At 39.8% G+C, this 72,089-nt stretch overlaps 3 protein-coding genes across 8 annotated transcripts in view; all 3 read right to left on the bottom strand.

The window, feature by feature from the left end:
- The window catches only part of LOC311445935 (death-inducer obliterator 1-like), a gene marked incomplete at its 5' end in the record, with an annotated part of 13,979 nt that extends 183 nt beyond the window's left edge, over positions 1-13,796 (bottom strand). Inside the window, 10 exons of the mRNA XM_084538526.1 lie at positions 1-4,063; positions 7,143-7,338; positions 7,972-8,061; positions 9,092-9,245; positions 9,779-10,322; positions 10,451-10,614; positions 11,174-11,280; positions 11,495-11,611; positions 12,275-12,434; positions 13,336-13,796. The exon at positions 1-4,063 is cut by the window's left edge and continues 183 nt beyond it. Of these exons, the coding sequence (XP_084394652.1) occupies positions 945-4,063; positions 7,143-7,338; positions 7,972-8,061; positions 9,092-9,245; positions 9,779-10,322; positions 10,451-10,614; positions 11,174-11,280; positions 11,495-11,611; positions 12,275-12,434; positions 13,336-13,796 (5,112 nt within the window). The remainder of the gene's footprint in view (positions 4,064-7,142; positions 7,339-7,971; positions 8,062-9,091; positions 9,246-9,778; positions 10,323-10,450; positions 10,615-11,173; positions 11,281-11,494; positions 11,612-12,274; positions 12,435-13,335) is intronic.
- Positions 13,797-29,195: 15,399 nt separating this feature from the next.
- Positions 29,196-43,849, bottom strand: LOC311445934 (death-inducer obliterator 1-like; the record flags this gene model as incomplete). Its single annotated transcript, XM_084538525.1, has 10 exons — positions 29,196-34,117; positions 37,197-37,392; positions 38,026-38,115; positions 39,145-39,298; positions 39,832-40,375; positions 40,504-40,667; positions 41,227-41,333; positions 41,548-41,664; positions 42,328-42,487; positions 43,389-43,849. Coding segments are annotated over 10 exons (5,112 nt in total), but the record flags the coding sequence as incomplete, so codon positions are not given.
- A 12,056-nt stretch (positions 43,850-55,905) lies between these two features.
- The window catches only part of DIDO1 (death inducer-obliterator 1), a gene marked incomplete at its 5' end in the record, with an annotated part of 57,561 nt that continues 41,377 nt past the window's right edge, over positions 55,906-72,089 (bottom strand). For all 6 annotated transcript variants that reach the window (XM_084538542.1, XM_084538543.1, XM_084538544.1 and 3 more), the window contains 7 exons: positions 55,906-61,053; positions 67,870-68,065; positions 68,698-68,787; positions 69,818-69,971; positions 70,481-71,024; positions 71,153-71,288; positions 71,880-71,987. In XM_084538542.1, coding sequence (XP_084394668.1) covers positions 57,698-61,053; positions 67,870-68,065; positions 68,698-68,787; positions 69,818-69,971; positions 70,481-71,024; positions 71,153-71,288; positions 71,880-71,987 — 4,584 coding nt within the window. In that variant the 3' untranslated portion in view covers positions 55,906-57,697. The remainder of the gene's footprint in view (positions 61,054-67,869; positions 68,066-68,697; positions 68,788-69,817; positions 69,972-70,480; positions 71,025-71,152; positions 71,289-71,879; positions 71,988-72,089) is intronic.

Below are 72,089 nucleotides of genomic sequence, written 5' to 3'. Positions count from 1 at the left end.
AATCGAAGAAATAAATTCAATGGCCCATTTAATAAACTTCTTTTATTTAACAAACTTCTTTTTCTTTCCTTTGGTATACCAATTCATTTGTAGTCTTAGCTCTTTGCCAATAGATGTCTGATTTTTAAAATTTTTTGCTGGTTATAAAGGTGCTACTTTTATATACTCTTTAATTGCAGGTTTGTAAAAATGTGAAATTAAAAACCCCTCATCCACATGAAAAACTAGGTACGGTTTGTTTCGTTGTTGTACACTTAACAGATGGATTTCAAAACACAAAATACCTGTATATAAAAAGGAAGATAGTGCACTTTAAGCTTATAACATTCCGTTTTCAAATCCTCCATCCAATAATCAGTAACACTGTTCTTCTGCAGCCTTCTCCTAAATACGCATGACCCTTCCATTGTAAAATAAACAAGACAGCAATATTTGACTCCTTTTTTAAAGCGTGTGCTGTAAGAACAACTTTGACACCAAAATATCACATACCTGAGATGTAAAGGTATGGCTCCTAAGGTCTTGATTAAATTCTCTTATAAAATTACAATTCAAGTTACTGGAAAACATAACCTTATAATTTTAAAAAGCAATATGCTCTTCTTAGACTTTTTCTATTTCTGTACTGTAAATGGAAATTTTAAGATAAAGATGCAAGTACAAAAAACAAAATCTCAGAACAGGTAACGCTGTGAATTTTTATAAGAAAAGCATTATGCACAAAATGCAGCAAGTGAAAGTCCAGTATGTTCTTGCCTTTTACCTACCTGAATATTTTCATTCACAGTTGTTCAAAAATTGCTAATTTGTCAGTACATTTTGTAAGGCTAGATTTACAACAGCATTTTTGTAAAGGTGAGAATATACAGTATATACTGAAGACATTGACTCAGTCCTTGCAGTGTTGTATATTATCTATGGGAAATATAACAGCAGTTATAGTTCTATGACTGATTAGTGGAAGATGAAGCTTCTGCTTCAGTTGGTTTCTGACCTTCCTTAGGTGTTTCTGGCTTCATCTCTTTACCGATCTCCCTACTTTGACTCCGATCTTTCCGATCTTTTCCTCTTTCACGATCTTGATCTCTGTCTCGATCTCTTTCTTTCTCCCTGCTTCGATCCCGGTCTCGGTCTCTGTCACGATCGCTGTCTCTGCTTCTTGATCGTTCTCTGTCACGTCTCCTGTAGGTGTTGTCTCTGTGTCTCTCCCAGTCCCTGTCTCTGTTCCAGTTTCTGCCACGGTCTCTTTCCCAAGGTCTGCCATGTTCTCGATCCCTTCGTCTTTCCTCAAAGGGTCTGCTTTGTCGATTATCTGCTTGCTGAGGCTCTGGCTGATCTAAAACCTTGTCTTTATTTCCTCCTTCGTATCTCTCTCTCTGTCTCCCTTCAAATGTCTGGCCTCTAAATTCAAGATTTTTGCCTTCTCGGAAGTCAGATCCTGACCACTGTCCTTCTGACTCAGGCCCTTGCCCAGGAATACCAGAAAGAGGTGCAGACGGCCCAGCTTCCTCCCACATCTCCTTTCTGTGGCCTGGTGGATGACTGGGAAGGTCCAGGAGTGGTCTTGGGGTTGGCTTCATGTTTTGTGGCGACTGACCTTGGAAATGAAATCTGGAAAGGGGAGGTTTGTTTTGTTCTGGAAACATTGGAGGTGTGGCTCCTCTTGGTCCTCCAAACTGAAGCGGAGCTGGACCTCTCTGGTTGGCAAACCTGGGTGGTGGACTCCCTCCTCTCCGTTCTTCAAATGGCTGTGGCAAAAGTCCTCGTGGGCCGGGTATATGGTTTGGAGCCGGACCTCTTTGCCCTTCAAATTGATTTGGGTGAGGCCCTCTTGGTCCCCCAAAATGACTAGGGGCTGGACCTCTAGGCCCTCCGAACTGCGGACCTCCTCTCTGTCCTTTAAACTGAGCTGGTGGGGGTCGCCTTTGACCTCCAAAAGGAAAAGGCGAAGGTCCTCTGTTTCCCATGAACTGAGGTTGATCAGGGCCTTCAAACTGTCCCGGAGGCCTGATCATCTCGTTATATTGGGAATCTGAGAATTCCCTTTGTTCCATGTGAGGCTCCCTATGATCTTCAAACTGAGATGGTGACATTCCTCTTGGAACACCGTGATAAGACGGAGCAGGGCCCCTGTTATCACCAAACAGAGATGGTGGTCCATGCTGTGTAGAAAACAAGGAAGGAATGGGACCCTTTTGACTTCCAAATCTTCCAGGGGCAGATCCTCTTTGTCCATCGTTATTTGGAGAACCATGCTCTTCTGAGAACTGTGGCGCTGGGCCTCTAAAATTAGGTCCATGAGGTCCTCCGGGTGCGTTGAGCATCAGTGGTGCTGGAGGTCCTCCTTTCTGCCCAGACAAAGGAAACGGACCTCCAGCTCGGTTCTCCTCAAAGTGCTGTGGGAGAGGTCCACCCTCACCCTGAACTGGTGGAGATTCAGTTTGTTCTACAAATTGATGAGGCTGAGGGTTTCTCTGTTCTTCGTATTGCACCGCAGAAAGACCCCTGTCTGGTTCAAAGTGACCAGGTCCCTTTTCCTGAGAAGTAAACATTGGATTTGCCTCATTTGACCAGGATACTTTGTGCATATCTTGCAAAGACTGACCGTCATTAGATGTGGAGAAATTAGGCTGAAAAGACGTACTTGGAGGTGTCGGAAGCAGCACTTTACGTAAAGGCTTGGATGTAGAAGGTTCTGCAGAAACTGCTTGACTCACATTTTCCAAAGTAACTTGAACAGTATTTTCAAATTTGCTATTAGGTGCCTCTTCCTGCAGCACTGCAGGAGCCTTTTCACTGGAAACCCAATTATCACCACCGTAACTAAGCTGAGTAGCAGGAATTAAAGTTTTATCTTCCTTACCAAGTGAAGTCTGCAAAGTGTTTGGAAAACTCTCTTGAGGGTCACAGCTCTGGTTTAAAACTTGTTCTTGCTGATTGGAAGGTAAATCTACTTTTTGCGCAGCCTGTTGGTCCTGATGGAACAATTCAGTCTTTAGTAGGGAAGATTTTGGTGGAGGTGACATTAAAGCATCAGACACTGAAAAATGAGCCATTGAAACACCAACAGCTGCTCGTTGTTGTCTGAGGGCTTCTTCTTGCTCCTCTATTTGTCGTTTCTGCTCTTCTATTTGTCTGTCTAATTCTTCTAACATTTTTTGCTGTTCCACCAAGGATGAAGGCACAAATAAATCTGGCACATACAAAGCAGGTGTTTCCACAGAAGTGTTTTTAGTGTCTGTATACATTTTGTTAGGTAAATCATCAACAGTAACTTTTGATTCCAAGATAGATTCCAAGATAGTTTTGTCTTCCGGATCATAGGCCTCAACCTCTAGTTCTGCTGTGTTACTGGGCTTCTCCACACTATACAGTTTTTTGCTTTCACCAGTCTGCATTTCAAAAGCTTTCTCTGGATCATATTCTTCTTTGGGATCGTATGGCCTGTCATCCTCCTCATCTTCTATAGCTTTGTCTTTTGACATCTGTCCGAACTGTTGTACAATGGGATCTAGCAAAGGAACAGCTGACACACCTCCATCCACAGCTGCTTGAGCTTCCTGATTTGAAGACTGGACAGTTTCAGTCTCCTTAGCAAGAGGTTCAAAAGTCTTCTTTTTACCAAAAAGTATCTGGAGGATGTGCTCAAGAGGTGTGGCAGTTTTTGAGGATGAAGAATGTGTAGCAGTAGCACTTGTAGAAGCAGTAGCGGAAACTGGTGGCGTTACGGTACTTGTGGTTCCACTCTTAATTGAGGACAGTATTACTGAAGGTGTAACTGATGAGGTTTCTGGAACGGGAAGTGGGGGTGGAGGTGGAGGAAATCCAGGTGGTGTTGTACTTACAGCTGAATCTCCCGAATACAGTGTGTATTTCGGAGTTTTCTTTTCTTGTGAAGAAGCTGCTGGCCCCTTAGAGTACAGCGATGTTTCTGTTCCCTTTTGCACCTGAATTCGGCTGCGCTTTTCCTCTATTTTGACTGTATCCATGCTAGTAGCAAGACGCTTCCCTTTCTGACAGATAACCAATCCAAGAATTAAATTCGGACGTGAAGACTCCAGACCTGAAAGGAAACACAAAGATTGTATATGTAAAAAACTACTATTTTTTATCTGTGTTTTCAATAGGAACTTATCATTTTATATAATGGCAGCTATGAGAGTCATAACAGTAACAGTTCTTCTAAATTTCACGCAGTGACATTAATTCATAAGCATATGTATCTATATTTATTTACTATTTATATACATTTGTATACAGTAACTAAAAAATATTTTAATTCTTTCCCTTGATATTCTTTAATATTGCAGTAACAGGTATGATTACTGAAAGATGTCCTTGCAAATGTCTCTAATGTTCAAAAATTAAAGTTTTCCTATTTTTGTATTATTACTTTCTACTTATTGTTGTCCACTTCCCCCCCAATCAAATATTGCCTTTCAAAATACTTTGCAAATACCTTATATACACAGAGATACTGATAAGTGAGAAAACCTGGACAAGCAATCTAACTTTCTGTTAGATTAACAGAAATTAGGCTAAACTGGAATTGAAGAACCAGAAATAAAGAGAAAAAAACTAATGCTATTAAAACAAACAAACAAACAAACAGCAACAACAAAATACAAACACTTCACTTTCTGTTACAAAGAAAGCACACGGCATTGTTAAACTTAATAATTACATTTCTGTTCTAATCTGTGCTAAAATACCGGACTGACATTTACACCATTCCATCAAGGTGACTTTTAACACTGTTGTAGAATTGAGTTTGATGCCACAGACCCTTCCCTAAGTAAGAAATGTGAGCAGAATTACTCCATTGTGAGAGGGCAGGGACGGCAAGATGTACAACAAAAGGAGGCAGGACAGGAACTAAACATGTAATTATCTTTGGTGAATCTAAGATTATTTGGAAAGGATCAAAAATCCTTGATTCACCCAATTAAAAACTCCTTTCAACCCATTGCCTAAAAGCAATCCTAGCAATTCTGATCACTATAGTTTACTACCCCAGATGAAATTACATTAATACATAACATCAGGGCATAGCTCAAAAGACAGCTTACTTGGGAAGACTGTGTACACTCTGAAGAGACTCAATAGTTAGGTATGATTCACTCTGAGTGACTGCTTTACATTTTTTCTTTATCAGCATGTGAGTAATGACTCCACATTTGGTCAGCATTGACCCGTGCAGAGTATCTCTCAAATCTGTGTTCACCCTAAAACTCCTCATAAGCATTCACTGTTCTTCTGTCATTAACGTATTGGTTATCTGCTCTTCTGCAGAGACCTGTGATTTATCCAACTAGTCACAACATGCATCTCAAACACTGAATAATTGAAACGAGCAGGTTTCAAAAATCTATTGGACTGTGTATCTAAAATTAACAGTAAAAAAAGATAAAAAAACTGTTCTGAATCCCTGTAAGAGACAGAGATCATCGCTAATAAAAGGACAGCCTATGTTTGCTCAAGAATGCAAGGAGGGGAAGATCACTTAAATGCTTCCCTAGAGCAGGTTAAAAGCACAGCGGAAGACTGCAGACGTAGCCAATTCAATGGCAAACTCATTCTTATATGTTACTGTCCAGAAAGGAATGTAGTTCATTTATTCGGGCTGGAAAATCTAGCCCACAGTTTAGGACTCTGTCTGCCTCCCTGTGCCAAGTGTTAACACTTGCATGTTCTTGTTTTTTGGTTATGAAACAGGAATAATAGTTTTTGCCTACTTTTCAAGAACTGGGTAAATTAAAGACTACCAGGTGCTTACATTCAGCTTATAGAGACTACATGATGACTTGAGGTAGCAACAAGCCTGCCTTTTTAGCTGTAGCCTGAAAACAATGACGTAGACTGTGCACTGTTCAGGGATGGATAAGACAGGCTCAGAGTGTATGAGAAAAATCTTGTCCAAGAACACAAAGCAAGCGCCCTTTGCAATTTCATGCAGGAAAGAAGAGTATTTTCCTAGCATTACATTGCTTGTTGGTGGTGCTTTTTTGTTATTGTTTTTTAAGTTGCATGCCATTAACATGTGAAAACCTGGCCAGGCAGAACACACATCTGTTTATGAATATAAGCCCTGAGAATGCTTTATTGAGTTTAGTCCTAAACTTGTATTTGGGTAGTAGAGGACAGTCAGCTTGTCAGAAAGGTCAGCTCCTTACGTGTTTTAATGTGTAATTATTTTGCACTGTTTAGTATTTTGCAAACCATCCTTACAACAATGAAGTTTTGCCTTCATTGTAACCTGTAGCTCTTAAGCTCCTCAACCTGTTACTCTATATGAAAAAAGGTACTTATTTGGAAGCTAAGCATATGCACCGCCTCCATCCTCAGATGAAGATGACTTCAAATTTTGTAATATAAAGGTGTTTCACGTCTGAATTCGTTCTCATTTCTTCTGTTTCCATGTTCAACGCACAAAGATGGAGCAAATTCAAGCCATACATTACTGCTGATAACTAACTAAAAATAGAAGATTGTAATATATACCAACCTATACCACCTACTGTCTGCCACCTACGCAAAAGGAATTTGCCTACTCCCAGGCAAAACCAATGTTCTGAAGTCAGGGATTTGTCTGGAACTTGATCCAGGTAGCACAGAATATTTCAGACCCCGTGTACATGCATATTGCATGCACAGCGTAATACATACCATGAGATAACAACAACGTAGTGAAACCATAAACGTTACCTTTGTCTTCACAGATTTCTTGACTGCTCCGTGGGATAAGAGTCTCCTACGTGATTTAAGGGACAGCACATGGCTTGTAGGGACCTAAAACTTGGTGGATTTATGGGTTGTTGAAAGTAGGGTCGGTTTAATGTTCTGATAATGTTTGCTTGTTTGTCTCAATATAGTGGCTGTTCTATGTACTCCATTTTATGGGGAAACAAATCCTCCTAACAGCAGATATTTATCTTGTTGGAAAGGCTATGTGAGTTTCAGACCATGTCACCTTGAGATGATTGACTTTGCAATTTTTTCCTATACGCATACTTTTAAAATGTTTTTATAAAATTATATTTTTTTAATTATGCTTACATTAAACATTCAAAACCAATTGGACTCTGATTTACTCGTTTTGTAATTTTACCTAGCAGTTAACCTCCCCTAAATTTTGTGCTTACCTGGTCCCTCAAAGGGCAAGAGTTTGGAAGGAATTGGGTCCTTAGAACTCAGTGGGATCAGGTAGAGATCCTTGACATGTCTTTTGTTATTAGTTACAACACCAAAACGACCACGACTGCTAAAATAGGAGTAGAGAGAGATATAGACAAGTTCTTCTTCTTCTGTGGCAGGATGGAAACGAATCAAACACAATTTCTGAAATACAAAATCAAAGTGGAAAAATTCAACCTGTAACATATCAGCAAATAAAATCGTAAAAGTACTCAACTATTGTTTTCCAACACAATACTCAAGATTTAAGAAAATACTGTCATTCAATCGGTAATATTAAACCAGAATTAATTTTGTCATTTTCAGAAATACCAACTATTTACGTATCTCACATCAAGCTACACCTCTTTAGGTTCAGAATATTCAAATAATTATGAAAGAAATGGAAAATTCTTAGATTATGTTTGCATGCTGTGCTTCATTTTTACTAAATCCATAAGGGTTTAAGTAGTAAAACTTATTACATACACTTACTAATAATTTCCTCGTCTTTTAAAATTGAATTTCTATCTTCAGTAACTGAATAAATAGATGGTTTATATTCAATCATTAAAAAACAATAGGTTGTATGAATGTTTAACTACTACACAGGGAAAAGATGATTGGCAGCTCAACAGGCAAACCAGTTTCTTCAATAAATCAAAAATTTCAATGGAATAAGTGGTAGCAGTAGTTTTCTAGGTATGATCAACATCAATATAAATTAGTAAAAAGGAAATTCTATTAAAAGCTGCTGTATGTTTCTTCCTGGTTTTCCAAAGGATTTTAAGTAAATACCTTAGAAAGTGAATATTTGAGTTTGCCAACATAATCCCAGACCATCTTCGGTGAGATCCTCCCACCAATATGAATCGTGTCTGGTAAATCCTAAACAAGAAGCATTACATGGTCGTATAAGAAAAGGAAAGAGAGGCTACAGTTTCGAACCAGCACAGATTGCCCCATCCCAGTAGCTTAGGCGATAATGCAGTACTATATTTTACTAAACTTGCACATATACATTCCTAATTTCAGATGGGCTATTTCCAAAATGCAAGGCGTTCATTATGGCATATTACTGGAAGGCTGGCAGTACACACAAAACAGAAAAAGCACTGCCTGACGAAGATAGCAGTGGAAGGTCAAATACTTTTGTATGCCTATCAGCCGATTATATTTGTTAGCTTTGCTTTTACAGGGAACCTGTTATATGTAGTATAGCTTTTACCTACACTTTCAATTTATCTGAAATTTTTGCACCCATATGAATTCTAGTTAGCTTCCTGTCATGATGACAGTGAAACCTGTTTTAGCAAAAACAACAAGAGAGCCACCAACCCTCCTAAGAAAAGACCTAAACCACACGCCTGAAACCCCCAGTCACAACAAATACACTTCTTCAGAGAAGTTAAATAACTGCTCAGTTGTTTCATCACAAGCTGTCATACTACCTAATTAGTTGAATGTACACCCTCCCAAAATATAAAAGCAGTTGCATCAAAGTTAATCAAAGGATGATATTTTTAATAAATGGCCAAACTTTTCTAATAGATCACATCAGTGATCCATCTGTTTGTGAGCAGAACAAGGCATCTATTTCAAAACACTTGCTCTAGAACTTCTCGTCAAAAACTGATCTTGAAATCAAGCTATTATTCTATGTTAGATACTAACATATATATAAACATATTAACAGACGTGAGAATTCTTCACAAATATGTGAGGAATTTTTTTTAAAAGGCTCTCTCTCCTTCCCCCCGCCTTGGGCTACTGTTCCTATTACTAAAGGAGATTACTAAAGGGATGCAATTTTTTTTTTTTGTTACACTTCCAATATAACAACATACGCAGTGACCCCAGCCTTTCTAACAACAGGAACTGCAATATAATCTAAACGCATAAACGTGTCAGTGCTAACCTCACTAAAATAATCAAAGCACCCGGAGACAGGATATGCTTTAGTGACAAATTTGCCCACACTCTGCATATTAATAAATCCTTTCCAAATGGTGTTGAGGCGAGAGAGGAAGAGAGAAGTATCGCTGCCTTGAGGTGAGCGTGGCTCGGCAACACTGCAAAACAAATCCAAAAGAGAAACGTTATAGAGCACAGTAAGAATGCTTCCTTCTTCTTCTTTTCTTCCCACCTTTTATTGATCGATTACTTGCTTTTTTTTAAAATAAAGTAACAGAAGCCTTAGTAAGTGCTTTGTTAATGTTTTCCACTTTCATCCAATATAGGATGAAAGTCTGGAGCAGCTTTAAACCAACCCTCACAAACACTTAATATATTTGAATGCACGTGCAGATTTAAAGTCAAATATCTTGCAAGTTTTATTTCTTCAAATATCTTGCAAGTTTTAATTCTTCAACACATTGAAGAATTTTTACTGTCAATATCTAACGATGCTCAGAAAATTTTACCAACTAGAGAAGGTAAACAAGGAGATGATGAATTAAAAATTTAAAGTTCAGGTAATCGGATTTAAAGTTGAACATGCCTTTTGATTATTGGTAGGGGAGGGTAAGAAGCAAAGGGGGACAAACAAACTGAACATAGCGAGACTAAAGATTCAGTGGCTTAGCTTACTATTAAATATACACACCTGATATTGGGTGACTGATGAACAGCTAAGTATCTTGGATCTGGTGAGGATGATGGTTTTGTCAATATTGATTTGGGGACAGTCATAACTGGTTTTGACATTTCCTGCTTTGTCTCCCCTGTTGAAACTTTATCAGATGCAGTACCAGAGCGCAGGGCTGTCGTCGTAGTACCAGAGGAGCCGCTCATTGCTGTTCTAGAGTCTCGGCCAGAAACTGTTACAGTTGTGACAACTGCACCAGTGCAAGAGGCAGGAAAAGTCGAAGGTTCTTCAGATGAAGAATCTGTGTTGTTATGGCCTTGGGTTGTAGGAATGTAAGTTCTTTCTAAGCTTGACTGGGAAACTGCTTCTGCTGCAGGTCCAACTTCGGTTTCCTCTGTGTTTTCAGAGGCTGCCTCTTTAGCAGGCTCCGCTGCTGCTGATGGTGCAGAACTTTCATATTTCGGCTGAACTTCTGGTTTAGATTTTGACTCTGCTTTTTTAGCAGAAGCCATTAATTTTATCTTCTTCGGTGGTAGTTCATCTTCAGATGCTGAAATCTGACCTACAAAATTAATTTTAAAGTGTTTTTGATTACTTTTTAACAATGAAAAGGTCTGAAGAGAAAAACAAGTAAGTAAGCAATGCTCTTAACAATTCTTTTACTTCAGACAAAGTCAACACAGTAGATACCTGTACAGATTTTGCAGTTCAGGTCAAAAAGATGGGCTCGATGTTGATTTGTTGTATCCTTCAACACACTGCTAAAAACATCTAGAGAAGGAGCACTATTTACATTTTGTACAGTTCGGGTTGACTTCTGCTTCTCCTGGAAGTGAACAAACACAGAAAACATTCTGGTTGATTGCTAAATTCAATCATAAAAAAATACTTTTGAAACCGTTAATTCCAGTTCTTTAAAAAGATATTAAGGGCTGTGCAGAACTACTGCTCTGAGCAGCACTTATAAAAAGATAGAATTTTGAAATATTCTTCCCCTTTTGTCATTTGTTCAAGAATATCATGTCAAACAGAGTTCTCAAATAGTATTTGTCCTCATTTCATTTCATGTAATTCTGAAGTAGATACTATCACATTAACTGCTTCCTGAGAATACGGAATTGTAATACTGATTACATTTTTGGGGGGGAAAACAATTGGCTAAGATTTTGCTGTAAACTGAGACAAAGGTCTGAAAAACACGCATCATCTGATATTTTAGAAGCACATGCTTATATATATGCCTGATACTAGGCTGTTGCATTCCTTCAAACCAAAAGGAAAATGCTCATAGCACACCTACTAGGTGATATTCTCACAGCTCATTGAAACAACCTGCATTTCTGATACAAAATTTGAGGCTCTAGTTAGCATTTATCTCCCTTGGCACCTCCACGCTAAAGCAATAGCTAATACTTAGAATCAGACACCGGGGGAGAATCTTCCATATTTACATCTGGCACTTGTTCCCGTTTTACAGCTGCTTTCTTGATCTCGTGTGATTTGGTTCTTGACTCTAACATCTGAGAGAAACAAAAACACTTTAGTAAGAAGTCTGCATACTGATTTTATAATTTTATTTTGTATTTTCTTATCAGTTGGCTAGTGGAAGAGAAACAGCTTACGTTATTCATATTTCATTAGGAAGAAAACCATATATTAATTATGGGTGGTAAGGGCTGGTGAAGTTACTGTTAGTTTATATCTAAGGACACACTGGAGAATTGTATTGCTTACCGCTTTGGCTGGTTTCTCTTTCCATACAGACAGTTCTTTAGATGAAAGTTCTTCGGGTTTCATTCTCACTAGTTTTGACAGTGAGATTTCTTCAAGAAGAACACGATGAAAAAGTCCCTAAAAAAAACAAACCACACTTTGTTGCCATGCTGAATAGCTTAAGCAACTAACATGTTTTGCAGTGCTGAACTGTCAAAACCCTTTCAGGTTTCTTAATTCCCTATTAAAAATGCAAGTTAATCTTAAGAAAACTTAGAATGGTGCAGTAACCAGAAACTAATGATGAAATCATCATGAAGTATGAATTTTCCATATTACCATAAAATATACTATCAATTCTACTGAACAGGAATTTCGAGAGATGAACTGCCACTCCCGTTTCTTATCTATAGTAGATTTTTTTAAAAAAAATTACGTTGTCTAGTCACTATTTCCATCTGCACCAGCTTCTTTTTCCTTTAAAAGATAAATTATCATGTACACAAGTAGTATCCCATACAAACTACAGAACGTCACAGAAGAAAACATTTTTTTTTTCCTAAGAATGCCACTCAATAAACAAATATTTCACTACAAAGGCCAATCTTAATAAATACACGCGATCCAACTGGACTTCCATTCCAACTGGATTATTTAATATTTGAATGGCTTTAAAACAATTTTTTGTAGCATAATTCATAAGTCTCTCTCTTGAAACTACATATTGAGGATAGATTTTGATGTATTATTTAAAAAACAGAATATATTTCAGTACGTTTACTGTATAAGTAAATTCCAAACCTGATTTTTTGGGTCCTTGAGATTGAACATGATGCTACGGTATTTACTCTTGTATCGGTTGTCCGTAACTTGAAACAAATTAAACATCTCCTTTTCAATATTGAGTGCTACTTTCCCTACTTCACTCTCTGTCATGACCAGATCATCACTATCATTGACTCTGTTAAAAACAAGAAAGGGTATGCGCATTTACGTTAGGCACGAATTCTTCAGGCAGCATTCATAAAAGCTAAATTTTCAGAGGAAGGAGTTAACCACGCTTTTATTCACTCAGTGAGGACTTCCTTAAAACACATTTCAAAGCCAAAGTCTATCTCAGGACCTCAAAATGTCAACTATGGCAACCTTTTGCTACTGTCTACAGAAGACCACGGAAGACAGCCTTAATGAACTCAAGTCAGGTCAGTCCTTACAAATACTCCTACTCATGACACTGTAATTAGTTTTTTGTTGTTGTTTTTTTGTCAGGAGCTACTGAGGGAGCTAAAACACTTCAGTTTTAATCTTAGACCCTCCACTGTGAACAGCATTTCTACTTCAGAGACACTACCAGAGCACAGTGGCCTAAGCCTTGACAGCTGACAAGAGCTTTAATATTTGTGGGACAATGTTTCAGCTTTTTTTTTTTTTAAAAAAAAAAAAAAAAAAATGAAATACAGTTGCTAACTTTGGGAGAAGAAGGAACCTCTGCCTCAGCAAGCCCTACACTATGCTTCGTACAACCCCTACATCTCCAAACACCACCATTGCCAGATATCAGCTTCAGGTCACCTGCATTATAAACATTTCTATGTTGTGATTTAATTCTTCAACTGTCATTGTCTCTCACTACAAATGGGATAGTGACGTTTTTTTAAAGGCTTTTTCACATGCCCAATTATTTGACATCAGATTTTTTATTTTTAATAAAGCTCTAATGCTAAAAATACTTGTAGTAATTTCTAGCACAAATTAAATCCCTTAGTATCACTTAGCAAGAAAGAAACAAAGCTCTGCAGGCTAACCCTTTGCTTCTAGTTGTAGCTTCCTATATAAAATAAGTGCTTTGAATTCCCACCCACCTCTTCCATAAAATTTCTTTTAGGGACTGACGAATATTTTGTCGAATCTGTGAGTTGGGCTGCGACTGGATAGGGCTAGCTTGTGTTTTTGCTTGACTACTTCCAGATGCAGTAGAAACGGAAGACAGCGAAGGCCTTTTGAGTCCTCCAGCCAAACTGGATGCAGCTGGTTTTTTGGAAACTGGCGAGTCATGAGAAAAAGCTGCTTGTTTTGAAGGAACGCCGCCTGTTGAAGGCCATGGTTTCTTGGGAATTACACCTTTGAAACTCCCAGCAGGTTTCAGTGTCTGCTTCATTAGTGATGTGCTAGAATTGGAAGGGGACTTCTTTGTTGGAAGATTTTTAGTGAGGGAAGATGCATGTTTCTCCACCATAGATGCTGAAGCAATAGCTTTCTTTGATGCCCCTATAAACTCTGTCGCTTTATCTTTCTTTCTCTTCTCTTCCTTTTGAGCTGTTAAAACAAAGAAGAAAATGCAGTATTAAATACTTAACATTGTAACTTCCTGTTTATGAAGACCAGCTGTCAATCTATAAGGAAGTCTGTGAAATACCTCTGGAGAACTACCAAATATATAATTTAAGCCATTCATTTTTAAAGCCTTTTTAAAAGCCTTTTTAAAAAATGTGTAAAAGTTGACTTTTTTAAGAAGAAATTTGCCTTTGATCCTGCAGAGAGCACTTCTCAGAGACTGTCTGAAGAGTTTAAAAGAGTTGCATTTTGGTTGTAAAGGTTGAAAATCTTAGTCACAAGCTATGCAAGAAATTTGAAAAAAAAAAAAGACACCACCTTCAAAGATTCCTGAGTTGGACTTCATGATTAAGCTTCAAAAACAAAACAAAAACAAACAAACAAACAAACAAACAAACAAAAAAAAAAAACACATTTTCACAAAGTCTTTAAAAAAAAAAGCAACACAACCCATATCTCACATTTAAGCAGAAATCCTCACTCCAAACTTTCTACTTTAAGGAGCAAGCAAAGAGAGTCAAGTTAAACAACAAATCAATTGCTTAAAATTTTAAACGTACATTCAAGCCATTTGGTTGCTAGTATGAGTATCACACTGTCGCTATAAACTATCAGATCTTCTCATTTACTTCCCAGTTCAACTCTAGATTTAATACTATAATATTTAATAATTGAATATTAAAACCACTGCTCAAACTGCGGCTATTTAATTCCCACCAACTATTCCATTCACAATATCCAAAACTGCCATTTAATGTTTTTTCTAACATCAATATATTGACAATACACATAATGCACAAGAAAATTTACAAATTACAAGCGAAGGCTCCATATACTGAAGTTATAATTGCACAGGACTTTAAAAACAAGCATTTCTGTAGGTTGCATTTCACCTGTCCACATTTTGGCACTGACAGGAACAATTCAGCAAAACATAATAAGCCAAAACACATTCTCCAACCAGCAAACGCAATGTGCTCCACTTCAGTTTGCCAGAAGCATCGTTTACAGATCAGAGTTGCCGTGGGCAGAGTTACCGTGACACATTCATTGTGACAGCGCAAAGGTTCCGAGGGAAACCAAGAAACAACTCCTGAGATGAAGTTGTTCTGATTAGGAAAGCTAAAGTTACTTCCCCAAAAGTCTTTTCTCTCCTCCTAAATCTGCATTTGACTACTGACCAGTTAGTGACTTCTTTATTTTTTAATTATTATCTGATGTTTTCAGCTAGCAAGGTTTTGTAATCAGAATTAGTCCCACAGCCCCGTCTGCAGAGAGCTATGTGCTTCCCGGGAAGGATGCAGAAATTTAACTTTGGTTAATTTCACCACAAACCGAACGGACCCTTTTGGTCTTCCATACCTGCTACAGTGAGAGCAGACATTATCAGGAAGGGTCTAACAACCGATTTCCCTCAGACTTGAGGGGGACAAAGGTAGGGAGCACCCTTCTGAAGCCCAGTTCAAGAAATCCTCTAACAGCATAAAGCTTGAATAGAAATACACCTCAGAAAGGGGAAGATTTGGATTACCTAAGAAACAATGCAACTACTCATTTCTGAGTGAAACAGCCTTCCCACCTTTGCCTGTCGTTAAATTCTGTTAGACGCTGAGCATTTGTAGTAGGCACCTCCAGCAGCACGCAAGCTTGTAACGAGCTGCACTACACTGCCTCTTACTGCCAGCATGTTTCACCACCAATACACAAGCTGGTGGTTAAGATGAACCATAAAACCGATGCTGTACCTGAATTTTCATAAGGCTAGGCAGAGAAGCGGGTGCTAAACGTTGCCTGGAATACAAAGTGAAGTGGAGGATGCGGAAGCACTAGCTATGTGGATCCACTGTGAGTGGATGCCTTGCCAAAGGTTTCTGAGTGAAAATTATCTGAAGTGTAAGATGAAACACACTACATTAAATCATTCCAAAGAGCGTGAAGATCTTACTATAGATTAAACTTCTTGTTCACCCACTGTTCCCGTACTTTTCCCTAGGGACTGGTCTCAAGTACTGACAAACTGAACACAAACCCAGGGGGATGTTGAGCTGGACTCACACTGACTTCTCTTCTGTTTCTATTATCTCCCAAAGCCTACCCCACAAACCTTACACTATCTGTCAGGAGGCATTGAGCTATCCCAGGAAGGAGAACAGGGATCAGAAACTATCAGTGACATTTTCAGTTTGGTCAAATGAGGCACCTGGAACTTAATACACTGAGGTAAAAAGCTGAACTACTTTGAATTAACAGTCTCGAAAAGCTAGAAGATGAATATCCAAAATATGCGTACGATAAGGTTGTGAGAATTTCTCTACTTCTGGTTCCTGGTTTATCTTCTGCCCAGACTTGTCTCTTCAGGCCGGTGGGACAGCGCACCTCTGTCTCACTACGGAGCGGCAGGACAGCACAGCTCAGGGTTCAAAATGACCACAGTACAATTCGGTCCTCGGTGCTATGATTTTAGTTCTTTTGGGTCGCAGCAGAAGTACAAAACATGAAATACTAAGCTTACATTCCATACTTATAGTTTGATCATCTGTTCAAATTAGTTAACAAGCACGCTGATAGAACTAAGAACAGCAGTTAAGATATTGTGTATATAAAAAATATATCCGTGCCCCAAACCTTCCTGTGTTTCAATGGCAATATCACAGTAAAACTATATACACATAAAATAAAGAAATAAATAAATGGCACTAGCACAAAGGTAGATTGAAGTTCCCAGGGTTGATAGGCAGCAGCATCAGTACAGGTTCAAGAAGAAAGATGCACAAGCATCCTTTATTCTGACAGTTCACGTCATGGCTATTTTGAAATGTTTCTACAGTAGAGCACATAACTCAATGCTTCTTTAGCCAACAGAAAATGTGCAGATATTTCAGCCTCATGGAAGTCTAACAGTCTCACAAACTAAAATACTACTTTATAATTACAACTGTCTACCTAACTACTTGATGGCAGGGATTCTGCGTGTAGTAAAAGATACCTACACTACATAGGCTATTCGGTGCTTCAGAACACCTGTGAAGTACTTTCTCAAATCTGCACGACACCTCACTACATTTGAAGGATAGTGAAGTGGTGTGTGTGTTTTGACAAAGTATCGAAGGTACTTACATCCTACATATGTTAACAACCTTTGACAGAGGTACCTCATCTTAAACAAAAAAAAAAAAAAAAAAAAAAAAAAAAGAAAACACCCTCACATCCCATTTTGACTATGACAAAATGGATCGGCCCTGACAGATTTTTTGGTTTACTGACAGGATTAGTGTTCTGCCAGACAATCCAGCTGCACCAACTCACGCTGTCCTTGCACAGGTCTTGTATCCAATGCACAGGAGGGCAGGAGCACACAGCAGAGCACAGGGGAAGTAGCATGACTGCCTCTTCTGGCAGCAGCTCACCAGTCCAACAACTCCTGAGATGAAGTTGTTCTGATTAGGAAAGCTAAAGTTACTTCCCCAAAAGTCTTTTCTCTCCTCCTAAATCTGCATTTGACTACTGACCAGTTAGTGACTTCTTTATTTTTTAATTATTATCTGATGTTTTCAGCTAGCAAGGTTTTGTAATCAGAATTAGTCCCACAGCCCCGTCTGCAGAGAGCTATGTGCTTCCCGGGAAGGATGCAGAAATTTAACTTTGGTTAATTTCACCACAAACCGAACGGACCCTTTTGGTCTTCCATACCTGCTACAGTGAGAGCAGACATTATCAGGAAGGGTCTAACAACCGATTTCCCTCAGACTTGAGGGGGACAAAGGTAGGGAGCACCCTTCTGAAGCCCAGTTCAAGAAATCCTCTAACAGCATAAAGCTTGAATAGAAATACACCTCAGAAAGGGGAAGATTTGGATTACCTAAGAAACAATGCAACTACTCATTTCTGAGTGAAACAGCCTTCCCACCTTTGCCTGTCGTTAAATTCTGTTAGACGCTGAGCATTTGTAGTAGGCACCTCCAGCAGCACGCAAGCTTGTAACGAGCTGCACTACACTGCCTCTTACTGCCAGCATGTTTCACCACCAATACACAAGCTGGTGGTTAAGATGAACCATAAAACCGATGCTGTACCTGAATTTTCATAAGGCTAGGCAGAGAAGCGGGTGCTAAACGTTGCCTGGAATACAAAGTGAAGTGGAGGATGCGGAAGCACTAGCTATGTGGATCCACTGTGAGTGGATGCCTTGCCAAAGGTTTCTGAGTGAAAATTATCTGAAGTGTAAGATGAAACACACTACATTAAATCATTCCAAAGAGCGTGAAGATCTTACTATAGATTAAACTTCTTGTTCACCCACTGTTCCCGTACTTTTCCCTAGGGACTGGTCTCAAGTACTGACAAACTGAACACAAACCCAGGGGGATGTTGAGCTGGACTCACACTGACTTCTCTTCTGTTTCTATTATCTCCCAAAGCCTACCCCACAAACCTTACACTATCTGTCAGGAGGCATTGAGCTATCCCAGGAAGGAGAACAGGGATCAGAAACTATCAGTGACATTTTCAGTTTGGTCAAATGAGGCACCTGGAACTTAATACACTGAGGTAAAAAGCTGAACTACTTTGAATTAACAGTCTCGAAAAGCTAGAAGATGAATATCCAAAATATGCGTACGATAAGGTTGTGAGAATTTCTCTACTTCTGGTTCCTGGTTTATCTTCTGCCCAGACTTGTCTCTTCAGGCCGGTGGGACAGCGCACCTCTGTCTCACTACGGAGCGGCAGGACAGCACAGCTCAGGGTTCAAAATGACCACAGTACAATTCGGTCCTCGGTGCTATGATTTTAGTTCTTTTGGGTCGCAGCAGAAGTACAAAACATGAAATACTAAGCTTACATTCCATACTTATAGTTTGATCATCTGTTCAAATTAGTTAACAAGCACGCTGATAGAACTAAGAACAGCAGTTAAGATATTGTGTATATAAAAAATATATCCGTGCCCCAAACCTTCCTGTGTTTCAATGGCAATATCACAGTAAAACTATATACACATAAAATAAAGAAATAAATAAATGGCACTAGCACAAAGGTAGATTGAAGTTCCCAGGGTTGATAGGCAGCAGCATCAGTACAGGTTCAAGAAGAAAGATGCACAAGCATCCTTTATTCTGACAGTTCACGTCATGGCTATTTTGAAATGTTTCTACAGTAGAGCACATAACTCAATGCTTCTTTAGCCAACAGAAAATGTGCAGATATTTCAGCCTCGTGGAAGTCTAACAGTCTCACAAACTAAAATACTACTTTATAATTACAACTGTCTACCTAACTACTTGATGGCAGGGATTCTGCGTGTAGTAAAAGATACCTACACTACATAGGCTATTCGGTGCTTCAGAACACCTGTGAAGTACTTTCTCAAATCTGCACGACACCTCACTACATTTGAAGGATAGTGAAGTGGTGTGTGTGTTTTGACAAAGTATCGAAGGTACTTACATCCTACATATGTTAACAACCTTTGACAGAGGTACCTCATCTTAAACAAAAAAAAAAAAAAAAAAAAAAAAAAAAGAAAACACCCTCACATCCCATTTTGACTATGACAAAATGGATCGGCCCTGACAGATTTTTTGGTTTACTGACAGGATTAGTGTTCTGCCAGACAATCCAGCTGCACCAACTCACGCTGTCCTTGCACAGGTCTTGTATCCAATGCACAGGAGGGCAGGAGCACACAGCAGAGCACAGGGGAAGTAGCATGACTGCCTCTTCTGGCAGCAGCTCACCAGTCCAACAACTCCTGAGATGAAGTTGTTCTGATTAGGAAAGCTAAAGTTACTTCCCCAAAAGTCTTTTCTCTCCTCCTAAATCTGCATTTGACTACTGACCAGTTAGTGACTTCTTTATTTTTTAATTATTATCTGATGTTTTCAGCTAGCAAGGTTTTGTAATCAGAATTAGTCCCACAGCCCCGTCTGCAGAGAGCTATGTGCTTCCCGGGAAGGATGCAGAAATTTAACTTTGGTTAATTTCACCACAAACCGAACGGACCCTTTTGGTCTTCCATACCTGCTACAGTGAGAGCAGACATTATCAGGAAGGGTCTAACAACCGATTTCCCTCAGACTTGAGGGGGACAAAGGTAGGGAGCACCCTTCTGAAGCCCAGTTCAAGAAATCCTCTAACAGCATAAAGCTTGAATAGAAATACACCTCAGAAAGGGGAAGATTTGGATTACCTAAGAAACAATGCAACTACTCATTTCTGAGTGAAACAGCCTTCCCACCTTTGCCTGTCGTTAAATTCTGTTAGACGCTGAGCATTTGTAGTAGGCACCTCCAGCAGCACGCAAGCTTGTAACGAGCTGCACTACACTGCCTCTTACTGCCAGCATGTTTCACCACCAATACACAAGCTGGTGGTTAAGATGAACCATAAAACCGATGCTGTACCTGAATTTTCATAAGGCTAGGCAGAGAAGCGGGTGCTAAACGTTGCCTGGAATACAAAGTGAAGTGGAGGATGCGGAAGCACTAGCTATGTGGATCCACTGTGAGTGGATGCCTTGCCAAAGGTTTCTGAGTGAAAATTATCTGAAGTGTAAGATGAAACACACTACATTAAATCATTCCAAAGAGCGTGAAGATCTTACTATAGATTAAACTTCTTGTTCACCCACTGTTCCCGTACTTTTCCCTAGGGACTGGTCTCAAGTACTGACAAACTGAACACAAACCCAGGGGGATGTTGAGCTGGACTCACACTGACTTCTCTTCTGTTTCTATTATCTCCCAAAGCCTACCCCACAAACCTTACACTATCTGTCAGGAGGCATTGAGCTATCCCAGGAAGGAGAACAGGGATCAGAAACTATCAGTGACATTTTCAGTTTGGTCAAATGAGGCACCTGGAACTTAATACACTGAGGTAAAAAGCTGAACTACTTTGAATTAACAGTCTCGAAAAGCTAGAAGATGAATATCCAAAATATGCGTACGATAAGGTTGTGAGAATTTCTCTACTTCTGGTTCCTGGTTTATCTTCTGCCCAGACTTGTCTCTTCAGGCCGGTGGGACAGCGCACCTCTGTCTCACTACGGAGCGGCAGGACAGCACAGCTCAGGGTTCAAAATGACCACAGTACAATTCGGTCCTCGGTGCTATGATTTTAGTTCTTTTGGGTCGCAGCAGAAGTACAAAACATGAAATACTAAGCTTACATTCCATACTTATAGTTTGATCATCTGTTCAAATTAGTTAACAAGCACGCTGATAGAACTAAGAACAGCAGTTAAGATATTGTGTATATAAAAAATATATCCGTGCCCCAAACCTTCCTGTGTTTCAATGGCAATATCACAGTAAAACTATATACACATAAAATAAAGAAATAAATAAATGGCACTAGCACAAAGGTAGATTGAAGTTCCCAGGGTTGATAGGCAGCAGCATCAGTACAGGTTCAAGAAGAAAGATGCACAAGCATCCTTTATTCTGACAGTTCACGTCATGGCTATTTTGAAATGTTTCTACAGTAGAGCACATAACTCAATGCTTCTTTAGCCAACAGAAAATGTGCAGATATTTCAGCCTCATGGAAGTCTAACAGTCTCACAAACTAAAATACTACTTTATAATTACAACTGTCTACCTAACTACTTGATGGCAGGGATTCTGCGTGTAGTAAAAGATACCTACACTACATAGGCTATTCGGTGCTTCAGAACACCTGTGAAGTACTTTCTCAAATCTGCACGACACCTCACTACATTTGAAGGATAGTGAAGTGGTGTGTGTGTTTTGACAAAGTATCGAAGGTACTTACATCCTACATATGTTAACAACCTTTGACAGAGGTACCTCATCTTAAACAAAAAAAAAAAAAAAAAAAAAAAAAAAAGAAAACACCCTCACATCCCATTTTGACTATGACAAAATGGATCGGCCCTGACAGATTTTTTGGTTTACTGACAGGATTAGTGTTCTGCCAGACAATCCAGCTGCACCAACTCACGCTGTCCTTGCACAGGTCTTGTATCCAATGCACAGGAGGGCAGGAGCACACAGCAGAGCACAGGGGAAGTAGCATGACTGCCTCTTCTGGCAGCAGCTCACCAGTCCAACAACTCCTGAGATGAAGTTGTTCTGATTAGGAAAGCTAAAGTTACTTCCCCAAAAGTCTTTTCTCTCCTCCTAAATCTGCATTTGACTACTGACCAGTTAGTGACTTCTTTATTTTTTAATTATTATCTGATGTTTTCAGCTAGCAAGGTTTTGTAATCAGAATTAGTCCCACAGCCCCGTCTGCAGAGAGCTATGTGCTTCCCGGGAAGGATGCAGAAATTTAACTTTGGTTAATTTCACCACAAACCGAACGGACCCTTTTGGTCTTCCATACCTGCTACAGTGAGAGCAGACATTATCAGGAAGGGTCTAACAACCGATTTCCCTCAGACTTGAGGGGGACAAAGGTAGGGAGCACCCTTCTGAAGCCCAGTTCAAGAAATCCTCTAACAGCATAAAGCTTGAATAGAAATACACCTCAGAAAGGGGAAGATTTGGATTACCTAAGAAACAATGCAACTACTCATTTCTGAGTGAAACAGCCTTCCCACCTTTGCCTGTCGTTAAATTCTGTTAGACGCTGAGCATTTGTAGTAGGCACCTCCAGCAGCACGCAAGCTTGTAACGAGCTGCACTACACTGCCTCTTACTGCCAGCATGTTTCACCACCAATACACAAGCTGGTGGTTAAGATGAACCATAAAACCGATGCTGTACCTGAATTTTCATAAGGCTAGGCAGAGAAGCGGGTGCTAAACGTTGCCTGGAATACAAAGTGAAGTGGAGGATGCGGAAGCACTAGCTATGTGGATCCACTGTGAGTGGATGCCTTGCCAAAGGTTTCTGAGTGAAAATTATCTGAAGTGTAAGATGAAACACACTACATTAAATCATTCCAAAGAGCGTGAAGATCTTACTATAGATTAAACTTCTTGTTCACCCACTGTTCCCGTACTTTTCCCTAGGGACTGGTCTCAAGTACTGACAAACTGAACACAAACCCAGGGGGATGTTGAGCTGGACTCACACTGACTTCTCTTCTGTTTCTATTATCTCCCAAAGCCTACCCCACAAACCTTACACTATCTGTCAGGAGGCATTGAGCTATCCCAGGAAGGAGAACAGGGATCAGAAACTATCAGTGACATTTTCAGTTTGGTCAAATGAGGCACCTGGAACTTAATACACTGAGGTAAAAAGCTGAACTACTTTGAATTAACAGTCTCGAAAAGCTAGAAGATGAATATCCAAAATATGCGTACGATAAGGTTGTGAGAATTTCTCTACTTCTGGTTCCTGGTTTATCTTCTGCCCAGACTTGTCTCTTCAGGCCGGTGGGACAGCGCACCTCTGTCTCACTACGGAGCGGCAGGACAGCACAGCTCAGGGTTCAAAATGACCACAGTACAATTCGGTCCTCGGTGCTATGATTTTAGTTCTTTTGGGTCGCAGCAGAAGTACAAAACATGAAATACTAAGCTTACATTCCATACTTATAGTTTGATCATCTGTTCAAATTAGTTAACAAGCACGCTGATAGAACTAAGAACAGCAGTTAAGATATTGTGTATATAAAAAATATATCCGTGCCCCAAACCTTCCTGTGTTTCAATGGCAATATCACAGTAAAACTATATACACATAAAATAAAGAAATAAATAAATGGCACTAGCACAAAGGTAGATTGAAGTTCCCAGGGTTGATAGGCAGCAGCATCAGTACAGGTTCAAGAAGAAAGATGCACAAGCATCCTTTATTCTGACAGTTCACGTCATGGCTATTTTGAAATGTTTCTACAGTAGAGCACATAACTCAATGCTTCTTTAGCCAACAGAAAATGTGCAGATATTTCAGCCTCATGGAAGTCTAACAGTCTCACAAACTAAAATACTACTTTATAATTACAACTGTCTACCTAACTACTTGATGGCAGGGATTCTGCGTGTAGTAAAAGATACCTACACTACATAGGCTATTCGGTGCTTCAGAACACCTGTGAAGTACTTTCTCAAATCTGCACGACACCTCACTACATTTGAAGGATAGTGAAGTGGTGTGTGTGTTTTGACAAAGTATCGAAGGTACTTACATCCTACATATGTTAACAACCTTTGACAGAGGTACCTCATCTTAAACAAAAAAAAAAAAAAAAAAAAAAAAAAAGAAAACACCCTCACATCCCATTTTGACTATGACAAAATGGATCGGCCCTGACAGATTTTTTGGTTTACTGACAGGATTAGTGTTCTGCCAGACAATCCAGCTGCACCAACTCACGCTGTCCTTGCACAGGTCTTGTATCCAATGCACAGGAGGGCAGGAGCACACAGCAGAGCACAGGGGAAGTAGCATGACTGCCTCTTCTGGCAGCAGCTCACCAGTCCAACAACTCCTGAGATGAAGTTGTTCTGATTAGGAAAGCTAAAGTTACTTCCCCAAAAGTCTTTTTTCTCCTCCTAAATCTGCATTTGACTACTGACCAGTTAGTGACTTCTTTATTTTTTAATTATTATCTGATGTTTTCAGCTAGCAAGGTTTTGTAATCAGAATTAGTCCCACAGCCCCGTCTGCAGAGAGCTATGTGCTTCCCGGGAAGGATGCAGAAATTTAACTTTGGTTAATTTCATCACAAACCGAACGGACCCTTTTGGTCTTCCATACCTGCTACAGTGAGAGCAGACATTATCAGGAAGGGTCTAACAACCGACTTCCCTCAGACTTGAGGGGGACAAAGGTAGGGAGCACCCTTCTGAAGCCCAGTTCAAGAAATCCTCTAACAGCATAAAGCTTGAATAGAAATACACCTCAGAAAGGGGAAGATTTGGATTACCTAAGAAACAATGCAACTACTCATTTCTGAGTGAAACAGCCTTCCCACCTTTGCCTGTCGTTAAATTCTGTTAGACGCTGAGCATTTGTAGTAGGCACCTCCAGCAGCACGCAAGCTTGTAACGAGCTGCACTACACTGCCTCTTACTGCCAGCATGTTTCACCACCAATACACAAGCTGGTGGTTAAGATGAACCATAAAACCGATGCTGTACCTGAATTTTCATAAGGCTAGGCAGAGAAGCGGGTGCTAAACGTTGCCTGGAATACAAAGTGAAGTGGAGGATGCGGAAGCACTAGCTATGTGGATCCACTGTGAGTGGATGCCTTGCCAAAGGTTTCTGAGTGAAAATTATCTGAAGTGTAAGATGAAACACACTACATTAAATCATTCCAAAGAGCGTGAAGATCTTACTATAGATTAAACTTCTTGTTCACCCACTGTTCCCGTACTTTTCCCTAGGGACTGGTCTCAAGTACTGACAAACTGAACACAAACCCAGGGGGATGTTGAGCTGGACTCACACTGACTTCTCTTCTGTTTCTATTATCTCCCAAAGCCTACCCCACAAACCTTACACTATCTGTCAGGAGGCATTGAGCTATCCCAGGAAGGAGAACAGGGATCAGAAACTATCAGTGACATTTTCAGTTTGGTCAAATGAGGCACCTGGAACTTAATACACTGAGGTAAAAAGCTGAACTACTTTGAATTAACAGTCTCGAAAAGCTAGAAGATGAATATCCAAAATATGCGTACGATAAGGTTGTGAGAATTTCTCTACTTCTGGTTCCTGGTTTATCTTCTGCCCAGACTTGTCTCTTCAGGCCTCTGCAGGACACCTCACTACATTTGAAGGATAGTGAAGTGGTGTGTGTGTTTTGACAATGTATCGAAGGTACTTACATCCTACATATGTTAACAACCTTTGACAGAGGTACCTCATCTTAAAAAAAAAAAAAAAAAAAAGAAAAAGAAAACACCCTCATATCTTTAAGTGATGCCTCCTAGAAGCACAAGATCAGGCAATTCCTAAATATCGCAAATCAGGTAGGCGGGGCAGGAGGCCGGCGTGGCTGACCAGGAACATTCTAATGGAGATTAGGCGGAAACAGAGAGTGTTTCGCTACTGGAAGGAGGGCCAGGTGTCATGGAAAGAATACAGAGATGCTGTTCGTGTTTGTAGGGAGAAAGTTCGTGTGGCCAAAGCACACCTAGAGTTGAAGCTGGCTGTGTCTGTGAGAGAAAATAAAAAGGTTTTTTTTAGATATGTGAATGGAAAAAGGAGAACTAAAGAATACATAGGGCTGCTCCTTGATAGGGAAGGTCTCCTCACAGACAATGACATAGGCAAAGCAGAGACGCTTAACACCTTCTTTGCCTCTGTCTTCAATGCCGATGATGGGCTTCGGGACCCAGGGTGCCCTGAGCTGGAGGGCTGGGACAGTGGGGATGACAAACTCCCAACCAACCCTGAACGTGTACGGGATTTGCTACTCCACCTGGATCCCTACAAGTCCATGGGTCCAGATGGGATTCATTGCCGGGTGCTGAAAGAGCTGGCGGATGTCATCGCGGAACCTCTCTCAATTATTTTTCAACGATCCTGGGAATTTGGAGAGGTCCCGGTAGACTGGAAGCTGGCAAATGTTGTGCCGATTTTCAAGAAGGGTCAGAAAGAAGACCCTAGCAATTACAGGCCTGTCAGTCTCACGTCAGTGCCTGGTAAAATCATGGATATGATTTTCAATATTTTTATAAACGATCTGGATGTAGGAATAGAAGGTATTTTGAGCAAGTTTGCTGATGACACCAAACTTGGAGGAGTTGTGGACTCGAATGAGGGCGGAAAGGCCTTGCAGAGGGATCTGGACAGGTTGGAGAGCTGGGCGATCACCAACCACATGAAGTTCAATAAGAGCAAGTGCCAGGTCCTGCACCTGGGACGGGGAAACCCTGGCTGCATGTACAGACTGGGCGATGAGACGCTGGAGAGCAGCCTAGAAGAGAGGGATCTGGGGGTCGTGGTAGACAGCAAGTTGAATACGAGCCAGCAGTGTGCCCTGGCAGCCAGGAGGGCCAACCGTGTCCTGGGGTGCATCAAGCACGGCATCGCTAGTAGGTCAAGGGAGGTGATTGTCCCGCTCTACTCTGCGCTGGTGCGGCCTCACCTCGAGTACTGTGTGCAGTTCTGGGCACCACAGTATAAAAAGGACATGAAACTGTTGGAAAGTGTCCAGAGGAGGGCTACGAAGATGGTGAAAGGCCTGGAGGGGAAGACGTACGAAGAATGGCTGAGGTCACTGGGCCTGTTCAGCCTGGAGAAGAGGAGGCTGAGGGGAGACCTCATCACAGTCTACAACTTCCTCGTAAGGGGGTGTCGAGAGGCAGGAGACCTTTTCTCCATTAACGCCAGTGACAGGACCCGCAGGAACAGGGTTAAGCTGAGGCAGGGGAAATTTAGGCTTGACATCAGGAGGGGGTTCTTCACAGAGAGGGTGGTTGCACACTGGAACAGGCTCCCCAGGGAAGTGGTCACTGCACCGAGCCTGTCTGAATTTAAGAAGAGATTGGACTGTGCACTTAGTCACATGGTCTGAACTTTTGGGTAGACCTGTGCGGTGTCAAGAGTTGGACTTGATGATCCTTAAGGGTCCCTTCCAACTCAGGATATTCTATTCTATGATTCTATGATATCCCATTTTGACTATGACAAAATGGATCGGCCCTGACAGATTTTTTGGTTTACTGACAGGATTAGTGTTCTGCCAGACAATCCAGCTGCACCAACTCATGCTGTCCTTGCACAGGTCTTGTATCCAATGCACAGGAGGGCAGGAGCACACAGCAGAGCACAGGGGAAGTAGCATGACTGCCTCTTCTGGCAGCAGCTCACCAGTCCATTGCCTCAGCTGCAAGGCGAGCATGCCCCCAGCTTGCACCATCTTCTGATGGGCGCTGTTTCTGGTGCGTGTTTGGAAAAGTTACCAGAAGTGAGTACTCTTTTCAGAGAGCAGTATACCAACATAGGAGGGTCCCCGCCGGCCCTTCAGCCCACCCTAGCGCTGAGGGGACCGAAGGCTCCCCCGGGGCAGCTCCAACCCCGCAAGGCCTACCGAAGAGCCGCCGCCAACCGCCCCTCAACCGCCGCCCTCCCGGCGCCTGCGGCCTGAGGGCGGCTTCGCCAACCGCCATGAGGCGGCGGCTCGGCCCCTCGCCGTCCTGCCGGGCACCATCGGGCTCCGAGCCCCGCAGGGACGGGTGCTGAGCCCTCCTTGCTGGTCCCGGTTTCGAGGGCTTTGCGTTTTGTTTCAGTTTAGGCTGTGGAGAAAGCGGCGGGATGGGCGTGGAGAGCACGGTCCGTGAGGGAACGGCGAGGGGAAGGCAGAGGAGTGCTGAGGGGAGGAAAGGCTGCAAAGGTTTTAAGTTTATTGTTTGTTTTTTTTTCTTTTTTCCGCGTCAAGCCTCCCCATTCGATGCGAACGGTGCAGGAATGCATCGCCTAACACGAGTCGGAGAACGTCAAAGCCTTCACTGAGGGAACCGCAGCCGCAGAGCATGCAGCAGAGCTCAGCTGCTGAGCACGAAGCTCGCTCATTTCGGCGGCTGTGTGGCCTCAGCCGCTCCCGGTGCCTAAAAATAAAGCCAAAATAAAGCCAAAATAAAAATAAAATTGTTAAAAAAAAAAAAAAAAGAAAGAAAGAAAGAAAAAAAAAGCCGTATGGGAGCTCAGCGGCCCCAGCTGGGGCTACACACATGGCCCCGGGGCTGCCTCAGCTGCCCACCCGCGCACCAGCCATCAGGAGGGGAAATCGTGGGAGAAAAAAGCCACGATGTTTTGAAATTAACACGTGTGTTTTGTTTCTTTGTCGCAGGATGCTCTCTCCTCCCTTTCTGCCTTTCCCCCCCCCCGAGGAGCACGTCTCCGCAGCACTGGAGGCAGGAGCCTGCTACACGCAGGTACGGTGGAGGTAAACGCCTTGGTAATGCACCTGTGTGTAAAAACTTTTCTGATGTAAACCGACTCAAAAGCCCCTTTCCAGTCTTCCGAAGTTGTCAAGTGGTATTACTGCATCATGCCATGAAAATGAGCGAGGTGCATTTACGGTTCCTTAATGGTGAACAGATTCTCCAAACTAATCTGTGATAAAAGAGTGTTTCCTATAAGGAAAAAGAAAACTTTCACCCATCTGTTTCACAACAATGAAAGGTCCGGGAATCTAGTATTTCCATAGCTCAAAGCCAAAATAAATTACTTAATTATTCATTTCTCCAGATCTTTTTGGTGTAAAATCTGAAAGTAACTCAAACAACAAAATCTTCCGAATAAATTAGGGCACGTGTTAGAACTGAGAGAAAAAATCACAAGAACAGACTTTCACATGTTTTTCAGAACACCTACAAGTAAGTATCAGTTGGGCGTGGTGGCATCGTGTAAAATATCTTTTGTTAAACAGATGGAAATGAAACTTGTGTGCCATCAGCCTCTTGTGGTGGCATGTTGAGAAGTAGCAAAGCTAGTTAGAAAATAATACACATGTACAGATTTAAGAAATGGACAACGTTTCACTGTAGATGTTTATTCTACTTAGAGTAACAAAAACCTGTGAAGTCCCATATTTTAATGTACAGTGATATGTTTTGTCATATAAAATACAATTTACAGAAATTTCTATCAAGTAAACCTAAACAAACACACTTGCTTTTTGCATACTTTTATGTGTCTTTAAATTAGAAACATCTCATTAAGAAAAATCTTACGCCATAGTAGATGTTTGCATTTAATACCGCCTCTTTGCATTTTAACATTTTGTCTACAGGTTCAGAATACAGACGATCATTTCAACCAGCAAATCCTCGATGTATAAGGACTTGTAAGACGCACCAATGTGAACTGTAAAATCTGTAGTGAGATACATGACATACTTGCTACTTGTAATGTAGACTTCAAGATGCAAATGTTTATAGGAATCTAATTTTACATTTGCAAAACTATTTTATAAAAATATCAAAATACTTCTGCAGCTGTAATTTACATGGTCAAAATGTAAACCAGCAGGGTTTTCTTTATTTCATTCTTTAGAGTTACATACTTGAAGAATACATGAAAAGTAGCAGAGTAATGTATTTCACAGTGAAAAATTTCCCTCTTGAATCACATTAAGTATTACCAATCTTCTTTTCAAACTTAGTGCAGTTTTATACCTTTTTCAGTGGACAGTCTTATATACACTACCAGCATAAGCAGGGTCTGACAACAGTGACAATTTTTTTTTTTTTTTTTTTTTTTTTTAGGAGAAAAACACTTTTAGACTGGAAAGTACAGGAAAATGGAGACATTTCTTAAATTTCCAGCAAAGTTCTGCCGAAAGAAAACCCAAGAAATGCTCCACATAATTAATTTCAATCGAAGAAATAAATTCAATGGCCCATTTAATAAACTTCTTTTATTTAACAAACTTCTTTTTCTTTCCTTTGGTATACCAATTCATTTGTAGTCTTAGCTCTTTGCCAATAGATGTCTGATTTTTAAAATTTTTTGCTGGTTATAAAGGTGCTACTTTTATATACTCTTTAATTGCAGGTTTGTAAAAATGTGAAATTAAAAACCCCTCATCCACATGAAAAACTAGGTACGGTTTGTTTCGTTGTTGTACACTTAACAGATGGATTTCAAAACACAAAATACCTGTATATAAAAAGGAAGATAGTGCACTTTAAGCTTATAACATTCCGTTTTCAAATCCTCCATCCAATAATCAGTAACACTGTTCTTCTGCAGCCTTCTCCTAAATACGCATGACCCTTCCATTGTAAAATAAACAAGACAGCAATATTTGACTCCTTTTTTAAAGCGTGTGCTGTAAGAACAACTTTGACACCAAAATATCACATACCTGAGATGTAAAGGTATGGCTCCTAAGGTCTTGATTAAATTCTCTTATAAAATTACAATTCAAGTTACTGGAAAACATAACCTTATAATTTTAAAAAGCAATATGCTCTTCTTAGACTTTTTCTATTTCTGTACTGTAAATGGAAATTTTAAGATAAAGATGCAAGTACAAAAAACAAAATCTCAGAACAGGTAACGCTGTGAATTTTTATAAGAAAAGCATTATGCACAAAATGCAGCAAGTGAAAGTCCAGTATGTTCTTGCCTTTTACCTACCTGAATATTTTCATTCACAGTTGTTCAAAAATTGCTAATTTGTCAGTACATTTTGTAAGGCTAGATTTACAACAGCATTTTTGTAAAGGTGAGAATATACAGTATATACTGAAGACATTGACTCAGTCCTTGCAGTGTTGTATATTATCTATGGGAAATATAACAGCAGTTATAGTTCTATGACTGATTAGTGGAAGATGAAGCTTCTGCTTCAGTTGGTTTCTGACCTTCCTTAGGTGTTTCTGGCTTCATCTCTTTACCGATCTCCCTACTTTGACTCCGATCTTTCCGATCTTTTCCTCTTTCACGATCTTGATCTCTGTCTCGATCTCTTTCTTTCTCCCTGCTTCGATCCCGGTCTCGGTCTCTGTCACGATCGCTGTCTCTGCTTCTTGATCGTTCTCTGTCACGTCTCCTGTAGGTGTTGTCTCTGTGTCTCTCCCAGTCCCTGTCTCTGTTCCAGTTTCTGCCACGGTCTCTTTCCCAAGGTCTGCCATGTTCTCGATCCCTTCGTCTTTCCTCAAAGGGTCTGCTTTGTCGATTATCTGCTTGCTGAGGCTCTGGCTGATCTAAAACCTTGTCTTTATTTCCTCCTTCGTATCTCTCTCTCTGTCTCCCTTCAAATGTCTGGCCTCTAAATTCAAGATTTTTGCCTTCTCGGAAGTCAGATCCTGACCACTGTCCTTCTGACTCAGGCCCTTGCCCAGGAATACCAGAAAGAGGTGCAGACGGCCCAGCTTCCTCCCACATCTCCTTTCTGTGGCCTGGTGGATGACTGGGAAGGTCCAGGAGTGGTCTTGGGGTTGGCTTCATGTTTTGTGGCGACTGACCTTGGAAATGAAATCTGGAAGGGGGAGGTTCGTTTTGTTCTGGAAACATTGGAGGTGTGGCTCCTCTTGGTCCTCCAAACTGAAGCGGAGCTGGACCTCTCTGGTTGGCAAACCTGGGTGGTGGACTCCCTCCTCTCCGTTCTTCAAATGGCTGTGGCAAAAGTCCTCGTGGGCCGGGTATATGGTTTGGAGCCGGACCTCTTTGCCCTTCAAATTGATTTGGGTGAGGCCCTCTTGGTCCCCCAAAATGACTAGGGGCTGGACCTCTAGGCCCTCCGAACTGCGGACCTCCTCTCTGTCCTTTAAACTGAGCTGGTGGGGGTCGCCTTTGACCTCCAAAAGGAAAAGGCGAAGGTCCTCTGTTTCCCATGAACTGAGGTTGATCAGGGCCTTCAAACTGTCCCGGAGGCCTGATCATCTCGTTATATTGGGAATCTGAGAATTCCCTTTGTTCCATGTGAGGCTCCCTATGATCTTCAAACTGAGATGGTGACATTCCTCTTGGAACACCGTGATAAGACGGAGCAGGGCCCCTGTTATCACCAAACAGAGATGGTGGTCCATGCTGTGTAGAAAACAAGGAAGGAATGGGACCCTTTTGACTTCCAAATCTTCCAGGGGCAGATCCTCTTTGTCCATCGTTATTTGGAGAACCATGCTCTTCTGAGAACTGTGGCGCTGGGCCTCTAAAATTAGGTCCATGAGGTCCTCCGGGTGCGTTGAGCATCAGTGGTGCTGGAGGTCCTCCTTTCTGCCCAGACAAAGGAAACGGACCTCCAGCTCGGTTCTCCTCAAAGTGCTGTGGGAGAGGTCCACCCTCACCCTGAACTGGTGGAGATTCAGTTTGTTCTACAAATTGATGAGGCTGAGGGTTTCTCTGTTCTTCGTATTGCACCGCAGAAAGACCCCTGTCTGGTTCAAAGTGACCAGGTCCCTTTTCCTGAGAAGTAAACATTGGATTTGCCTCATTTGACCAGGATACTTTGTGCATATCTTGCAAAGACTGACCGTCATTAGATGTGGAGAAATTAGGCTGAAAAGACGTACTTGGAGGTGTCGGAAGCAGCACTTTACGTAAAGGCTTGGATGTAGAAGGTTCTGCAGAAACTGCTTGACTCACATTTTCCAAAGTAACTTGAACAGTATTTTCAAATTTGCTATTAGGTGCCTCTTCCTGCAGCACTGCAGGAGCCTTTTCACTGGAAACCCAATTATCACCACCGTAATTAAGCTGAGTAGCAGGAATTAAAGTTTTATCTTCCTTACCAAGTGAAGTCTGCAAAGTGTTTGGAAAACTCGCTTGAGTGTCACAGCTCTGGTTTAAAACTTGTTCTTGCTGATTGGAAGGTAAATCTACTTTTTGCGCAGCCTGTTGGTCCTGATGGAACAATTCAGTCTTTAGTAGGGAAGATTTTGGTGGAGGTGACATTAAAGCATCAGACACTGAAAAATGAGCCATTGAAACACCAACAGCTGCTCGTTGTTGTCTGAGGGCTTCTTCTTGCTCCTCTATTTGTCGTTTCTGCTCTTCTATTTGTCTGTCTAATTCTTCTAACATTTTTTGCTGTTCCACCAAGGATGAAGGCACAAATAAATCTGGCACATACAAAGCAGGTGTTTCCACAGAAGTGTTTTTAGTGTCTGTATACATTTTGTTAGGTAAATCATCAACAGTAACTTTTGATTCCAAGATAGATTCCAAGATAGTTTTGTCTTCCGGATCATAGGCCTCAACCTCTAGTTCTGCTGTGTTACTGGGCTTCTCCACACTATACAGTTTTTTGCTTTCACCAGTCTGCATTTCAAAAGCTTTCTCTGGATCATATTCTTCTTTGGGATCGTATGGCCTGTCATCCTCCTCATCTTCTATAGCTTTGTCTTTTGACATCTGTCCGAACTGTTGTACAATGGGATCTAGCAAAGGAACAGCTGACACACCTCCATCCACAGCTGCTTGAGCTTCCTGATTTGAAGACTGGACAGTTTCAGTCTCCTTAGCAAGAGGTTCAAAAGTCTTCTTTTTACCAAAAAGTATCTGGAGGATGTGCTCAAGAGGTGTGGCAGTTTTTGAGGATGAAGAATGTGTAGCAGTAGCACTTGTAGAAGCAGTAGCGGAAACTGGTGGCGTTACGGTACTTGTGGTTCCACTCTTAATTGAGGACAGTATTACTGAAGGTGTAACTGATGAGGTTTCTGGAACGGGAAGTGGGGGTGGAGGTGGAGGAAATCCAGGTGGTGTTGTACTTACAGCTGAATCTCCCGAATACAGTGTGTATTTCGGAGTTTTCTTTTCTTGTGAAGAAGCTGCTGGCCCCTTAGAGTACAGCGATGTTTCTGTTCCCTTTTGCACCTGAATTCGGCTGCGCTTTTCCTCTATTTTGACTGTATCCATGCTAGTAGCAAGACGCTTCCCTTTCTGACAGATAACCAATCCAAGAATTAAATTCGGACGTGAAGACTCCAGACCTGAAAGGAAACACAAAGATTGTATATGTAAAAAACTACTATTTTTTATCTGTGTTTTCAATAGGAACTTATCATTTTATATAATGGCAGCTATGAGAGTCATAACAGTAACAGTTCTTCTAAATTTCACGCAGTGACATTAATTCATAAGCATATGTATCTATATTTATTTACTATTTATATACATTTGTATACAGTAACTAAAAAATATTTTAATTCTTTCCCTTGATATTCTTTAATATTGCAGTAACAGGTATGATTACTGAAAGATGTCCTTGCAAATGTCTCTAATGTTCAAAAATTAAAGTTTTCCTATTTTTGTATTATTACTTTCTACTTATTGTTGTCCACTTCCCCCCCAATCAAATATTGCCTTTCAAAATACTTTGCAAATACCTTATATACACAGAGATACTGATAAGTGAGAAAACCTGGACAAGCAATCTAACTTTCTGTTAGATTAACAGAAATTAGGCTAAACTGGAATTGAAGAACCAGAAATAAAGAGAAAAAAACTAATGCTATTAAAACAAACAAACAAACAAACAGCAACAACAAAATACAAACACTTCACTTTCTGTTACAAAGAAAGCACACGGCATTGTTAAACTTAATAATTACATTTCTGTTCTAATCTGTGCTAAAATACCGGACTGACATTTACACCATTCCATCAAGGTGACTTTTAACACTGTTGTAGAATTGAGTTTGATGCCACAGACCCTTCCCTAAGTAAGAAATGTGAGCAGAATTACTCCATTGTGAGAGGGCAGGGACGGCAAGATGTACAACAAAAGGAGGCAGGACAGGAACTAAACATGTAATTATCTTTGGTGAATCTAAGATTATTTGGAAAGGATCAAAAATCCTTGATTCACCCAATTAAAAACTCCTTTCAACCCATTGCCTAAAAGCAATCCTAGCAATTCTGATCACTATAGTTTACTACCCCAGATGAAATTACATTAATACATAACATCAGGGCATAGCTCAAAAGACAGCTTACTTGGGAAGACTGTGTACACTCTGAAGAGACTCAATAGTTAGGTATGATTCACTCTGAGTGACTGCTTTACATTTTTTCTTTATCAGCATGTGAGTAATGACTCCACATTTGGTCAGCATTGACCCGTGCAGAGTATCTCTCAAATCTGTGTTCACCCTAAAACTCCTCATAAGCATTCACTGTTCTTCTGTCATTAACGTATTGGTTATCTGCTCTTCTGCAGAGACCTGTGATTTATCCAACTAGTCACAACATGCATCTCAAACACTGAATAATTGAAACGAGCAGGTTTCAAAAATCTATTGGACTGTGTATCTAAAATTAACAGTAAAAAAAGATAAAAAAACTGTTCTGAATCCCTGTAAGAGACAGAGATCATCGCTAATAAAAGGACAGCCTATGTTTGCTCAAGAATGCAAGGAGGGGAAGATCACTTAAATGCTTCCCTAGAGCAGGTTAAAAGCACAGCGGAAGACTGCAGACGTAGCCAATTCAATGGCAAACTCATTCTTATATGTTACTGTCCAGAAAGGAATGTAGTTCATTTATTCGGGCTGGAAAATCTAGCCCACAGTTTAGGACTCTGTCTGCCTCCCTGTGCCAAGTGTTAACACTTGCATGTTCTTGTTTTTTGGTTATGAAACAGGAATAATAGTTTTTGCCTACTTTTCAAGAACTGGGTAAATTAAAGACTACCAGGTGCTTACATTCAGCTTATAGAGACTACATGATGACTTGAGGTAGCAACAAGCCTGCCTTTTTAGCTGTAGCCTGAAAACAATGACGTAGACTGTGCACTGTTCAGGGATGGATAAGACAGGCTCAGAGTGTATGAGAAAAATCTTGTCCAAGAACACAAAGCAAGCGCCCTTTGCAATTTCATGCAGGAAAGAAGAGTATTTTCCTAGCATTACATTGCTTGTTGGTGGTGCTTTTTTGTTATTGTTTTTTAAGTTGCATGCCATTAACATGTGAAAACCTGGCCAGGCAGAACACACATCTGTTTATGAATATAAGCCCTGAGAATGCTTTATTGAGTTTAGTCCTAAACTTGTATTTGGGTAGTAGAGGACAGTCAGCTTGTCAGAAAGGTCAGCTCCTTACGTGTTTTAATGTGTAATTATTTTGCACTGTTTAGTATTTTGCAAACCATCCTTACAACAATGAAGTTTTGCCTTCATTGTAACCTGTAGCTCTTAAGCTCCTCAACCTGTTACTCTATATGAAGAAAGGTACTTATTTGGAAGCTAAGCATATGCACCGCCTCCATCCTCAGATGAAGATGACTTCAAATTTTGTAATATAAAGGTGTTTCACGTCTGAATTCGTTCTCATTTCTTCTGTTTCCATGTTCAACGCACAAAGATGGAGCAAATTCAAGCCATACATTACTGCTGATAACTAACTAAAAATAGAAGATTGTAATATATACCAACCTATACCACCTACTGTCTGCCACCTACGCAAAAGGAATTTGCCTACTCCCAGGCAAAACCAATGTTCTGAAGTCAGGGATTTGTCTGGAACTTGATCCAGGTAGCACAGAATATTTCAGACCCCGTGTACATGCATATTGCATGCACAGCGTAATACACACCATGAGATAACAACAACGTAGTGAAACCATAAACGTTACCTTTGTCTTCACAGATTTCTTGACTGCTCCGTGGGATAAGAGTCTCCTACGTGATTTAAGGGACAGCACATGGCTTGTAGGGACCTAAAACTTGGTGGATTTATGGGTTGTTGAAAGTAGGGTCGGTATAATGTTCTGGTAATGTTTGCTTGTTTGTCTCAATATAGTGGCTGTTCTATGTACTCCATTTTATGGGGAAACAAATCCTCCTAACAGCAGATATTTATCTTGTTGGAAAGGCTATGTGAGTTTCAGACCATGTCACCTTGAGATGATTGACTTTGCAATTTTTTCCTATACGCATACTTTTAAAATGTTTTTATAAAATTATATTTTTTTAATTATGCTTACATTAAACATTCAAAACCAATTGGACTCTGATTTACTCGTTTTGTAATTTTACCTAGCAGTTAACCTCCCCTAAATTTTGTGCTTACCTGGTCCCTCAAAGGGCAAGAGTTTGGAAGGAATTGGGTCCTTAGAACTCAGTGGGATCAGGTAGAGATCCTTGACATGTCTTTTGTTATTAGTTACAACACCAAAACGACCACGACTGCTAAAATAGGAGTAGAGAGAGATATAGACAAGTTCTTCTTCTTCTGTGGCAGGATGGAAACGAATCAAACACAATTTCTGAAATACAAAATCAAAGTGGAAAAATTCAACCTGTAACATATCAGCAAATAAAATCGTAAAAGTACTCAACTATTGTTTTCCAACACAATACTCAAGATTTAAGAAAATACTGTCATTCAATCGGTAATATTAAACCAGAATTAATTTTGCCATTTTCAGAAATACCAACTATTTACGTATCTCACATCAAGCTACACCTCTTTAGGTTCAGAATATTCAAATAATTATGAAAGAAATGGAAAATTCTTAGATTATGTTTGCATGCTGTGCTTCATTTTTACTAAATCCATAAGGGTTTAAGTAGTAAAACTTATTACATACACTTACTAATAATTTCCTCGTCTTTTAAAATTGAATTTCTATCTTCAGTAACTGAATAAATAGATGGTTTATATTCAATCATTAAAAAACAATAGGTTGTATGAATGTTTAACTACTACACAGGGAAAAGATGATTGGCAGCTCAACAGGCAAACCAGTTTCTTCAATAAATCAAAAATTTCAATGGAATAAGTGGTAGCAGTAGTTTTCTAGGTATGATCAACATCAATATAAATTAGTAAAAAGGAAATTCTATTAAAAGCTGCTGTATATTTCTTCCTGGTTTTCCAAAGGATTTTAAGTAAATACCTTAGAAAGTGAATATTTGAGTTTGCCAACATAATCCCAGACCATCTTCGGTGAGATCCTCCCACCAATATGAATCGTGTCTGGTAAATCCTAAACAAGAAGCATTACATGGTCATATAAGAAAAGGAAAGAGAGGCTACAGTTTCGAACCAGCACAGATTGCCCCATCCCAGTAGCTTAGGCGATAATGCAGTACTATATTTTACTAAACTTGCACATATACATTCCTAATTTCAGATGGGCTATTTCCAAAATGCAAGGCGTTCATTATGGCATATTACTGGAAGGCTGGCAGTACACACAAAACAGAAAAAGCACTGCCTGACGAAGATAGCAGTGGAAGGTCAAATACTTTTGTATGCCTATCAGCCGATTATATTTGTTAGCTTTGCTTTTACAGGGAACCTGTTATATGTAGTATAGCTTTTACCTACACTTTCAATTTATCTGAAATTTTTGCACCCATATGAATTCTAGTTAGCTTCCTGTCATGATGACATGAAACCTATTTTAGCAAAAGCAACAAGAGAGCCACCAACCCTCCTAAGAAAAGACCTAAACCACACGCCTGAAACCCCCAGTCACAACAAATACACTTCTTCAGAGAAGTTAAATAACTGCTCAGTTGTTTCATCACAAGCTGTCATACTACCTAATTAGTTGAATGTACACCCTCCCAAAATATAAAAGCAGTTGCATCAAAGTTAATCAAAGGATGATATTTTTAATAAATGGCCAAACTTTTCTAACAGATCACATCAGTGATCCATCTGTTTGTGAGCAGAACAAGGCATCTATTTCAAAACACTTGCTCTAGAACTTCTCGTCAAAAACTGATCTTGAAATCAAGCTATTATTCTATGTTAGATACTAACATATATATAAACATATTAACAGACGTGAGAATTCTTCACAAATATGTGAGGAATTTTTTTTAAAAGGCTCTCTCTCCTTCCCCCCGCCTCGGGCTACTGTTCCTATTACTAAAGGAGATTACTAAAGGGATGCAATTTTTTTTTTTTGTTACACTTCCAATATAACAACATACGCAGTGACCCCAGCCTTTCTAACAACAGGAACTGCAATATAATCTAAACGCATAAACGTGTCAGTGCTAACCTCACTAAAATAATCAAAGCACCCGGAGACAGGATATGCTTTAGTGACAAATTTGCCCACACTCTGCATATTAATAAATCCTTTCCAAATGGTGTTGAGGCGAGAGAGGAAGAGAGAAGTATCGCTGCCTTGAGGTGAGCGTGGCTCGGCAACACTGCAAAACAAATCCAAAAGAGAAACGTTATAGAGCACAGTAAGAATGCTTCCTTCTTCTTCTTTTCTTCCCACCTTTTATTGATCAATTACTTGCTTTTTTTTAAAATAAAGTAACAGAAGCCTTAGTAAGTGCTTTGTTAATGTTTTCCACTTTCATCCAATATAGGATGAAAGTCTGGAGCAGCTTTAAACCAACCCTCACAAACACTTAATATATTTGAATGCACGTGCAGATTTAAAGTCAAATATCTTGCAAGTTTTATTTCTTCAAATATCTTGCAAGTTTTAATTCTTCAACACATTGAAGAATTTTTACTGTCAATATCTAACGATGCTCAGAAAATTTTACCAACTAGAGAAGGTAAACAAGGAGATGATGAATTAAAAATTTAAAGTTCAGGTAATCGGATTTAAAGTTGAACATGCCTTTTGATTATTGGTAGGGGAGGGTAAGAAGCAAAGGGGGACAAACAAACTGAACATAGCGAGACTAAAGATTCAGTGGCTTAGCTTACTATTAAATATACACACCTGATATTGGGTGACTGATGAACAGCTAAGTATCTTGGATCTGGTGAGGATGATGGTTTTGTCAATATTGATTTGGGGACAGTCATAACTGGTTTTGACATTTCCTGCTTTGTCTCCCCTGTTGAAACTTTATCAGATGCAGTACCAGAGCGCAGGGCTGTCCTCGTAGTACCAGAGGAGCCGCTCATTGCTGTTCTAGAGTCTCGGCCAGAAACTGTTACAGTTGTGACAACTGCACCAGTGCAAGAGGCAGGAAAAGTCGAAGGTTCTTCAGATGAAGAATCTGTGTTGTTATGGCCTTGGGTTGTAGGAATGTAAGTTCTTTCTAAGCTTGACTGGGAAACTGCTTCTGCTGCAGGTCCAACTTCGGTTTCCTCTGTGTTTTCAGAGGCTGCCTCTTTAGCAGGCTCCGCTGCTGCTGATGGTGCAGAACTTTCATATTTTGGCTGAACTTCTGGTTTAGATTTTGACTCTGCTTTTTTAGCAGAAGCCATTAATTTTATCTTCTTCGGTGGTAGTTCATCTTCAGATGCTGAAATCTGACCTACAAAATTAATTTTAAAGTGTTTTTGATTACTTTTTAACAATGAAAAGGTCTGAAGAGAAAAACAAGTAAGTAAGCAATGCTCTTAACAATTCTTTTACTTCAGACAAAGTCAACACAGTAGATACCTGTACAGATTTTGCAGTTCAGGTCAAAAAGATGGGCTCGATGTTGATTTGTTGTATCCTTCAACACACTGCTAAAAACATCTAGAGAAGGAGCACTATTTACATTTTGTACAGTTCGGGTTGACTTCTGCTTCTCCTGGAAGTGAACAAACACAGAAAACATTCTGGTTGATTGCTAAATTCAATCATAAAAAAATACTTTTGAAACCGTTAATTCCAGTTCTTTAAAAAGATATTAAGGGCTGTGCAGAACTACTGCTCTGAGCAGCACTTATAAAAAGATAGAATTTTGAAATATTCTTCCCCTTTTGTCATTTGTTCAAGAATATCATGTCAAACAGAGTTCTCAAATAGTATTTGTCCTCATTTCATTTCATGTAATTCTGAAGTAGATACTATCACATTAACTGCTTCCTGAGAATACGGAATTGTAATACTGATTACATTTTTTGGGGGGGAAACAATTGGCTAAGATTTTGCTGTAAACTGAGACAAAGGTCTGAAAAACACGCATCATCTGATATTTTAGAAGCACATGCTTATATATATGCCTGATACTAGGCTGTTGCATTCCTTCAAACCAAAAGGAAAATGCTCATAGCACACCTACTAGGTGATATTCTCACAGCTCATTGAAACAACCTGCATTTCTGATACAAAATTTGAGGCTCTAGTTAGCATTTATCTCCCTTGGCACCTCCACGCTAAAGCAATAGCTAATACTTAGAATCAGACACCGGGGGAGAATCTTCCATATTTACATCTGGCACTTGTTCCCGTTTTACAGCTGCTTTCTTGATCTCGTGTGATTTGGTTCTTGACTCTAACATCTGAGAGAAACAAAAACACTTTAGTAAGAAGTCTGCATACTGATTTTATAATTTTATTTTGTATTTTCTTATCAGTTGGCTAGTGGAAGAGAAACAGCTTACGTTATTCATATTTCATTAGGAAGAAAACCATATATTAATTATGGGTGGTAAGGGCTGGTGAAGTTACTGTTAGTTTATATCTAAGGACACACTGGAGAATTGTATTGCTTACCGCTTTGGCTGGTTTCTCTTTCCATACAGACAGTTCTTTAGATGAAAGTTCTTCGGGTTTCATTCTCACTAGTTTTGACAGTGAGATTTCTTCAAGAAGAACACGATGAAAAAGTCCCTAAAAAAAACAAACCACACTTTGTTGCCATGCTGAATAGCTTAAGCAACTAACATGTTTTGCAGTGCTGAACTGTCAAAACCCTTTCAGGTTTCTTAATTCCCTATTAAAAATGCAAGTTAATCTTAAGAAAACTTAGAATGGTGCAGTAACCAGAAACTAATGATGAAATCATCATGAAGTATGAATTTTCCATATTACCATAAAATATACTATCAATTCTACTGAACAGGAATTTCGAGAGATGAACTGCCACTCCCGTTTCTTATCTATAGTAGATTTTTTTTTAAAAAATTACGTTGTCTAGTCACTATTTCCATCTGCACCAGCTTCTTTTTCCTTTAAAAGATAAATTATCATGTACACAAGTAGTATCCCATACAAACTACAGAACGTCACAGAAGAAAACATTTTTTTTTTCCTAAGAATGCCACTCAATAAACAAATATTTCACTACAAAGGCCAATCTTAATAAATACACGCGATCCAACTGGACTTCCATTCCAACTGGATTATTTAATATTTGAATGGCTTTAAAACAATTTTTTGTAGCATAATTCATAAGTCTCTCTCTTGAAACTACATATTGAGGATAGATTTTGATGTATTATTTAAAAAACAGAATATATTTCAGTACGTTTACTGTATAAGTAAATTCCAAACCTGATTTTTTGGGTCCTTGAGATTGAACATGATGCTACGGTATTTACTCTTGTATCGGTTGTCCGTAACTTGAAACAAATTAAACATCTCCTTTTCAATATTGAGTGCTACTTTCCCTACTTCACTTTCTGTCATGACCAGATCATCACTATCATTGACTCTGTTAAAAACAAGAAAGGGTATGCGCATTTACGTTAGGCACGAATTCTTCAGGCAGCATTCATAAAAGCTAAATTTTCAGAGGAAGGAGTTAACCACGCTTTTATTCACTCAGTGAGGACTTCCTTAAAACACATTTCAAAGCCAAAGTCTATCTCAGGACCTCAAAATGTCAACTATGGCAACCTTTTGCTACTGTCTACAGAAGACCACGGAAGACAGCCTTAATGAACTCAAGTCAGGTCAGTCCTTACAAATACTCCTACTCATGACACTGTAATTAGTTTTTTGTTGTTGTTTTTTTGTCAGGAGCTACTGAGGGAGCTAAAACACTTCAGTTTTAATCTTAGACCCTCCACTGTGAACAGCATTTCTACTTCAGAGACACTACCAGAGCACAGTGGCCTAAGCCTTGACAGCTGACAAGAGCTTTAATATTTGTGGGACAATGTTTCAGCTTTTTTTTTTTTAAAAAAAAAAAAAAAAAAAATGAAATACAGTTGCTAACTTTGGGAGAAGAAGGAACCTCTGCCTCAGCAAGCCCTACACTATGCTTCGTACAACCCCTACATCTCCAAACACCACCATTGCCAGATATCAGCTTCAGGTCACCTGCATTATAAACATTTCTATGTTGTGATTTAATTCTTCAACTGTCATTGTCTCTCACTACAAATGGGATAGTGACGTTTTTTTAAAGGCTTTTTCACATGCCCAATTATTTGACATCAGATTTTTTATTTTTAATAAAGCTCTAATGCTAAAAATACTTGTAGTAATTTCTAGCACAAATTAAATCCCTTAGTATCACTTAGCAAGAAAGAAACAAAGCTCTGCAGGCTAACCCTTTGCTTCTAGTTGTAGCTTCCTATATAAAATAAGTGCTTTGAATTCCCACCCACCTCTTCCATAAAATTTCTTTTAGGGACTGACGAATATTTTGTCGAATCTGTGAGTTGGGCTGCGACTGGATAGGGCTAGCTTGTGTTTTTGCTTGACTACTTCCAGATGCAGTAGAAACGGAAGACAGCGAAGGCCTTTTGAGTCCTCCAGCCAAACTGGATGCAGCTGGTTTTTTGGAAACTGGCGAGTCATGAGAAAAAGCTGCTTGTTTTGAAGGAACGCCGCCTGTTGAAGGCCATGGTTTCTTGGGAATTACACCTTTGAAACTCCCAGCAGGTTTCAGTGTCTGCTTCATTAGTGATGTGCTAGAATTGGAAGGGGACTTCTTTGTTGGAAGATTTTTAGTGAGGGAAGATGCATGTTTCTCCACCATAGATGCTGAAGCAATAGCTTTCTTTGATGCCCCTATAAACTCTGTCGCTTTATCTTTCTTTCTCTTCTCTTCCTTTTGAGCTGTTAAAACAAAGAAGAAAATGCAGTATTAAATACTTAACATTGTAACTTCCTGTTTATGAAGACCAGCTGTCAATCTATAAGGAAGTCTGTGAAATACCTCTGGAGAACTACCAAGTATATAATTTAAGCCATTCATTTTTAAAGCCTTTTTAAAAGCCTTTTTAAAAAATGTGTAAAAGTTGACTTTTTTAAGAAGAAATTTGCCTTTGATCCTGCAGAGAGCACTTCTCAGAGACTGTCTGAAGAGTTTAAAAGAGTTGCATTTTGGTTGTAAAGGTTGAAAATCTTAGTCACAAGCTATGCAAGAAATTTGAAAAAAAAAAAAGACACCACCTTCAAAGATTCCTGAGTTGGACTTCATGATTAAGCTTCAAAAACAAAACAAAAACAAACAAACAAACAAACAAACAAACAAAAAAAAAAAACACATTTTCACAAAGTCTTTAAAAAAAAAAGCAACACAACCCATATCTCACATTTAAGCAGAAATCCTCACTCCAAACTTTCTACTTTAAGGAGCAAGCAAAGAGAGTCAAGTTAAACAACAAATCAATTGCTTAAAATTTTAAACGTACATTCAAGCCATTTGGTTGCTAGTATGAGTATCACACTGTCGCTATAAACTATCAGATCTTCTCATTTACTTCCCAGTTCAACTCTAGATTTAATACTATAATATTTAATAATTGAATATTAAAACCACTGCTCAAACTGCGGCTATTTAATTCCCACCAACTATTCCATTCACAATATCCAAAACTGCCATTTAATGTTTTTTCTAACATCAATATATTGACAATACACATAATGCACAAGAAAATTTACAAATTACAAGCGAAGGCTCCATATACTGAAGTTATAATTGCACAGGACTTTAAAAACAAGCATTTCTGTAGGTTGCATTTCACCTGTCCACATTTTGGCACTGACAGGAACAATTCAGCAAAACATAATAAGCCAAAACACATTCTCCAACCAGCAAACGCAATGTGCTCCACTTCAGTTTGCCAGAAGCATCGTTTACAGATCAGAGTTGCCGTGGGCAGAGTTACCGTGACACATTCATTGTGACAGCGCAAAGGTTCCGAGGGAAACCAAGAAACAACTCCTGAGATGAAGTTGTTCTGATTAGGAAAGCTAAAGTTACTTCCCCAAAAGTCTTTTCTCTCCTCCTAAATCTGCATTTGACTACTGACCAGTTAGTGACTTCTTTATTTTTTAATTATTATCTGATGTTTTCAGCTAGCAAGGTTTTGTAATCAGAATTAGTCCCACAGCCCCGTCTGCAGAGAGCTATGTGCTTCCCGGGAAGGATGCAGAAATTTAACTTTGGTTAATTTCACCACAAACCGAACGGACCCTTTTGGTCTTCCATACCTGCTACAGTGAGAGCAGACATTATCAGGAAGGGTCTAACAACCGATTTCCCTCAGACTTGAGGGGGACAAAGGTAGGGAGCACCCTTCTGAAGCCCAGTTCAAGAAATCCTCTAACAGCATAAAGCTTGAATAGAAATACACCTCAGAAAGGGGAAGATTTGGATTACCTAAGAAACAATGCAACTACTCATTTCTGAGTGAAACAGCCTTCCCACCTTTGCCTGTCGTTAAATTCTGTTAGACGCTGAGCATTTGTAGTAGGCACCTCCAGCAGCACGCAAGCTTGTAACGAGCTGCACTACACTGCCTCTTACTGCCAGCATGTTTCACCACCAATACACAAGCTGGTGGTTAAGATGAACCATAAAACCGATGCTGTACCTGAATTTTCATAAGGCTAGGCAGAGAAGCGGGTGCTAAACGTTGCCTGGAATACAAAGTGAAGTGGAGGATGCGGAAGCACTAGCTATGTGGATCCACTGTGAGTGGATGCCTTGCCAAAGGTTTCTGAGTGAAAATTATCTGAAGTGTAAGATGAAACACACTACATTAAATCATTCCAAAGAGCGTGAAGATCTTACTATAGATTAAACTTCTTGTTCACCCACTGTTCCCGTACTTTTCCCTAGGGACTGGTCTCAAGTACTGACAAACTGAACACAAACCCAGGGGGATGTTGAGCTGGACTCACACTGACTTCTCTTCTGTTTCTATTATCTCCCAAAGCCTACCCCACAAACCTTACACTATCTGTCAGGAGGCATTGAGCTATCCCAGGAAGGAGAACAGGGATCAGAAACTATCAGTGACATTTTCAGTTTGGTCAAATGAGGCACCTGGAACTTAATACACTGAGGTAAAAAGCTGAACTACTTTGAATTAACAGTCTCGAAAAGCTAGAAGATGAATATCCAAAATATGCGTACGATAAGGTTGTGAGAATTTCTCTACTTCTGGTTCCTGGTTTATCTTCTGCCCAGACTTGTCTCTTCAGGCCGGTGGGACAGCGCACCTCTGTCTCACTACGGAGCGGCAGGACAGCACAGCTCAGGGTTCAAAATGACCACAGTACAATTCGGTCCTCGGTGCTATGATTTTAGTTCTTTTGGGTCGCAGCAGAAGTACAAAACATGAAATACTAAGCTTACATTCCATACTTATAGTTTGATCATCTGTTCAAATTAGTTAACAAGCACGCTGATAGAACTAAGAACAGCAGTTAAGATATTGTGTATATAAAAAATATATCCGTGCCCCAAACCTTCCTGTGTTTCAATGGCAATATCACAGTAAAACTATATACACATAAAATAAAGAAATAAATAAATGGCACTAGCACAAAGGTAGATTGAAGTTCCCAGGGTTGATAGGCAGCAGCATCAGTACAGGTTCAAGAAGAAAGATGCACAAGCATCCTTTATTCTGACAGTTCACGTCATGGCTATTTTGAAATGTTTCTACAGTAGAGCACATAACTCAATGCTTCTTTAGCCAACAGAAAATGTGCAGATATTTCAGCCTCATGGAAGTCTAACAGTCTCACAAACTAAAATACTACTTTATAATTACAACTGTCTACCTAACTACTTGATGGCAGGGATTCTGCGTGTAGTAAAAGATACCTACACTACATAGGCTATTCGGTGCTTCAGAACACCTGTGAAGTACTTTCTCAAATCTGCACGACACCTCACTACATTTGAAGGATAGTGAAGTGGTGTGTGTGTTTTGACAAAGTATCGAAGGTACTTACATCCTACATATGTTAACAACCTTTGACAGAGGTACCTCATCTTAAATAAAAAAAAAAAAAAAAAAAAAAGAAAACACCCTCACATCCCATTTTGACTATGACAAAATGGATCGGCCCTGACAGATTTTTTGGTTTACTGACAGGATTAGTGTTCTGCCAGACAATCCAGCTGCACCAACTCACGCTGTCCTTGCACAGGTCTTGTATCCAATGCACAGGAGGGCAGGAGCACACAGCAGAGCACAGGGGAAGTAGCATGACTGCCTCTTCTGGCAGCAGCTCACCAGTCCAACAACTCCTGAGATGAAGTTGTTCTGATTAGGAAAGCTAAAGTTACTTCCCCAAAAGTCTTTTCTCTCCTCCTAAATCTGCATTTGACTACTGACCAGTTAGTGACTTCTTTATTTTTTAATTATTATCTGATGTTTTCAGCTAGCAAGGTTTTGTAATCAGAATTAGTCCCACAGCCCCGTCTGCAGAGAGCTATGTGCTTCCCGGGAAGGATGCAGAAATTTAACTTTGGTTAATTTCACCACAAACCGAACGGACCCTTTTGGTCTTCCATACCTGCTACAGTGAGAGCAGACATTATCAGGAAGGGTCTAACAACCGATTTCCCTCAGACTTGAGGGGGACAAAGGTAGGGAGCACCCTTCTGAAGCCCAGTTCAAGAAATCCTCTAACAGCATAAAGCTTGAATAGAAATACACCTCAGAAAGGGGAAGATTTGGATTACCTAAGAAACAATGCAACTACTCATTTCTGAGTGAAACAGCCTTCCCACCTTTGCCTGTCGTTAAATTCTGTTAGACGCTGAGCATTTGTAGTAGGCACCTCCAGCAGCACGCAAGCTTGTAACGAGCTGCACTACACTGCCTCTTACTGCCAGCATGTTTCACCACCAATACACAAGCTGGTGGTTAAGATGAACCATAAAACCGATGCTGTACCTGAATTTTCATAAGGCTAGGCAGAGAAGCGGGTGCTAAACGTTGCCTGGAATACAAAGTGAAGTGGAGGATGCGGAAGCACTAGCTATGTGGATCCACTGTGAGTGGATGCCTTGCCAAAGGTTTCTGAGTGAAAATTATCTGAAGTGTAAGATGAAACACACTACATTAAATCATTCCAAAGAGCGTGAAGATCTTACTATAGATTAAACTTCTTGTTCACCCACTGTTCCCGTACTTTTCCCTAGGGACTGGTCTCAAGTACTGACAAACTGAACACAAACCCAGGGGGATGTTGAGCTGGACTCACACTGACTTCTCTTCTGTTTCTATTATCTCCCAAAGCCTACCCCACAAACCTTACACTATCTGTCAGGAGGCATTGAGCTATCCCAGGAAGGAGAACAGGGATCAGAAACTATCAGTGACATTTTCAGTTTGGTCAAATGAGGCACCTGGAACTTAATACACTGAGGTAAAAAGCTGAACTACTTTGAATTAACAGTCTCGAAAAGCTAGAAGATGAATATCCAAAATATGCGTACGATAAGGTTGTGAGAATTTCTCTACTTCTGGTTCCTGGTTTATCTTCTGCCCAGACTTGTCTCTTCAGGCCGGTGGGACAGCGCACCTCTGTCTCACTACGGAGCGGCAGGACAGCACAGCTCAGGGTTCAAAATGACCACAGTACAATTCGGTCCTCGGTGCTATGATTTTAGTTCTTTTGGGTCGCAGCAGAAGTACAAAACATGAAATACTAAGCTTACATTCCATACTTATAGTTTGATCATCTGTTCAAATTAGTTAACAAGCACGCTGATAGAACTAAGAACAGCAGTTAAGATATTGTGTATATAAAAAATATATCCGTGCCCCAAACCTTCCTGTGTTTCAATGGCAATATCACAGTAAAACTATATACACATAAAATAAAGAAATAAATAAATGGCACTAGCACAAAGGTAGATTGAAGTTCCCAGGGTTGATAGGCAGCAGCATCAGTACAGGTTCAAGAAGAAAGATGCACAAGCATCCTTTATTCTGACAGTTCACGTCATGGCTATTTTGAAATGTTTCTACAGTAGAGCACATAACTCAATGCTTCTTTAGCCAACAGAAAATGTGCAGATATTTCAGCCTCGTGGAAGTCTAACAGTCTCACAAACTAAAATACTACTTTATAATTACAACTGTCTACCTAACTACTTGATGGCAGGGATTCTGCGTGTAGTAAAAGATACCTACACTACATAGGCTATTCGGTGCTTCAGAACACCTGTGAAGTACTTTCTCAAATCTGCACGACACCTCACTACATTTGAAGGATAGTGAAGTGGTGTGTGTGTTTTGACAAAGTATCGAAGGTACTTACATCCTACATATGTTAACAACCTTTGACAGAGGTACCTCATCTTAAACAAAAAAAAAAAAAAAAAAAAAAAAAAAAGAAAACACCCTCACATCCCATTTTGACTATGACAAAATGGATCGGCCCTGACAGATTTTTTGGTTTACTGACAGGATTAGTGTTCTGCCAGACAATCCAGCTGCACCAACTCACGCTGTCCTTGCACAGGTCTTGTATCCAATGCACAGGAGGGCAGGAGCACACAGCAGAGCACAGGGGAAGTAGCATGACTGCCTCTTCTGGCAGCAGCTCACCAGTCCAACAACTCCTGAGATGAAGTTGTTCTGATTAGGAAAGCTAAAGTTACTTCCCCAAAAGTCTTTTTTCTCCTCCTAAATCTGCATTTGACTACTGACCAGTTAGTGACTTCTTTATTTTTTAATTATTATCTGATGTTTTCAGCTAGCAAGGTTTTGTAATCAGAATTAGTCCCACAGCCCCGTCTGCAGAGAGCTATGTGCTTCCCGGGAAGGATGCAGAAATTTAACTTTGGTTAATTTCACCACAAACCGAACGGACCCTTTTGGTCTTCCATACCTGCTACAGTGAGAGCAGACATTATCAGGAAGGGTCTAACAACCGATTTCCCTCAGACTTGAGGGGGACAAAGGTAGGGAGCACCCTTCTGAAGCCCAGTTCAAGAAATCCTCTAACAGCATAAAGCTTGAATAGAAATACACCTCAGAAAGGGGAAGATTTGGATTACCTAAGAAACAATGCAACTACTCATTTCTGAGTGAAACAGCCTTCCCACCTTTGCCTGTCGTTAAATTCTGTTAGACGCTGAGCATTTGTAGTAGGCACCTCCAGCAGCACGCAAGCTTGTAACGAGCTGCACTACACTGCCTCTTACTGCCAGCATGTTTCACCACCAATACACAAGCTGGTGGTTAAGATGAACCATAAAACCGATGTTGTACCTGAATTTTCATAAGGCTAGGCAGAGAAGCGGGTGCTAAACGTTGCCTGGAATACAAAGTGAAGTGGAGGATGCGGAAGCACTAGCTATGTGGATGCACTGTGAGTGGATGCCTTGCCAAAGGTTTCTGAGTGAAAATTATCTGAAGTGTAAGATGAAACACACTACATTAAATCATTCCAAAGAGCGTGAAGATCTTACTATAGATTAAACTTCTTGTTCACCCACTGTTCCCGTACTTTTCCCTAGGGACTGGTCTCAAGTACTGACAAACTGAACACAAACCCAGGGGGATGTTGAGCTGGACTCACACTGACTTCTCTTCTGTTTCTATTATCTCCCAAAGCCTACCCCACAAACCTTACACTATCTGTCAGGAGGCATTGAGCTATCCCAGGAAGGAGAACAGGGATCAGAAACTATCAGTGACATTTTCAGTTTGGTCAAATGAGGCACCTGGAACTTAATACACTGAGGTAAAAAGCTGAACTACTTTGAATTAACAGTCTCGAAAAGCTAGAAGATGAATATCCAAAATATGCGTACGATAAGGTTGTGAGAATTTCTCTACTTCTGGTTCCTGGTTTATCTTCTGCCCAGACTTGTCTCTTCAGGCCGGTGGGACAGCGCACCTCTGTCTCACTACGGAGCGGCAGGACAGCACAGCTCAGGGTTCAAAATGACCACAGTACAATTCGGTCCTCGGTGCTATGATTTTAGTTCTTTTGGGTCGCAGCAGAAGTACAAAACATGAAATACTAAGCTTACATTCCATACTTATAGTTTGATCATCTGTTCAAATTAGTTAACAAGCACGCTGATAGAACTAAGAACAGCAGTTAAGATATTGTGTATATAAAAAATATATCCGTGCCCCAAACCTTCCTGTGTTTCAATGGCAATATCACAGTAAAACTATATACACATAAAATAAAGAAATAAATAAATGGCACTAGCACAAAGGTAGATTGAAGTTCCCAGGGTTGATAGGCAGCAGCATCAGTACAGGTTCAAGAAGAAAGATGCACAAGCATCCTTTATTCTGACAGTTCACGTCATGGCTATTTTGAAATGTTTCTACAGTAGAGCACATAACTCAATGCTTCTTTAGCCAACAGAAAATGTGCAGATATTTCAGCCTCGTGGAAGTCTAACAGTCTCACAAACTAAAATACTACTTTATAATTACAACTGTCTACCTAACTACTTGATGGCAGGGATTCTGCGTGTAGTAAAAGATACCTACACTACATAGGCTATTCGGTGCTTCAGAACACCTGTGAAGTACTTTCTCAAATCTGCACGACACCTCACTACATTTGAAGGATAGTGAAGTGGTGTGTGTGTTTTGACAAAGTATCGAAGGTACTTACATCCTACATATGTTAACAACCTTTGACAGAGGTACCTCATCTTAAACAAAAAAAAAAAAAAAAAAAAAAAAAAAAGAAAACACCCTCACATCCCATTTTGACTATGACAAAATGGATCGGCCCTGACAGATTTTTTGGTTTACTGACAGGATTAGTGTTCTGCCAGACAATCCAGCTGCACCAACTCACGCTGTCCTTGCACAGGTCTTGTATCCAATGCACAGGAGGGCAGGAGCACACAGCAGAGCACAGGGGAAGTAGCATGACTGCCTCTTCTGGCAGCAGCTCACCAGTCCAACAACTCCTGAGATGAAGTTGTTCTGATTAGGAAAGCTAAAGTTACTTCCCCAAAAGTCTTTTCTCTCCTCCTAAATCTGCATTTGACTACTGACCAGTTAGTGACTTCTTTATTTTTTAATTATTATCTGATGTTTTCAGCTAGCAAGGTTTTGTAATCAGAATTAGTCCCACAGCCCCGTCTGCAGAGAGCTATGTGCTTCCCGGGAAGGATGCAGAAATTTAACTTCGGTTAATTTCACCACAAACCGAACGGACCCTTTTGGTCTTCCATACCTGCTACAGTGAGAGCAGACATTATCAGGAAGGGTCTAACAACCGATTTCCCTCAGACTTGAGGGGGACAAAGGTAGGGAGCACCCTTCTGAAGCCCAGTTCAAGAAATCCTCTAACAGCATAAAGCTTGAATAGAAATACACCTCAGAAAGGGGAAGATTTGGATTACCTAAGAAACAATGCAACTACTCATTTCTGAGTGAAACAGCCTTCCCACCTTTGCCTGTCGTTAAATTCTGTTAGACGCTGAGCATTTGTAGTAGGCACCTCCAGCAGCACGCAAGCTTGTAACGAGCTGCACTACACTGCCTCTTACTGCCAGCATGTTTCACCACCAATACACAAGCTGGTGGTTAAGATGAACCATAAAACCGATGCTGTACCTGAATTTTCATAAGGCTAGGCAGAGAAGCGGGTGCTAAACGTTGCCTGGAATACAAAGTGAAGTGGAGGATGCGGAAGCACTAGCTATGTGGATCCACTGTGAGTGGATGCCTTGCCAAAGGTTTCTGAGTGAAAATTATCTGAAGTGTAAGATGAAACACACTACATTAAATCATTCCAAAGAGCGTGAAGATCTTACTATAGATTAAACTTCTTGTTCACCCACTGTTCCCGTACTTTTCCCTAGGGACTGGTCTCAAGTACTGACAAACTGAACACAAACCCAGGGGGATGTTGAGCTGGACTCACACTGACTTCTCTTCTGTTTCTATTATCTCCCAAAGCCTACCCCACAAACCTTACACTATCTGTCAGGAGGCATTGAGCTATCCCAGGAAGGAGAACAGGGATCAGAAACTATCAGTGACATTTTCAGTTTGGTCAAATGAGGCACCTGGAACTTAATACACTGAGGTAAAAAGCTGAACTACTTTGAATTAACAGTCTCGAAAAGCTAGAAGATGAATATCCAAAATATGCGTACGATAAGGTTGTGAGAATTTCTCTACTTCTGGTTCCTGGTTTATCTTCTGCCCAGACTTGTCTCTTCAGGCCGGTGGGACAGCGCACCTCTGTCTCACTACGGAGCGGCAGGACAGCACAGCTCAGGGTTCAAAATGACCACAGTACAATTCGGTCCTCGGTGCTATGATTTTAGTTCTTTTGGGTCGCAGCAGAAGTACAAAACATGAAATACTAAGCTTACATTCCATACTTATAGTTTGATCATCTGTTCAAATTAGTTAACAAGCACGCTGATAGAACTAAGAACAGCAGTTAAGATATTGTGTATATAAAAAATATATCCGTGCCCCAAACCTTCCTGTGTTTCAATGGCAATATCACAGTAAAACTATATACACATAAAATAAAGAAATAAATAAATGGCACTAGCACAAAGGTAGATTGAAGTTCCCAGGGTTGATAGGCAGCAGCATCAGTACAGGTTCAAGAAGAAAGATGCACAAGCATCCTTTATTCTGACAGTTCACGTCATGGCTATTTTGAAATGTTTCTACAGTAGAGCACATAACTCAATGCTTCTTTAGCCAACAGAAAATGTGCAGATATTTCAGCCTCGTGGAAGTCTAACAGTCTCACAAACTAAAATACTACTTTATAATTACAACTGTCTACCTAACTACTTGATGGCAGGGATTCTGCGTGTAGTAAAAGATACCTACACTACATAGGCTATTCGGTGCTTCAGAACACCTGTGAAGTACTTTCTCAAATCTGCACGACACCTCACTACATTTGAAGGATAGTGAAGTGGTGTGTGTGTTTTGACAAAGTATCGAAGGTACTTACATCCTACATATGTTAACAACCTTTGACAGAGGTACCTCATCTTAAACAAAAAAAAAAAAAAAAAAAAAAAAAAAGAAAACACCCTCACATCCCATTTTGACTATGACAAAATGGATCGGCCCTGACAGATTTTTTGGTTTACTGACAGGATTAGTGTTCTGCCAGACAATCCAGCTGCACCAACTCACGCTGTCCTTGCACAGGTCTTGTATCCAGTGCACAGGAGGGCAGGAGCACACAGCAGAGCACAGGGGAAGTAGCATGACTGCCTCTTCTGGCAGCAGCTCACCAGTCCATTGCCTCAGCTGCAAGGCGAGCATGCCCCCAGCTTGCACCATCTTCTGATGGGCGCTGTTTCTGGTGCGTGTTTGGAAAAGTTACCAGAAGTGAGTACTCTTTTCAGAGAGCAGTATACCAACATAGGAGGGTCCCCGCCGGCCCTTCAGCCCACCCTAGCGCTGAGGGGACCGAAGGCTCCCCTGGGGCAGCTCCAACCCCGCAAGGCCTACCGAAGAGCCGCCGCTAACCGCCCCTCAACCGCCGCCCTCCCGGCGCCTGCGGCCTGAGGGCGGCTTCGCCAACCGCCATGAGGCGGCGGCTCGGCCCCTCGCCGTCCTGCCGGGCACCATCGGGCTCCGAGCCCCACAGGGACAGGTGCTGAGCCCTCCTTGCTGGTCCCAGCTTCGAGGGCTTTGCGTTTTGTTTCAGTTTAGGCTGTGGAGAAAGCAGCGGGGTGGGCGAGGAGAGCGCGGTCCATGAGGGAACAGCGATGGGAAGGCAGGGGAGCGCTGAGGGGAGGAAAGGCTGCAAATGTTTTAAGTTTATTGTTTGTTTTTTTTTGCTTTTTTCCGCGTCAAGCCTCCCCATTCGATGCGAACGGTGCAGGAATGCATCGCCTAACACGAGTCGGAGAACGTCAAAGCCTTCGCTGAGGGAACCGCAGCCGCAGAGCATGCAGCAGAGCTCAGCTGCTGAGCACGAAGCTCGCTCATTTCGGCGGCTGTGTGGCCTCAGCCGCTCCCGGTGCCTAAAAATAAAGCCGAAATAAAGCCAAAATAAAAATAAAATTAAAAAAAAAAACACAAAGCAGTATGGGAGCTCAGCGGCCCCAGCTGGGGCTACAAACATGGCCCCAGAGCTGTCTCAGCTGCCCACCCGCGCACCAGCCATCACGAGGGGAAATCGTGGGAGAAAAAAGCCAGGATGTTTTGAAATTAACACGTGTGTTTTGTTGTTTTGTTTCTTTGTCGCAGGATGCTCTCTCCTCCCTTTCTGCCTTTCTCTCCCCCCCCCCCCCCGAGGAGCACGTCTCCGCAGCACTGGAGGCAGGAGCCTGCTACACGCAGGTATGGTGGAGGTAAACGCCTTGGTAATGCACCTGTGTGTAAAAACTTTTCTGATGTAAACCGACTCAAAAGCCCCTTTCCAGTCTTCTGAAGTTGTCAAGTGGTATTACTGCATCATGCCATGAAAATGAGCGAGGTGCATTTACGGTTCCTTAATGGTGAACAGATTCTCCAAACTAATCTGTGATAAAAGAGTGTTTCCTATAAGGAAAAAGAAAACTTTCACCCATCTGTTTCACAACAATGAAAGGTCCGGGAATCTAGTATTTCCATAGCTCAAAGCCAAAATAAATTACTTAATTATTCATTTCTCCAGATCTTTTTGGTGTAAAATCTGAAAGTAACTCAAACAACAAAATCTTCCGAATAAATTAGGGCACGTGTTAGAACTGAGAGAAAAAATCACAAGAACAGACTTTCACATGTTTTTCAGAACACCTACAAGTAAGTATCAGTTGGGCGTGGTGGCATCGTGTAAAATATCTTTTGTTAAACAGATGGAAATGAAACTTGTGTGCCATCAGCCTCTTGTGGTGGCATGTTGAGAAGTAGCAAAGCTAGTTAGAAAATAATACACATGTACAGATTTAAGAAATGGACAACGTTTCACTGTAGATGTTTATTCTACTTATCGTAACAAAAACCTGTGAAGTCCCATATTTTAATGTACAGTGATATATTTTGTCATATAAAATACAATTTACAGAAATTTCTATCAAGTAAACCTAAACAAACACACTTGCTTTTTGCATACTTTTATGTGTCTTTAAATTAGAAACATCTCATTAAGAAAAATCTTACGCCATAGTAGATGTTTGCATTTAATACCGCCTCTTTGCATTTTAACATTTTGTCTACAGGTTCAGAATACAGACGATCATTTCAACCAGCAAATCCTCGATGTATAAGGACTTGTAAGACGCACCAATGTGAACTGTAAAATCTGTAGTGAGATACATGACATACTTGCTACTTGTAATGTAGACTTCAAGATGCAAATGTTTATAGGAATCTAATTTTACATTTGCAAAACTATTTTATAAAAATATCAAAATATTTCTGCAGCTGTAATTTACATGGTCAAAATGTAAACCAGCAGAGTTTTCTTTATTTCATTCTTTAGAGTTACATACTTGAAGAATACATGAAAAGTAGCAGAGTAATGTATTTCACAGTGAAAAATTTCCCTCTTGAATCACATTAAGTATTACCAATCTTCTTTTCAAACTTAATGCAGTTTTATACCTTTTTCAGTGGACAGTCTTATATACACTACCAGCATAAGCAGGGTCTGACAACAGTGACAATTTTTTTTTTTTTTTTTTTTTTTTTTTTTTTTTTTCAGGAGCAAAACACTTTTAGACTGGAAAGTACAGGAAAATGGAGACATTTCTTAAATTTCCAGCAAAGATCTGCCGAAAGAAAACCCAAGAAATGCTCCACATAATTAATTTCAATCGAAGAAATAAATTCAATGGCCCATTTAATAAACTTCTTTTATTTAACAAACTTCTTTTTCTTTCCTTTGGTATACCAATTCATTTGTAGTCTTAGCTCTTTGCCAATAGATGTCTGATTTTTAAAATTTTTTGCTGGTTATAAAGGTGCTACTTTTATATACTCTTTAATTGCAGGTTTGTAAAAATGTGAAATTAAAAACCCCTCATCCACATGAAAAACTAGGTACGGTTTGTTTCGTTGTTGTACACTTAGATGGATTTCAAAACACAAAATATCTGTATATAAAAAGGAAGATAGTGCACTTTAAGCTTATAACATTCCGTTTTCAAATCCTCCATCCAATAATCAGTAACACTGTTCTTCTGCAGCCTTCTCCTAAATACGCATGACCCTTCCATTGTAAAATAAACAAGACAGCAATATTTGACTCCTTTTTTAAAGCGTGTGCTGTAGGAACAACTTTGACACCAAAATATCACATACATGAGATGTAAAGGTATGGCTCCTAAGGTCTTGATTAAATTCTCTTATAAAATTACAATTCAAGTTACTGGAAAACATAACTTTATAATTTTAAAAAGCAATATGCTCTTCTTAGACTTCTTCCATTTCTGTACTGTAAATGGAAATTTTAAGATAAAGATGCAAGTACAAAAAACAAAATCTCAGAACAGGTAACGCTGTGAATTTTTATAAGAAAAACATTATGCACAAAATGCAGCAAGTGAAAGTCCAGTATGTTCTTGCCTTTTACCTACTTGAATATTTTCATTCACAGTTGTTCAAAAATTGCTAATTTGTCAGTACATTTTGTAAGGCTAGATTTACAACAGCATTTTTGTAAAGGTGAGAATATACAGTATATACAGAAGACATTGACTCAGTCCTTGCAGTGTTGTATATTATCTATGGAAAATATAACAGCAGTTATAGTTCTATGACTGATTAGTGGAAGATGAAGCTTCTGCTTCTGTTGGTTTCTGACCTTCCTTAGGTGTTTCTGGCTTCATCTCTTTACCGATCTCCCTACTTTTACTCCGATCTTTCCGATCTTTTCCTCTTTCACGATCTCGATCTCTGTCTCGATCTCTTTCTTTCTCCCTGCTTCGATCCCGGTCTCGGTCTCTGTCACGATCTCTGTCTCTGCTTCTTGATCGTTCTCTGTCACGTCTCCTGTAGGATTCTCTCTCTCTCGTTCTTGCTCTCTCTCGGTCTCTGTTTCTTTCCCAGTCTTTACCTCGCTCCGAGTCTTTCTCTCTATCTTTGTTCTGGTTTCTGTCTCTGTTTTTATCCCATTCTTTGTCTCTGTGTCTCTCCCAGTCCCTGTCTCTGTTCCAGTTTCTGCCACGGTCTCTTTCCCAAGGTCTGCCATGTTCTCGATCCCTTCGTCTTTCCTCAAAGGGTCTGCTTTGTCGATTATCTGCTTGCTGAGGCTCTGGCTGATCTAAAACCTTGTCTTTATTTCCTCCTTCGTATCTCTCTCTCTGTCTCCCTTCAAATGTCTGGCCTCTAAATTCAAGATTTTTGCCTTCTCGGAAGTCAGATCCTGACCACTGTCCTTCTGACTCAGGCCCTTGCCCAGGAATACCAGAAAGAGGTGCAGACGGCCCAGCTTCCTCCCACATCTCCTTTCTGTGGCCTGGTGGATGACTGGGAAGGTCCAGGAGTGGTCTTGGGGTTGGCTTCATGTTTTGTGGCGACTGACCTTGGAAATGAAATCTGGAAGGGGGAGGTTCGTTTTGTTCTGGAAACATTGGAGGTGTGGCTCCTCTTGGTCCTCCAAACTGAAGCGGAGCTGGACCTCTCTGGTTGGCAAACCTGGGTGGTGGACTCCCTCCTCTCCGTTCTTCAAATGGCTGTGGCAAAAGTCCTCGTGGGCCGGGTATATGGTTTGGAGCCGGACCTCTTTGCCCTTCAAATTGATTTGGGTGAGGCCCTCTTGGTCCCCCAAAATGACTAGGGGCTGGACCTCTAGGCCCTCCGAACTGCGGACCTCCTCTCTGTCCTTTAAACTGAGCTGGTGGGGGTCGCCTTTGACCTCCAAAAGGAAAAGGCGAAGGTCCTCTGTTTCCCATGAACTGAGGTTGATCAGGGCCTTCAAACTGTCCCGGAGGCCTGATCATCTCGTTATATTGGGAATCTGAGAATTCCCTTTGTTCCATGTGAGGCTCCCTATGATCTTCAAACTGAGATGGTGACATTCCTCTTGGAACACCGTGATAAGACGGAGCAGGGCCCCTGTTATCACCAAACAGAGATGGTGGTCCATGCTGTGTAGAAAACAAGGAAGGAATGGGACCCTTTTGACTTCCAAATCTTCCAGGGGCAGATCCTCTTTGTCCATCGTTATTTGGAGAACCATGCTCTTCTGAGAACTGTGGCGCTGGGCCTCTAAAATTAGGTCCATGAGGTCCTCCGGGTGCGTTGAGCATCAGTGGTGCTGGAGGTCCTCCTTTCTGCCCAGACAAAGGAAACGGACCTCCAGCTCGGTTCTCCTCAAAGTGCTGTGGGAGAGGTCCACCCTCACCCTGAACTGGTGGAGATTCAGTTTGTTCTACAAATTGATGAGGCTGAGGGTTTCTCTGTTCTTCGTATTGCACCGCAGAAAGACCCCTGTCTGGTTCAAAGTGACCAGGTCCCTTTTCCTGAGAAGTAAACATTGGATTTGCCTCATTTGACCAGGATACTTTGTGCATATCTTGCAAAGACTGACCGTCATTAGATGTGGAGAAATTAGGCTGAAAAGACGTACTTGGAGGTGTCGGAAGCAGCACTTTACGTAAAGGCTTGGATGTAGAAGGTTCTGCAGAAACTGCTTGACTCACATTTTCCAAAGTAACTTGAACAGTATTTTCAAATTTGCTATTAGGTGCCTCTTCCTGCAGCACTGCAGGAGCCTTTTCACTGGAAACCCAATTATCACCACCGTAACTAAGCTGAGTAGCAGGAATTAAAGTTTTATCTTCCTTACCAAGTGAAGTCTGCAAAGCGTTTGGAAAACTCGCTTGAGGAATTTCTCTTGTGGATATCTCATTCTGTGCTGCCTGTGGCTTTATTTGAGACTCGGTTCCGTCATTAGTTTCTGTTGCCATTCTTCTGGCTTGTCGAGGGTCTCTATTCTGCCGTGGGTCACAGCTCTGGTTTAAAACTTGTGCTTGCTGATTGGAAGATGAAGGTAAATCTACTTTTTGCGCAGCCTGTTGGTCCTGATGGAACAATTCAGTCTTTAGTAGGGAAGATTTTGGTGGAGGTGACATTAAAGCATCAGACACTGAAAAATGAGCCATTGAAACACCAACAGCTGCTCGTTGTTGTCTGAGGGCTTCTTCTTGCTCCTCTAGTTGTCGTTTCTGCTCTTCTATTTGTTTGTTTAATTCTTCTAACATTTTTTGCTGTTCCACCAAGGATGAAGATGCAGATAAATCTGGCACATATGAAGCAGGTGTTTCCACAGAAGTGTTTTTAGTGTCTGTATACATTTTGTTAGGTAAATCATCAACAGTAACTTTTGCTTCTTCCAAGATAGTTTCATCTTCCGGATCATAGGCCTCATCCTCTAGTTCTATTGTGTTACTGGGCTTCTCCACACTATACAGTTTTTTGCTTTCACCAGTCTGCATTTCAAAAGCTTTCTCTGGATCATATTCTTCTTCGGGATCATATGGCCTGTCATCCTCCTCATCTTCTATAGCTTTGTCTTTTGACATCTGTCCGAACTGTTGTACAATGGGATCTAGCAAAGGAACAGCTGACACACCTCCATCCACAGCTGCTTGAGCTTCCTGATTTGAAGACTGGACAGTTTCAGTCTCCTTAGCAAGAGGTTCAAAAGTCTTCTTTTTACCAAAAAGTGTCTGGAGGATGTGCTCAAGAGGTGTGGCAGTTTTTGAGGATGAAGAATGTGTAGCAGTAGCACTTGTAGAAGCAGTAGCTGAAACTGGTGGTGTTACAGTACTTGTGGTTCCACTCTTAATCGAGGACAGTATTTTTAATACTGAAGGTGTAACTGATGAGGTTTCTGGAACGGGAAGTGGGGGTGGAGGTGGAGGAGATCCCGGTGGTGTTGTACTTACAGCTGAATCTCCCGAATACAGTGTGTATTTTGGAGTTTTATTTTCTCGTGAAGAAGCTACTGTCCCCTTAGAGTACAGCGATGTTTCTGTTTCCTCTTGCACCTGAATTCGGCTGCGCTTTTCCTCTATTTTGTCTGTATCCGTGCTAGTAGCAAGACGCTTCCCTTTCTGACAGATAACCAATCCAAGAATTAAATTCGGACGTGAAGACTCCAGACCTGAAAGGAAACACAAAGATTGTATATGTAAAAAACTACTATTTTTTATCTGTGTTTTCAATAGGAACTTATCATTTTATATAATGGCAGCTATGAGAGTCATAACAGTAACAGTTCTTCTAAATTTCACGCAGTGACATTAATCCATAAGCATATGTATCTATATTTATTTACTATTTATATAAATTTGTATACAGTAACTAAAAAATATTTTAATTCTTTCCCTTGATATTCTTTAATAATGCAGTAACAGGTATGATTACTGAAAGATGTCCTTGCAAATGTCTCTAATGTTCAAAAATTAAAGTTTTCCTATTTTTGTATTATTACTTTCTACTTATTGTTGTCCACTTTCCCCCCAATCAAATATTGCCTTTCAAAATACTTTGCAAATACCTTATATACACAGAGATACTGATAAGTGAGAAAACCTGGACAAGCAATCTAACTTTCTGTTAGGTTAACAGAAATTAGGCTAAACTGGAATTGAAGAACCAGAAATAAAGAGAAAAAAACTAATGCTATTAAAACAAACAAACAAACAAACAGCAACAACAAAATACAAACACTTCACTTTCTGTTACAAAGAAAGCACACGGCATTGTTAAACTTAATAATTACATTTCTGTTCTAATCTGTGCTAAAATACCGGACTGACATTTACACCATTCCATCAAGGTGACTTTTAACACTGTTGTAGAATTGAGTTTGATGCCACAGACCCTTCCCTAAGTAAGAAATGTGAGCAGAATTACTCCATTGTGAAAGCTTCAGGCTGGAATCCCTGGAGAAGCATTCCCAGAAATGACCAGAAAGTTTCCCATAAAGAGGAAAAATGCAAACAGCTGCAGGTCCGTTTCACATTATTGTATTCCTTCCTTGTACATTCACATTTCCCACAGGCACTCGTGGAAGACAAATACAACCAGAATAAAGAGCAGGGAGTAAACCCTTTAACATACAGTCAGTGGCAAATGTAGAAAAAACATATAAAGAGAGGATTTTAACTTCTGGATTTAGTGACTTGAGATCCTCATTTGGGAGCCATATTAATATTTGCATCCAGCTAGGAACCAGGAATATAGAAACGAAACTAACGGCAAAGTAAGAGATTTACTGTGGTTATATGATGAGGACTCGAAAACCTACACTGTCCCTTATATTCATGACCCTTAAGTAAGAGTTTAAAAGAAGTGTAATATATGAATTTATGTATATCTTTATTTTCTTACTAAACAAAACCAACTGCTCACTAAGGAACAACTTATAAATAACGAATTTTTGCCACTGAAAACTTTTTGATACCAGCAAAAACCCAAACTTCCCATAGTTGCAGATAAATTCTATTTGCCATTACCAGTCATAAGTATGAACCTTTGCTGAAACAACTGAATTCAAAGTTTTAAGGGGGCTCCTAAATTTACTATCTTATGAGAAAATTACATCAGCTGTTTTTATTTGTATAGCTGAAATTATATTCACGTACGCTAAGAAAGAATTAAATGGGGTAAGCCTATTTCTTAAGTTAAATGTGAGGTTTCCACAGCAAGAGGATTATAACCAGGTAAGTCAAGACGATGACTTCTTCAACAAAGCTTCATTAAGCATAAATATTTCATTAAGCAGTAACCTGCCTAAATTCTGAAATTCTGTGTTCTTCTGACTGTGACTGGTAATAGTACAGCACATCTGTTTTAGCCACATAATGGAGAGAGCAGCAAAATCTGGTTACTCACTAGAAGGTCTTTGCAAAAAAGAGAAAAAATTGAGGGCAATGCAAAATCTACTTGAGGTTTCCTATCAGAAGCAGCTCTCATTTTAAGTATTTTGAAAAAAAAATAACACTGAAATTTGATTGAATGCATTCTAGTTCCACAGCTGATTTCAGATTACTTCAAAGTTCAGTGTTTGAGTTTTACATAGTTCTGTGGTTGAGAGGATGTTGGACATGCTGGTTTAAATAAACTTCTATTTTTCATTTAGTAGCACATATTATTTCCTACTTGTACATTTAAAACTCAGTGCCAAGTTTTTTCCTCCAGATATAGTATTTCAGTATTTTGTGTTGCCAATTTTCACTTTCTTCCATGGTTAGAAATATATATATATATATACACACACAAATTATAAATGCATCAAGAAAATGACCTAGCTATACTAACCAAAACTAAGACTTGCTTATAATTTAGTTTGCTTATAATTTTATACAGATTGCCCTTGTGACAGGGCAGGGACGGCAAGATGTACAACAAAAGGAGGCAGGACAGGAACTAAACAAGTAATTATCTTTGGTGAATCTAAGATTATTTGGAAAGGATCAAAAATCCTTGATTCACCCAATTAAAAACTCCTTTCAACCCATTGCCTAAAAGCAATCCTAGCAATTCTGATCACTATAGTTTACTACCCCAGATGAAGTTACATTAATACATAACATCAGGGCATAGCTCAAAAGACAGCTTACTTGGGAAGAAAATTATTCGCTGTGTACACTCTGAAGAGACTCAATAGTTAGGTATGATTCACTCTGAGTGACTGCTTTACATTTTTTCTTTATCAGCATGTGAGTAATGACTCCACATTTGGTCAGCATCAACCCATGCAGAGTATCTCTCAAATCTGTGTTCACCCTAAAACTCCTCATAAGCATTCACTGTTCTTCTGTCATTAACGTATTGGTTATCTGCTCTTCTGCAGAGACCTGTGATTTATCCAACTAGTCACAACATGCATCTCAAACACTGAATAATTGAAACGAGCAGGTTTCAAAAATCTATTGGACTGTGTATCTAAAATTAACAGCAAAAAGGTAAAAAATCAGTTCTGAATCCCTGTAAGAGACAGAGATCATCGCTAATAAAAACAGAGTAAAACTTAAACACACGTTCAAGATAAATTCCAAAGCTTAATTAACAACGGTTGTAACTGAATCTGTTTACTTTGGTCAGAGAAAAAATCCATTAAATTTTTACATTTTGATACTGTAATTTTCAACAGATGCCTAACCCAGTTTCTAAATTCATTCAATCCAAAGCGATCACACAGTAAGTGCTTCTTTTAGATGGAAATATACAGCCAGACCAGCACTTCAAAGCTCAGTCCCATTCTATTTCCATATCCATAAATAGGTTTCAATATCCATAAATAGGTTAAGTGCCTAATTTTAGGTAATAACTAAATGAAAATGTTGGCTGCAGTCTCCAACTATTGCTCATTAACTATCTTCCAAAAGCAAGCATTTTAAGTGCTGCAAGCTATGTTAGTAGCTTTTGATGCTAATTTATTTATAAAATATTGTTAAATGCATTCTGCATTTGAAGACCACGATGGTTTTATCAAGTTACATCCTGTAATTAAATCTATTTAAACAAGATATATTTAATATTACTATGGGATTAATATATTTTTTTCGTTAAATACGTTTTTTTTCATGAAATCAGTTTTGCAGTATTGATCTACATAATGGCCACATATTGTCCCTACCATCCGCAGCTGCTAGGAAGTTAACTGTACCACTAAGGATACATCCCTAATTTCTGTACACTGATGGCAAAACTTAGGGAACAGACCTATGTCATACTTTTAACTGCAGAGACCAATACAAGCAAATCTGTAATCATTATCAACATGCCGTTTAAATACTTGTCCCAGTTAATTGTGAAAGCATGACTGAAAACTATCAAGTTGGTGTATCTCAATTCAGTGATAGAGATCACTCCCACCGCTGTAACACTGCCGCACATTACGGTACATTTGCTGAATGGGAGTGGCTGACATCAAAAATATGTTGTTCTACTACTGCTGCTTTCCATACTGGTATGAGTACTCTAAATAGCTTGAAGAGATTTCATGCCTTCATACTTAAAAACACTTCCAAGCTTAAACTAATGGAAGAGATACTGCGGCATGCCCTCTGCTGATACACTTTTTAAATTAAAATTCTTCTATTTTAAATATGTATGGTACCCGATACATTTCCAACATTGCCAATAAATCTCTCCGTAAGTGCGTCTTCCTATTGCTAATAATGACTGATTATACCTTTTCATTTTTTTTCAGTGTTTTCAGATCTACAGATGAAAGTGCTAAATAGTGTTGTGTGTATGTGAAACGAGACAAACAAATTCACATACAGTAAACTACCAGAAAAAAAAAAACAATGCTGAACATCCCACCAACAGATAATATCTGGTAATAAATATCTGAGGTGGTTTAAGTGAATAAATGTGAATATCCTTCCATGTTCCTCTATATTTATATCACCCATGACAAAGTTTTGTAGATCTTCTAGGCACTACAGCAGGTCAGAGGTCCTCAGTTGTGTTCCAAATCCAGTCCATCAGAAAACAGGAGAGATTCATAATCCGTATGCACCTGATGGAGCTGGTTGATACAGCTGGAATATCTTCCAACTAGGATTTCTGGAGTGATGGGATTATTGTCCTCTTCCCTCCTCCCGCCCCCAGTCATATTTATCAAAGTATCTTACACTGTCATGTTTTTTGAGTACTTGCTAAACTCTATTTGAAGGTACACAAATTTAAGGAGACAATGACCACTTTCCAAAAAATATCTTTATTGGGTATAAAAAACAGTAAATTCCATCAGATGTCAGTAACAAGTATGTATTACAAGTCTTTTACGCTGCGGTATTAATACATTCAAACACACACACGCACATAAGTAAACCAGCTTACCTGATTTTTTCCCCATATTCTCAGCTTGGTTTTCAGAATATGAACACAGCTTAGCACAACTGTGAGATAAAGACTTTCACAAAGGTTTCCAAGAAGAGTGTAGTGTAAGTGGGTCTTCCATTAATCTTTCAGATCGTATGGCCTCTCTGCCTTTGGAATTTTGTAACTATTTCTTTAATTCACTTTGTATTTCAATTCGAAAATCTGACTCATAAAATTTGCCTCCACAGACAATGCCTGCAAGTGTTTATACCTGTGTTTCTTCTGGGCAATTACCTCCAGTTTTGAAAGAACTTTTCCTATTTACATTTTGTAAAAACCAGCCTGACATTCCTCATTTCTATACTAACAAGTCTGTCTACTTTTGCCAGGCCTCCACTTTAAAAGCTTCATTTGAAATGAAATCCACAACAGAAATATAAAAGATAAAGTACAAGGACAGCCTATGTTTGCTCAAGAATGCAAGGAGGGGAAGATCACTTAAATGCTTCCCTAGAGCAGGTTAAAAGCACAGCGGAAGACTGCAGACGTAGCCAATTCAATGGCAAACTCATTCTTATATGTTACTGTCCAGAAAGGAATGTAGTTCATTTATTCGGGCTGGAAAATCTAGCCCACAGTTTAGGACTCTGTCTGCCTCCCTGTGCCAAGTGTTAACACTTGCATGTTCTTGTTTTTTGGTTATGAAACAGGAATAATAGTTTTTGCCTACTTTTCAAGAACTGGGTAAATTAAAGACTACCAGGTGCTTACATTCAGCTTATAGAGACTACATGATGACTTGAGGTAGCAACAAGCCTGCCTTTTTAGCTGTAGCCTGAAAACAATGACGTAGACTGTGCACTGTTCAGGGATGGATAAGACAGGCTCAGAGTGTATGAGAAAAATCTTGTCCAAGAACACAAAGCAAGCGCCCTTTGCAATTTCATGCAGGAAAGAAGAGTATTTTCCTAGCATTACATTGCTTGTTGGTGGTGCTTTTTTGTTATTGTTTTTTAAGTTGCATGCCATTAACATGTGAAAACCTGGCCAGGCAGAACACACATCTGTTTATGAATATAAGCCCTGAGAATGCTTTATTGAGTTTAGTCCTAAACTTGTATTTGGGTAGTAGAGGACAGTCAGCTTGTCAGAAAGGTCAGCTCCTTACGTGTTTTAATGTGTAATTATTTTGCACTGTTTAGTATTTTGCAAACCATCCTTACAACAATGAAGTTTTGCCTTCATTGTAACCTGTAGCTCTTAAGCTCCTCAACCTGTTACTCTATATGAAGAAAGGTACTTATTTGGAAACTAAGCATATGCACCGCCTCCATCCTCAGATGAAGATGACTTCAAATTTTGTAATATAAAGGTGTTTCACATCTGAATTTGTTCTCATTTCTTCTGTTTCCATGTTCAACGCACAAAGATGGAGCAAATTCAAGCCATACATTACTGCTGATAACTAACTAAAAATAGAAGATTGTAATATATACCAACCTATACCACCTACTGTCTGCCACCTACGCAAAAGGAGTTTGCCTACTCCCAGGCAAAACCAATGTTCTGAAGTCAGGGATTTGTCTGGAACTTGATCCAGGTAGCACAGAATATTTCAGACCCCGTGTACATGCATATTGCATGCACAGCATAATACACACCATGAGATAACAACAACGTAGTGAAACCATAAACGTTACCTTTGTCTTCACAGATTTCTTGACTGCTCCGTGGGATAAGAGTCTCCTACGTGATTTAAGGGACAGCACATGGCTTGTAGGGACCTAAAACTTGGTGGATTTATGGGTTGTTGAAAGTAGGGTCGGTTTAATGTTCTGATAATGTTTGCTTGTTTGTCTCAATATAGTGGCTGTTCTATGTACTCCATTTTATGGGGAAACAAATCCTCCTAACAGCAGATATTTATCTTGTTGGAAAGGCTATGTGAGTTTCAGACCATGTCACCTTGAGATGATTGACTTTGCAATTTTTTCCTATATGCATACTTTTAAAATATTTTTATAAAATTATATTTTTTTAATTATGCTTACATTAAACATTCAAAACCAATTGGACTCTGATTTACTCGTTTTGTAATTTTACCTAGCAGTTAACCTCCCCTAAATTTTGTGCTTACCTGGTCCCTCAAAGGGCAAGAGTTTGGAAGGAATTGGGTCCTTAGAACTCAGTGGGATCAGGTAGAGATCCTTGACATGTCTGTTGTTATTAGCTACAACACCAAAACGACCACGACTGCTAAAATAGGAGTAGAGAGAGATATAGGCAACTTCTTCTTCTTCTGTGGCAGGATGGAAACGAATCAAACACAATTCCTGAAATACAAAAGCAAAGTGGAAAAATTCAACCTGTAACATATCAGCAAATAAAATCGTAAAAGTACTCAACTATTGTTTTCCAACATAATACTCAAGATTTAAGAAAATACTGTCATTCAATCGGTAATATTAAACCAGAATTAATTTTGTCATTTTCAGAAATACCAAATATTTACGTATCTCACATAAAGCTACACCTCTTTAGGTTCAGAATATTCAAATAATTATGAAAGAAATGGAAAATTCTTAGATTATGTTTGCATGCTGTGCTTCATTTTTACTAAATCCATAAGGGTTTAAGTAGTAAAACTTATTACATACACTTACTAATAATTTCCTCGTCTTTTAAAATTGAATTTCTATCTTCAGTAACTGAATAAATAGATGGTTTATATTCAATCATTAAAAAACAATAGGTTGTATGAATGTTTAACTACTACACAGGGAAAAGATGATTGGCAGCTCAACAGGCAAACCAGTTTCTTCAATAAATCAAAAATTTCAATGGAGTAAGTGGTAGCAGTAGTTTTCTAGGTAGATTGACATCAATATAAATTAGTAAAAAGGAAATTCTATCAAAAGTTGCTGTATGTTTCTTCCTGGTTTTCCAAAGGATTTTAAGTAAATACCTTAGAAAGTGAAGATTTGAGTTTGCCAACATAATCCCAGACTGTCTTCGGTGAGATCCTCCCACCAATATGAATCGTGTCTGGTAAATCCTAAACAAGAAGCATTACATGGTCGTATAAGAAAAGGAAAGAGAGGCTACAGTTTTGAACCAGCACAGATTGCCCCAACCCAGTAGCTTAGGCGATAATGCAGTACTATATTTTACTAAACTTGCACATATACATTCCTAATTTCAGATGGGCTATTTCCAAAATGCAAGGCGTTCATTATGGCATATTACTGGAAGGCTGGCAGTACACACAAAACAGAAAAAGCACTGCCTGACGAAGATAGCAGTGGAAGGTCAAATACTTTTGTATGCCTATCAGCCGATTATATTTGTTAGCTTTGCTTTTACAGGGAACCTGTTATATGTAGTATAGCTTTTACCTACACTTTCAATTTATCTGAAATTTTTGCACCCATATGAATTCTAGTTAGCTTCCTGTCATGATGACAGTGAAACCTGTTTTAGCAAAAACAACAAGAGAGCCACCAACCCTCCTAAGAAAAGACCTAAACCACACGCCTGAAACCCCCAGTCACAACAAATACACTTCTTCAGAGAAGTTAAATAACTGCTCAGTTGTTTCATCACAAGCTGTCATACTACCTAATTAGTTGAATGTACATCCTCCCAAAATATAAAAGCAGTTGCATCAAAGTTAATCAAAGGATGATATTTTTAATAAATGGCCAAACTTTTCTAATAGATCACATCAGTGATCCATCTGTTTGTGAGCAGAACAAGGCATCTATTTCAAAACACTTGCTCTAGAACTTCTCGTCAAAAACTGATCTTGAAATCAAGCTATTATTCTATGTTAGATACTAACATATATATAAACATATTAACAGACGTGAGAATTCTTCACAAATATGTGAGGAATTTTTTTTAAAAGGCTCTCTCTCCTTCCCCCCGCCTCGGGCTACTGTTCCTATTACTAAAGGAGATTACTAAAGGGATGCAATTTTTTTTTTTTGTTACACTTCCAATATAACAACATACGCAGTGACCCCAGCCTTTCTAACAACAGGAACTGCAATATATTCTAAACGCATAAACGTGTCAGTGCTAACCTCACTAAGATAATCAAAGCACCCGGAGACAGGATATGCTTTAGTGACAAATTTGGCCACACTCTGCATATTAATAAATCCTTTCCAAATGGTGTTGAGGCGAGAGAGGAAGAGAGAAGTATCCCCGTCTTGAGGTGAGCGTGGCTCGGCAACACTGCAAAACAAATCCAAAAGAGAAACGTTATAGAGCACAGTAAGAATGCTTCCTTCTTCTTCTTTTCTTCCCTCCTCTTATTGATCAATTACTTTATTTTAAAAAAGCAAATAACAGAAACATTATTAAAGCTTTGTTAATGTTTTCCACTTTCATCCAATATAGGATGAAAGTCTGGAGCAGCTTTAAACCAACCCTCACAAACACTTAATATATTTGAATGCACGTGCAGATTTAAAGTCAAATATCTTGCAAGTTTTATTTATCTGTTAAAACACATTGAAGAATTTTTGCTGTCAATATATAACGATGCTCAGAAAATTTTACCAACTAGAGAAGGTAAACAAGGAGATGATGAATTAAAAATTTAAAGTTCAGGTAATCGGATTTAAAGATGAACATGCCTTTTGATTATTGGCAGGGGAGGGTAAGAAGCAAAGGGGGACAAAAAAACTGAACACAGCAAGACTAAAGATTCAGTGGCTTAGCTTACTATTAAATATACGCACCTGATATTGGGTGACTGATGAACAGCTAAGTATCTTGGATCTGGTGAGGACGATGGTTTTGTCAATATTGATTTGGGGACAGTCATAACTGGTTTTGACATTTCCTGCTTTGTCTCCCCTGTTGAAACTTTATCAGATGCAGCACCAGAGCGCAGGGCTGTCGTCGTAGTACCAGAGGAGCCGCTCATTGCTGTTCTAGGGTCTCGGCCAGAAACTGTTACAGTTGTGACAACTGCACCAGTGCAAGAGGCAGGAAAAGTCGAAGGTTCTTCAGATGAAGAATCTGTGTTGTTATGGCCTTGGGTTGTAGGAATGTAAGTTCTTTCTAAGCTCGACTGGGAAACTGCTTCTGCTGCAGGTCCAACTTCGGTTTCCTCTGTGTTTTCAGAGGCTGCCTCTTTAGCAGGCTCCGCTGCTGCTGATGGTGCAGAACTTTCATATTTTGGCTGAACTTCTGGTTTAGATTTTGACTCTGCTTTTTTAGCAGAAGCCATTAATTTTATCTTCTTCGGTGGTAGTTCATCTTCAGATGCTGAAATCTGACCTACAAAATTAATTTTAAAGTGTTTTTGATTACTGTTTAACAATGAAAAGGTCTGAAGAGAAAAACAAGTAAGCAAGCAATGCTCTTAACAATTCTTTTACTTCAGACAAAGTCAACACAGTAGATACCTGTACAGATTTTGCAGTTCAGGTCAAAAAGATGGGCTCGATGTTGATTTGTTGTATCCTTCAACATACTGCTAAAAACGTCTAGAGAAGGAGCACTATTTACATTTTGTACAGCTCGGGTTGACTCCTGCTGCTCCTGGAAGTGAATGAACACAGAAAACATTCTGGTTGATTGCTAAATTCAATCATAAAAAAATACTTTTGAAACCGTTAATTCCAGTTCTTTAAAAAGATATTAAGGGCTGTGCAGAACTACTGCTCTGAGCAGCACTTATAAAAAGATGGAATTTTGAAATATTCTTCCCCTTTTGTCGTTTGTTCAAGAATATCATGTCAAACAGAGTTCTCAAATAGTATTTGTCCTCATTTCATTTCATGTAATTCTGAAGTAGATACTATCACATTAACTGCTTCCTGAGAATACGGAATTGTAATACTGATTACATTTTTGGGGGGGGAAACAATTGGCTAAGATTTTGCTGTAAACTGAGACAAAGGTCTGAAAAACACGCATCATCTGATATTTTAGAAGCACATGCTTATATATATGCCTGATACTAGGCTGTTACATTCCTTCAAACCAAAAGGAAAATGCTCATAGCACACCTACTAGGTGATATTCTTACAGCTCATTGAAACAACCTGCATTTCTGATACAAAATTTGAGGCTCTAGTTAGCATTTATCTCCCTTGGCACCTCCACGCTAAAGCAATAGCTAATACTTACATCAGAATCAGACACCGGGGGAGAATCTTCCATATTTACATCTGGCACTTGTTCCCGTTTTACAGCTGCTTTCTTGATCTCGTGTGATTTGGTTCTTGACTCTAACATCTGAGAGAAACAAAAACACTTTAGTAAGAAGTCTGCAATTTTATAATTTTATTTTGTATTTTCTTATCAGTTGGCTAGTGGAAGAGAAACAGCTTACGTTAT

This window comes from Aythya ferina (genome assembly GCF_964211825.1).
Source record: "Aythya ferina genome assembly, chromosome: 16".
In the NCBI taxonomy this organism is placed as follows: Eukaryota; Metazoa; Chordata; class Aves; order Anseriformes; family Anatidae; genus Aythya; species Aythya ferina.
The sequence above is the reverse complement of the archived record's forward strand: the minus strand, read 5'-3'. Positions and strand labels throughout refer to the sequence as shown.